The sequence below is a fragment of the Ochlerotatus camptorhynchus genome, unplaced genomic scaffold (assembly GCF_037179485.1).
Source record: "Ochlerotatus camptorhynchus isolate MF236.1 unplaced genomic scaffold, CSIRO-AGI_Acam_v1.1 ptg000015l, whole genome shotgun sequence".
NCBI classification, from domain to species: domain Eukaryota; kingdom Metazoa; phylum Arthropoda; class Insecta; order Diptera; family Culicidae; genus Ochlerotatus; species Ochlerotatus camptorhynchus.
This window is the reverse complement of record NW_027040507.1, coordinates 3,989,450-4,061,538: the sequence shown is the minus strand read 5'-3', so window position 1 is coordinate 4,061,538 and position 72,089 is coordinate 3,989,450. Positions and strand designations below refer to the sequence as shown.

General features: G+C 41.4%; 3 protein-coding genes across 3 annotated transcripts in view; 2 read left to right on the top strand and 1 right to left on the bottom strand.

Moving 5' to 3' along the window:
• Nucleotides 1-2,068, top strand: part of LOC135701780 (uncharacterized) — a 2,407-nt gene extending 339 nt beyond the window's left edge. The window contains exons 1-2 of the mRNA XM_065222715.1: nucleotides 1-1,968; nucleotides 2,033-2,068. The exon at nucleotides 1-1,968 is cut by the window's left edge and continues 339 nt beyond it. Coding sequence (XP_065078787.1) covers nucleotides 1-1,968; nucleotides 2,033-2,068 — 2,004 coding nt within the window. The remainder of the gene's footprint in view (nucleotides 1,969-2,032) is intronic.
• Nucleotides 2,069-2,563: 495 nt separating this feature from the next.
• On the top strand, nucleotides 2,564-4,267 carry LOC135701774 (uncharacterized). Its single transcript, XM_065222712.1, has one exon. It carries the CDS (start codon nucleotides 2,564-2,566, stop codon nucleotides 4,265-4,267), a length of 1,704 nt encoding a protein of 567 aa, XP_065078784.1.
• A 44,574-nt stretch (nucleotides 4,268-48,841) lies between these two features.
• On the bottom strand, nucleotides 48,842-69,555 carry LOC135701764 (uncharacterized). Its single transcript, XM_065222699.1, has 4 exons — nucleotides 68,071-69,555; nucleotides 65,744-67,441; nucleotides 65,468-65,680; nucleotides 48,842-48,943 (listed from the first exon to the last, which is right to left on the bottom strand). The coding sequence occupies exons 1-4, from the start codon at nucleotides 69,553-69,555 to the stop codon at nucleotides 48,842-48,844; spliced, it is 3,498 nt and encodes a 1,165-aa protein (XP_065078771.1).
• Nucleotides 69,556-72,089: the final 2,534 nt, after the last annotated feature.

Below are 72,089 nucleotides of genomic sequence, written 5' to 3'. Positions count from 1 at the left end.
GTTGCTCAGTCTGTGCCAAATCTCCGTCTTCCAGAAATCAAACTCAAAGAATTTTCCGGCAAGTTTGATGAATGGGAGTCATTCAGCGATCTTTTCATCTCACTGATTCATTCAAACCAGCAGCTAACCATGGTGCAGAAGCTGCATTATCTGCGTGCATCGCTCACTGGCGAGGCTGCACGCATGATTGCTCCCCTCGATATCACAGCAAACAATTATTCGGTAGCATGGAAGCTACTGAAAGACCGATTTGAGAACAAGCCGATGTTAATCAAGCGTCACATGACTGGCTTGCTTTCAATTTCTCAACTTAAAAGAGAGTCTGCTAGTGAACTTCTAGATTTGGCAGATGAGTTTGACCGCCATGTTCAACTTTTGGATAAGCTTGAGGGAGTTGAAGAGCATTGGAACTCGTTCTTGGTGGAACGACTCAGTAGTTGTCTAGATCCCATCTCTCTTCGCGAATGGGAAACACAATTCTCGGGCGAAGTTAGACCAACATATCAACGTGTCGTCGATTTCATCCACAAGCGATTCCGAATCTTACAAACCCTTATGCTCTCCCAACCTAGCGCTGGCTTGCAGCCCGAATGCAAGTCGAAGCTACGTGTTTCTGCTGTTCACGTAAGCTCATCGAACACTGTAGTGTGCGCCTGCTGTCAGCAGCAACATTTGCTGTTTCAGTGCGGCAAATTCCAGTCCCTCACTCCTCACGAACGGTTCGATCTCATCAAAAGGAACGGCCTCTGCATCAACTGCATGAAAGGGGCCCATCTAGCGAAGGACTGTACCAGTGGCGGATGCAAAACCTGCGCGAAGAAACACCATACGATGTTACATTTATCACCTTCGACCACAATGGGCAACCGTCTACAACATCCGGTGCAACTAAATTCCTTCGCTGAATCGAATCGTTCGCAAAATCAACAGTCGCAACTCGGTTCGGTACAAAGCTCTCGGTCGGTTGAGCTTTCGAACGCCTCACCACTCGTGTCGTCGTTTCGCGAATTATCGTCCGCTTTCGGTTACGAACCTCCCTCTTCGTCGGTAGTCTCGTTCGATTCAAATTTACCTCCTAATGCCTGTCAAAGTGCTGAAGTGATCCACAAACAGAACACAAATGCCGTGCTGCTTTCTACTGCCGTGATCAAGGTCCTGGATGGGGACAATAAATACCAATACGCTCGTGCGCTCTTGGATAGTGGATCCCAGCCCAGCTTCATCTCCGAAGCACTGTGTCAAAGGCTCAACTTGAAGCGGACAAAGCTCAATTCTCCAGTCAGCGGTATCGGACAGTCTATGGTTAACGTACGCTACGGTGTAACCATGTCGATTGCCTCTCGCTTTGGTACCTTCACATCCAATCTTGACTGCTTGGTTTTACCGAAGCTCACCGTTGCACTACCCAGTTGCAGCATCGACGTAACACGCTGGCGGATTCCAAGGCACCTACCACTTGCCGATCCGCAGTTCAACATTAGCCAAGGGGTTGATGTCATCATCGGCGCTGAACTTTTCTACTTGCTTCTGGAAAACCAGCAGATCAGTCTAGATGCTGGCTATCCAATCCTCCAAAAAACCGTTCTCGGTTTCGTCGTCTGTGGTAAAGTCACGGAACAAGCTACCACAGAGGTAGTTGTGCAGTCTAGTCATCTCTGTACCGATGAGTCACTCGATTCCCAGTTGGAAAGGTTCTGGGAAATTGAGAATCTTGATAGTGAAAAGGCATTCACTCCAGACGAGCAGTTCTGTGAGGAACATTTCCAGCAAACCATTTCGAGGGACGAGAATGGTCGATACGTCGTTCACCTTCCGTTGCGGAAAGAATTGGTTTCGCTAATCGGGGACTCGTATACTCCTGCACTTCGTCGATTGCTGTCGATGGAGAAGAAGTTCGCCGTTGATGAAAACTTTCATGAAGAATACAGCAACGTTATGGAGGAGTACCAGAAGTTGGGCCACATGGAGGTAAATTCGCGCGCGTTATCCGGCCCACAGTTTTTCCTCCCCCACCACGCCATCCATCGCCCAGAGAGCACAACAACGAAGACTCGGGTTGTACCGATAGATACCAGCCCTTTTTGAGCACGCCGTCATCACCAAGAGGGTAGTTGTGTCCGAGATGTCCCGCTTGTTCGACCCCATCGGTCTGCTCGGGCCTGTCGTACTGTATGCCAAAATGTTTGTGCAAACACTCTGGGCGGAACACTTGCCATGGGATACGGAGCTCTCTACCGAATTGCAAGAATGGTGGATGACTTATCGAACTGACATCCAGCAGCTATCGATCCTACAAGTTCCGAGAAGGATTCTTGCAAACACTTCTCGTCAATATTCTCTTCACTGCTTCTGCGACGCTTCAACGAAAGGTTACGGGTGCTGTGTCTACGTCGTTTCGCCAGACGAAACGGGAGAGCTCCATAGTCACATTCTTACCTCGAAGTCTCGTGTTGCACCACTGCGTGGACAATCTATTCCACGGCTGGAGCTTTGTGCTGCGCTACTTGGAAGTCAGCTCGTGGACTCTTTACATAGGACTACCGAATTTACGGCGTCAACGACAATGTGGACCGACAGCACAATCGTTCTACACTGGCTAAAGTCGAGATCCAACATCTGGAAAGTTTTCGTTTCCAATCGGGTGGCTGAGGTTCAACGACTTACAAAGGCATTCGAGTGGAGACATGTTTCCACGGACTTAAACCCGGCCGACCGGATTTCGCGAGGTACCCTGGCAAGTCAGATCGCGAAAGACGATCTATGGTGGCATGGTCCCAAATTCCTGCGATACCCGAAGGAGCAATGGCCAGAATCAATATTCCCGACGCCAGATGATCAATTCGTCAACGAGGAGGCTCGTCGTGTCGTCGCATTACATATCAACACAGTAGATCAAGAGCTCTTCGACCGATATTCAGAGCTCGCCAACCTGCTGAAAGGTATTGCCCACTGCTACAGGTTTTACCACAACTGCAAGCGGCCAAAGGAGCAGCGCTCAACTGGATCACTGTCGCGTGATGAATGTGATCATGCACTGAAGGTTCTAGCTCGTCTCGCTCAACGTTCCTCCTTTTCGGCAGAAGTCAAGATATACACTCTCCAGAAGAATTCCCCGACGCCACCGAATCTTGGACCAAAGTCCCCTCTTCGAAAGATGAACCTTTTCATGGACGAATTCGGGTTGCTACGAATCGATGGTCGTTTACGCTACTCGAACGCACCATTCGACACCCGATTTCCGATCTTGCTACCGTCCGACCACAAACTGAGCTTGATGATCGTGCGAGCAATACACCTCAAAACATTGCACGGTGGACCTTCACTTCTGCTTGCTACAGTACGTCAACGATTCTGGCCACTCCGGGGTCGTGATCTAGCTCGTGCAGTAGTTCGTCAATGCGTCACTTGCTTTCGGTGTCATCCTAAGCTGTCAACTCAAATCATGGCACCGTTGCCGGAAGTACGCACTACACCAGCACGACCGTTCTTTTATTCGGGAATGGATTACTGTGGGCCGTTTCTCGTTCGTCCGCTGAATGGGAGGGGTGTGTCGGTGAAAATGTACGTTTCGCTTTTCGTCTGTCTGGTGGTGAAGGCCGTGCACATCGAAATCGTCGCTGATTTATCCGCCGCGTCGTGTATCTTCGCCGTGAAGCGCATCGTCGCGCGGCGCGGACGTATAGTGGAGCTACATTGCGATAATGCGACCGCTTTCGTCGGGGCGGATCGTGAGCTCATCGCGTCGCGTAAAGAGTTCCTGCAGCAGTTCAAGGGCGACGAATGGCGAAACCATTGCTTGGACAACGGGATCAAGTTCCAGTTCATCCCCGCCCGCTCGCCACACTTCGGTGGCATTTGGGAGGCGGGAATCAAATCATTCAAATACCATTTCCGTCGCATCATGGGACTGAAAGCATTCTCGGTGGATCAGTTCCACACAGTCGTCACGCAAGTTGAAGCAGTGCTCAATTCTCGCCCCCTATCACCGCTCACTGCTTCTCCCGATGATCTGGCGGCTCTGACGCCAGGACATTTCCTGGTCGGGGAACCACTCGTCGCAATCCCGGAACCAGATCTGAACCACATCAATCCTGGACGGCTCAGTCGCCTACAGGATATGAAGAAAACGCTGCAGGACCTTTGGACTCGTTGGTCACGTGACTATGTGAGTCAGCTTCACCAACGGACGAAGTGGAGAAAGCAACAAACCGATCTACGACCAGGTCAACTAGTCCTTCTGAAGGAGAATACGCCACCACTCCACTGACCTTTGGGGCGTATCGTCGAGACCATTCCGGGCAAAGACGGCCGAGTTCGGGTGGTTGTCGTAAAGACTGCGGGCGGCCGCTACAAGCGAGCCGTGACTGAAGTGTCGGTTCTTCCAACCGAGCAGGACGAAGAAGCTACAACGAACGACCAAGTTATCTGTTGAAACTGGACGTTGTCAACGGGGGCCGGCATGTTGCGGCAAGTTTCTTGGATACCCGAAATCAATTGAATAAAGTGAATTTAAACATGTAGTACCTAAAACCATACTTACCTTGAATTGTATAACACATACACGTAATAGCACTCACTCTCAATCATACACGCAATCTCGCTCATCCACACAAGAAGTGTAACCGATAGGAGAAATAAAGTTCAGTTGTTCAGTGACCAGTAAACAGAGAACACTTTCCTTTGCGAATCCGAAAACCAACTATCCCGTCGTAAACTATCGGTGTGACTTGCCACGCGAAACGGCAAGTAGTGTCCCGAACACTGTCCATAATTTAATTTTGGTCCAAAAAGTGAAAAATATGTTCCTATGGGATACAGCCAAAAAGTTGTGAAATTAGATAGATTAGCAGGTACATATATAAAATTTCAGTTGTGGATGACAGCTGCTCCTTAAATAATACCCCTTAATTTATTATATTAGATACAAACTAACGAGCAAGAACTTTTTTTTATTATAGTTCTAAAGAAAAATAAACGTTGAACATTTATTTTTCATTTGAATACACACTGCTCATTCATGAACTTAACTGTCATGTTCTTCTTCTACGCATTTGATAAATTCAAGATCCACAAAAAAACATGAATTGAGCATTAAACCAAATAAAAAAAAACTAAATAGGGAACAGATTATCCTCCTGACCCTTCAAATAAATTTGTATCATCAAATTAAAATCATGAGTACTGAAAAGATTTATAGATGCTCTGAAAACAGCGTTTATTTTTTTTATTTTTTTTAAACGTACAATTTCGTACTTTGGTTGGGATACTTTAATTCGAAAATATGATTCCAGCAGGGAAAGGTTTAAATTTGCCGTGACTAAATTCTCTGGGAAAACCAAAAAAATCTAAACCGGTCAGCAGACTCGATTCCAATTACGATAAACGAGATTTTCAGGAAGCATCATTTCACTACATCTGATACAAGCACTACTAGAAAGCACTCACTTAATATGATACTCAATGAATACTATGTGTAGGTCAATCGTAAAATACTAGTTAGGACGAAATAGCCACCGAAAAGAGCAATCGAAAATCTACTGCAAAATTTAAAAAAAAAACACTTCTCTAGACGAACATGTTGAAAAGGGCCAATGCGCCAAACATAAATAATGACTTTGATCTTCACGTCGTCTAAATCTTGCGTTCCCTAACAGGATCGACTTCCCAGTAGGTGGATTACTCAGCGCCATTTTTTCTCACCAGCCCATTATGCATAATAATTCATTGACACATGAAAGATATGTTTCGGCGAAATAAGAGCAAAACCAAACAGACAGCTCAGGCCGGCCACCACAGCAGCAGCAGCAGCAGCAGCAGAAGCCGTGCTATATGGCGTTGTGGCAATTGTGAACGACCGCTGGTGGAGACAGCCGCGTTCGATGAACCAACATCATACACAATATGTGTGATCGGCAGCTCGGTGTTCAACCGACGCCGACGATGACGATGCCATGTTCGACGTTTTTCCTGTCTCTCTGCCCCTGTGTATATGTTTGTTAAAATCGTCATAAATTATGAAAATGTTATAATTTATATCTTTTCGATTAATTCTATTTAAAAAGTTCTCTCGCTTTTTTTGCACATAGCGCACTCTTATACTGAATCGGATAGCCTCCAATATCATCGTCGTCATCATCATCGAGGAAGGAGGGCTTCATCAAAAGATTTATACTCAGCTTTTCATTTTTTTTTCTCTCTCTGTTGCGGTACTGTCTCCCCTGTGCCGCCACCGTCCTTGTTTCGGAACTGGCTCAATGTGATTTCAAAATTTTATACACACATATTGATTGGAGATTATTGGACCCGATACTCTCATACATAACACGAGATGCATTGACAAAGAGCATTAAATCATTGGAGGAATGACGAAAATGGAAGAATTATTGCCATAAATTAACGAAAAGGGATTTTCGTCGGAGAGGAGCTGCAGGGGAAGAGTGTCGCCTCCTGGCTTTATGGGATCGAGTTGCGAGGAGAGAGAATGATATTGTTTGATAGTGAACATATATTTCGTTTGAATTATGGCTATTGCTAAACTATTTTGGGAATTGCAAATCTCTTTATCACATCATTTCGGTCGACGTGACCAATTTTGCAGTGAAAGTGGGAAGGGTAATGATTAACGACCGTGTGAATGGATTTTGATATTTTTTACGTCCGCTATAAGTGAAAGCTAATCGAAAAACGGAATCCATCATTTTGTGGGAACACCGCGTTGTTCAGAATGAGGGACATATTCGACAAGGACAAAACAATGGTGATCAAATTGCTGATAAAATCATCAGCTTTTAAAAACATGGCAGAGCAGATGGTGGACTTTGAAACATTCTAAATAGCTTCATGTTTTTCCATCGATCGAGTGTGTTTATTCTTCATTTAGCAATTCATACATACGTCACTCAGAAATAAATCAGGCTATATGAAAGCCATATATTGAATTAGTGCATGCTTCCTGCGATTGATATACTGCCTATTTATGCTCGGCTTTTATCAACCATATATTATTTCTAAACACGCAACCTCCGATGCTTGCTCGACTATGCGTCCCACAGCCTACGGGAGCAGCTGAGAAAAGCATATAGTATTCCGAAACCCGCTACCGGTGATTTATATGAAGATATTAATGTCCCGAAAAACGATTTGATAGATGACTGTCAATAAAATGCATACAATTCATCAACCGAAAGCACATGTGGCCGTCATTTCGCCTCACTCACTCTCTTTCTCGGTTGGTTGTATTGGCTTTATGCTGCTACTGCTGCTGCTGCTGCAGTGCATACATGTTCATTCTCGTGAGCACCGGGGCTCCGGCAATGGCAACATACAATAGTAATAGCTAAAACTAACACACAATGTGCCATTTATTGTCGGTATTATTATTTATTGCAATTAAAGCTGTCAGTGCAGCTTCGGGTGCTTTATGGCTAATGCAAGCCGGCAAACGACGAACCTTACTCGTCGGGAGGACGCGCTGCCAAAGCATCCTACGCCAATGTGCCAATGCCGAGAGTGGTTGTTCTGTTGCTGACGCAGCCGTAGCGAGGGGCTTTGTTTGATTGAGGTGTCGTTTTCAAAATCCATCAATACTGGATATCGCTATCCACCGGAGCAGTTGTGGTCATTTTTCATTCCGGTCAACTCGAGTGAGAGGTATCGGTTGAGGGGCAAGCAGTAGGGTGGTCTTGATCTATTTAACGTGTTGTTAACGCAGAGTCAAAATGTTCAAGTAATTTCAATAAAATTATCAAAATAATGCAGTATGCAGTATTTGAACAACACGGAAATATTAGGATAGAAGACAGCATCTTTGACATGACAAATATAAAACACGAAAAATCATAAATATATTTAAAGATTGTTTCTCAAATTTTTTAAATTTTATCAATATTTAGATCAAGTAAACAATAAAAGAATCATAATAGTAATAAATGAACATTAAAAGTTTTCGATTTCCTGATCATTGTAATAAAATAATTTTAAGTAGGTCGAAGATAATCTTTAAATGCATCATTAGAACAAATACGTATTAAGGACGAACACAATTATAGTAGGACAAGTATTAGACCCCTGTGTCAAAATAATTCTGGAGGCCGATTACCTCAAGCAGTTAGTTATATGAAATCTACACACTTAATTTTATTTGCCGAATCTCGGACATTTTTGCCAAAATTTGCACAGTCAAGCTCCCAGTAAACATGTTTTGCCGAGATCTCAGCAAAAGTGACGTATCGTTACTGAGTCTTGGAATATGATTTGCTGAGATCTCAGTAAAACTTATTACCGAGTAATTGGCTAATAAAACAAAGTATGAAGTGTGGATTTTATATACACACCCGATCATAAGTTTAAGGACACCCCCAAAAAAACATGACAAATTAGTTATGTTCATATCTCTGTCATGTTATGTCCAATTTTCGTTCTCTTTAGATCATTTGAAAGGTATTGAGTGGAACTTTCATCGTAGGCAAATTGTTCAATATAATTTTCAAATTTTGTGTGCTAAAAGTTCACCCAAAGTTACAGTATTTTTCAAAATTTACTCTGAAGAATCGTGACTGATTTTCTCAGAATTGGGTAGGCCAAATTTTGAAATAAAAGTAGTAGTAGTAGAACACTTATGCTATACCATTCATACCATTCATACCATTCAAATGACCTTTGGAGATCGAAAATTGAACGTAAAATGAGAGATCATTGAACAAAACATATTTGCATGGTTTTTTGGGGGTGTCCTTAAACTTATGATCGGTAGTGTATTTTGATTTTTTATTTGAGGAAATCCACGCTTAATAGCGGAAAAATTAACGAATTTCAAATTTAACCTCTCAGAATTCCATGAAACTTCGCATGGTTGATTGTTGGGGACCATGAACCTTGGATTGATGAACCTTCTGCTGGAATTCGGCAATTTTTACTATCGTATTATTTTTCAAAATGGCGTTGTCGTAATTTTTTTCAAAACATTACCCTTTCATTTTTGGTACGGGGTTCAATTTTGGGACCGTGTCAAAATTGAACTGATTTTGAGAATAATATATTTCTGCTCCTTGTGATTACACTTTTTAATAAAATAATAATAAATTTCATAATACAATAAATAACGTCATTTTCACAAAGATGACTCATGGCGGCCCAAATCAACGAAATCCTAAATAAAATTTTAAAATAAAACCGTTCCATTTTTGTTTTTAGAACGGGTACTGTAAATCATTCCTCGAAAACGGCTCATCTAAACGACATGATGTCTGACAAACAATTGTAAGAAACTTGATAGCCTTTTCAGACAAAAATACGCAAAGGAAAAAACCTCAATTTTTTGTTAAAAAAAATTAAAACTGTTAAAACTTTCCTTAACAAAAAAGTTAACTTTTAGAATTTTTAAACTTATGTTTATTTGAAAGCTTAGAAAAATGATAACCTTTTTGAAACATGGCATAATGGCCTTTACAAATTGAAAAAAAAAATCGTTGTCCATTATCTTTTAGTAAATTTACTGAACTTTTTTTTTTTGCACCCAGTACATACATACGTATGTATTTTGGGAATTGGAAACGATTTTTTGGACTGCTTACAAATCTTTAAAAATATATTTGTGAAAAAAATTAAAAATGTTTACTTAGAGTTGATGTTATACGTGTTTGTTAATTTTTAAAATGTGCCTTGTGTTCAATATCAGAAAAGTTAGCATTTTTGATAATATTTTTAATAAACATAAGTTTTTACAATCGATAAAATGAATTTATTTTTTTATTAAAGGTTTTTTTAATTCAGTGTTTACTGTTTTCTGAAAAGACAATCCAATTTCCAACAACTATGTATCGGACATCATTTCAAATACGCCATTTTAACAAATAAGGCAAGACCCAAAACGGCTCGATTCCATAACAAACGTGGTCCACCAGCTAGAGAACAAAAATGCAAAGTTTTATGGGATTTTGAGAGGGCAAAATAAAATAGATGCGTCAGCTGGCTTATTTTGATTTAAGGGGTCTTATGAAGGTCACCCAACTAACAATTTTAGCTGCAGCCAAAATTGGCATATATGTACCTCTATTTTTTCATGTGTGTGTGTGTTTTTTTTTTTTTTTGCATGAAGGAAACCTTGAAAAGGCCATTGTGCCACCGCTTGAAGACTGGGCGCACAGTCGCGGTGACATGGTGTGTGGGATTCTTAGCGCACTAAAACCTCCTTAGACGCCTTGCCCTTTTCCCCCGGAACCACTTGTCGTATTACTTCGGAGGGGGCCGTGCATTACGCACCTCACTTTACCTCAGCTAATTGGCGCTTCCAGTTCGCTGATCGTCTTTCCAATTTGTGAGCCATTTAACTCCCAGCTTCACGTTCTACTCGGTTATCCCCGGTGGTGGATTCAGCCTACTCTGACGGAGAGTTCTCCCGGCTTCGGCTTTCAGTTCGCACTTGTGTGAGCACATTACTACTTTCTAGTTGGTCTTCTCGCCATTTTCGCTGCAGTGATGACATGACCTGCGTTACTGCTCTGCTGACGGCGTTAAAGGTGCCCTTATATCGACACATTTCTTCGACGACATTCTCCGTGCTAAGGGCGAGCATATCCTCTCGCACATCATCAAATCTAGGACATTCGAAGACCACATGCTCTGGTGATTCTTCCACATTCCCACACTCCGGACAGAAGGGTGACGTTATGTGTCCGAACCGATGCAGGTACTTCCTGACAGGAACTGCGTCAAGTGCTTTCTGCTTTCTGTTCACCCAGGACGAAAGAGTCGGTATTAGCCTGTGTGTCCATCTACCGTTCTCTGCTGCATCCCACTCCTGCTGCCACTTAGCCATCGACTCCGTTCTCACCATTTTTCGTACTCCTCTGGTTTCTCTCGTCATATAGCACTCGTAATCCTCCGCCAAGGTGATGCCGATTGGGATCATACCGGCGATAACGCATACTGCCTCCATCGAAATGGTTCTGTACGCACTCACGACTCGCATGGCCATGAGCCGGAAAGTACTGCTCAATTTCCTTTGGTTCTGCTTCGTTTTCAGCGCTTCAAGCCAGGCTGGACCTCCGTACCTTAGTATCGATGAGGACACACTAGCAAGAAGACGCCTCTTGCTGCTGCTTGGACCAGAATTTTTCGGCATGATTCTGGCTATTGCGTTGATGACGTTCGCCGCCTTCTCGCAAGCATATTCGATGTGGCTATTAAAGTTTAGCCGGTCGTCGATCCTCTCCTAGATACTTTAGCACGCGCTTCGAAACAATGGTGTGCTCTCCAACGGTGATTTCTGCCCGCTGCACTGCTTTGCAGTTGCAGTAACTGACCAACATCACATGCAGCTTCGCTCCTTGCATCCAGTTACCAATCGTATCTATCGCCTCGGTCGCCAGCATTTCCACTTCTTCCAGCGTCTCACCGGTTACCGTCAAGACGACATCGTCCGCAAAGCCAACGATCTCAACTCCTTTGGGCAGCTTGAGCGTCAGCACGCCATTGTACATTCCGTTCCACAGCGTGGGACCTAGAATGGAGCCTTGTGGAACTCCCGCCGTGATTCTAAGCGATTTCTGCCCCGTCTCTGTCGCGTAGACCAGGACCCCTCCCCATGGACATGGAGGTTGACGGTACTGAAGCAAAGGGTTATGTTTAATTTCTTTATATTTGCAACGATGATGATTTCCTATAGTGACACATATCACCTTCTTAATGCTTCAGTATGCCTCAAACGATTAATTCTTAGTTGTTAATAGAACTTCCTTGATGAAATCGGCTGCTTCATGCAGACTGAGCAATTCTGATTATAGTGTCAGATTTGTTCTGTATACAGAGGAACTGGGAGGGCTTATTAAAAACTTCTCACCAATAAAGTAATGATCTTCTTGTAAATTTTGCATATAATTTTATTAATATTTTATTTTATTTAAACATATTATTTTTGTTACAGTCAATTTGCATTAGCATATAGCACAAAAGATTTAATATTACTTGCTCGTTTTCGCGTAAAATAATCAATATTTATCTTACTTGTAATTACCTTTGAAAGTTTTTTTTCAAGTTTTTTTTTGTGATCTGAAAATTTACCCAGTTTGGTTAGAAGTTTCGAAGCTAACGCATGTCCACAGGCCTAATAGAAAGATACGCAGAACAAGTGTATCATTAAGAATGGTTGCATGCAGGGTTGCTTCCACTCACTTGCTATAGATGAGTGATTTTCGGAGTTTTGAATTCGTTAGATGTTGTAATGGAGATTTGTGCTGTTGGATGCGAGAGGAGGTTGGAAAGCGGGTGTTTGACGCATAGAGCCTGTCAATTTCGCTTTCAGAGTGTCGCAGTCAGCGGTTTTATGATTCGTGAGCACTCGCGATTCGTAGAATCGTTGATTGTGACTGCAAGTGGATTTGACGGGTTTTGTGTGTCGGACGCTTGCTTTTTGGCCTCTTCTTGTGTCTAATATGTGCAGAGTATCATTATAACGTCTAATGGTTTTGAGATTCCTGGTGGCGTGAAATATATTTGTGAGAATATCTTTTTGAGATTTTAGCAGTCACGTTTTGTTTGTAGTTTATATTTTATTTATTCATGTAATTATCGTAAATAATAGTTATTCAATAATAGATAGTTCATCCATATATTCGTACTTTGCCGCGAAGCGCTGTGGATTATGAGATGCTCGATGACCCTGGAGGGATCGATTTTGCTTACTGAGCAGAAAATCATAGATTTAACCCCAAGCTCTTCAACAGCACAATAAATCGCCACCATCATGTGTATTGTCACGAAGCGTTATGGTTCTGAGATGCTCGATGACCCTGGAGGGTTCGTTTTTGCTTGCTGAGCAGAAAATCATGGGTTTAATCCCAAGCTCTCCATCATGACTCTTAAAATTCATTATCACTAAACAAAATTAATATGTTCTTTCGATAGCCGGCTATCGAGAGATTATATAAACAACAAATAAACAATACATACTTTTGGTTGCATCGCCAACTTGAGGTGAATCCTAACCGAATACCCTACCCAACCCTCCAACTCCGTAGCACTTATGAGGGTGTCGCTAAGTCGGTGGCCTCTCGTTAAGTAAGTACTACATCAACATTTCCTTCCCTATCCCTAGTTATGGTAAAGATGGGCGTGGCCGGGAATAGCGACAGTCATGCTTCTGTTACTCTTGTTTAGATTGGAACCAATGTTTACTCCTCAGCATTATTCCTGAAAGTAGTCTAACTGATTATTTCAGAAGAGACGTGAGTGTCGCTAGTATCCAATCTACGAAGTATATCATAACAACGCTAACGCTAACGCTAACGCTCTGTCGCGTAGACCAGGACCCGGTTCTGAAAGTAACTACTTAGAATCCTGCAGAGGTAGTCTGGAACCCTCATTCTATGGACCGCCTTGGCGATGGCCTCCCAGCTGGCGCTATTGAATGCATTCTTCACATCAATCGTAATCACGGCGCAGTATCGATTTCCTCTCCGCTTGCTTGAGTTTATGCGCCGATTTAAAAAAAAAAGCATGCTATATTGTACGTAGCCCCCCCCCCCTATTATCTAAGGGGCTACCCCCTATGATTATCTCCTTATACCCCCACACTCGCCCCCACATGCCTAATTTGGTTCCATTTGCTTGATTAGTTCTCGAGTTATGCAGAAATTTCTGTTTCATTTGTATGGGAGCCCCCCCTTACAGAATGGGGAGGGGTCTCGAACCATCATAAGAACCTTCCACGGCCCCAAAAACCCCTGTATACAAATTTTCACGCCAATCGGTTCAGTAGTTTCCGAGTCTATAAGGGTCAGACAGACAGACAGACAGACAGAAATTCATTTTTATATATATAGATAGATAGATAGATAGATTATAATACTATCATTAGTAAAGCAAACAGAATGCTAGGCTTCTTTAAAAGGTTCAGTCATAATTTCGAAGACCCATACACTATTAAGCTATTATATACCACATTTGTAAGGCCAATTATGGAATACTGCCACCTAGTATGGAATCCATACATTTCCACACACCAAGAATGCATAGAATCTGTCCATATACAATTTCTTTTATATGCGCCGTAAATTTGCAATGCTTTTCTTCATCAACGACATTATTTCAATGTGCATAGATTCGGCAGAAATTTTCGCACAGTTAAACTTTTACACACCTTGACGATATCTTAGAACACGGAAAATATTTTAAAAGCCCGATTCAAAGTTAATTTGGACGCATTCAAGTGATAATAACCTCTAAAGTGGTAAGCGTGATTACTTCTCACCGCCGGGATGTTCTGAGTCATAACATCTCTGATCACGCCTTCCTTCGGAAGGGAAGTAGAGCCGTTGGTCCCCGGTTCATGATTTGATGAGTCGATAGGTAGGGTCCAGGCGTGGGAGCTGCCTCCCTGGCGTCGGTAGCATTGGTGCTCAGCACGGAAAAAAAGATCGACGGGAAATAAATCAAGGAAAAAAATCAACACCTACAATTAAACCATTAAGCATATGAAGAGCTTTTAGTGTGTTGGTTTATTTCCTTTAAATTCCGTTAAAATGGCTTATCTTTTGGCAGATACGCGTATTTCGTCTACTACTTGCAGACTTCATCAGTGCCAAGTACTTAACACCACAGTGGTGTTGAATACTTGGCACTGATGAAGTCTGCAAGTAGAAGACGATATACGCGTATCTGTCAAAAGATAAGCAATTATAACGGAATTCAAAGGAAATAAACCAACCCACTCAAAGCTCTTCATAAAGGGATTCCGTTAAGAGGTTCGAAAAATTTAAAAGATTGACCATTAAGCATGTCTGTGAGTTATCTACGCTTATTACACATAAGCAACACACATCTTAACATACCACGTCAATAGATGTTCTGATTCATAAAAGCCCGTCTTCTTTCAGTAATTTTTTTATCAAGATTAAAAACTCTCCAACAAATCTAGATATACATTTCAAAAAGTCCAAACTGCATTGATTGCTTCTCTTCGTCGACTTTTTCTTTCGTTATTAACTCAGCTGCAAAACTTTCCTCTGTTGTATTTGACATTTTGGACGGTAGATAAGAGCCTCCTTTATCAACCGATGTGGTAAAAATATCACGAAATCTGTTTGCATAGCATTTGTTATCAAAAGAGAAAGTCGATAAAGATAATCGATCAAAGCAGATAGCACCTTTTAAAATGTTCATCGAGAAATGGTTCGAATAAGACACCTCCTCGATCCACCCTAGTCGAACCAATCCTCAGCTAATAAAGTTGACGAGTCCCGGTTCCCTGATTGATAAATGACTAGTCTTTCGTCAATCCTCTTTGATTTTCAGCACACGACTAGCAGCCAGCCGCCTCACCCGAATCAAGGGGAATCTATTGGAAGCGTGAAATTTTATTATTCACCAATTTTTGACACATTTACAAAAGGATTTTTGCACCAGGCCAAAGACCCTACTGCCGAGTGAGCGCTTGGCGTCGCTGCAAACTCGGATACATTTCCTGCAAGCAAAGTGCAATTTTTCACCGTCACCAGGAACAAAGAGACGATTGATTTCGTCGTCATTTTTCTTCAATTACCGTCGCACGTCAGAAGCCGAACACCACCACTCCTTAGGAAAGTTTTCGATCATAAATAATGTCATGCTGAAGCAACATCACAGGAGTTTGCTTCTGGTCGCTCGCTCGTTGTCGGCTGGCTGGTTGTGGTGGGTCCTAAGCTCAGGCGGAAGGCAAATCGGCTTTATTGAATGATGGCATATCGTGTAAATCAACAGTCACACACAGGAGAAGAAAAAAAAAAGAAAATATTCGCGGGGACGGAAAGTGGAAAAATGCCAAGATCCGTGTAATCCTCGGCGATGGCATTACAACAGGAGTGCAAAAGACTTGAGCAGCGACGGGAGGAAATGGCACACCGATATGTTTTCGTGTTTATTTGCCATCAATATCGATGTAAATGGGTTTCTCTGCATAAATACGGAATCGAATCGATCCGGCTGATTCTCGGTAGCCGTCGCGTCGTCGACCGAGAGGCCGCTCGCTGACTTGACGGCAATCATTAATCATGATTTTGTCACAAACGCATTAGATTTGATTGTCGCATTAGGCACACCAGTAAATCGTGAATATAATAGCATATAAATTGCCATTAAAGGTGCCCCATTCAATTGACAAACAGATGGTTTTATGGTCTTGATTTATGACAGTCAGTCCCGTGTGTCGTGTCGTGGGCTGTCCTCTCTCTTGGATGACGGCGACGATGATGACGACGAATGCATGGCAAGTTTATGTCTATGTGAACCGTTGTAGTGGTGGTAAGGTAAGGAGGGAGTTGATCGACCAGGTGTTAAATCAGTAAGTGTTCAGTGATGAAATTTACACATTGTTTCTACATGATCTTTATTAGACATTTTTAGGATACCTGTGAATTTCATTCGATACGATGAACTTTGATCAAAATTCTTATGCTATTGAACTAGAGTGCTTTTAACACAGTTATCCCAAGCAATACACAAGTTCTATAACAGTTTATATGGCGCCGGTGGTGTAGTGGTAAGCATGATTACCTCTCACCCCAGCAGACCTGGGTTCAATTCCAGTCGGCGCCGCCGGAATGTTCTGAGGCAGAAAATCTCTGATCACGTCTTCCTTCGGAAGGGAAAGTAAAGCCGTTGGTCCTCGGTTCATGAGTTGATGGGTCGATATATAGAGTCCAGGTTTGGAAGCTGCCTCCCTGGCATCGGTAGCATTGGTGCTCAGCACGGAAATCAAGATGCATGCCGTAAACAACCACTTAGGTATTCAAACCTTCGGATCGTTTTGGAGGAGGCACTCACTGCTACTAAGGGCTACAGCCGGGAATTCTTACGTTGCAGTGCTTCCGACTGACCCTTCACGATCGATCGATCCCTTCACCAACTCGCGAGGTTGAAATATTAACGTGTTGAACGCTTAGTCGCTTTTGACTTGCGACGACGCTGCCTACGCGCACCTACCGACACCGATCACTGTTTTCTTATTACTCTTCCTCTAAATGTCTGCCCCCAGCCTTATACAGTCAGGAATCCTTATTATTGCCGAGGTAACGGGGGCGTGAATAAGGAACCGCGAATAAGGATACCCACAGCTTATGTGGTGGATTATCACATTTATTTCAATATGTAAAGCTCAAAGTTGTTGTAAGGGTGTCCACGATGAAATTGCCACACACAAAATTGATTCGCAAAATTCGAGTTTTCATCCGATTGCCATCAAATTTTCAGGGATTGAGAAATAACTATTAAACTTCATTTTACCATTTTACTCGTATTTTATTTACAGTCCATACGCAAATGCCCGCACCTTGGCCTTAACCCCGACCATAAGATTCTGCACAACCTGTGAATTAACCGTTTTTTGCATGTAAACCCATACTTTCTTCAGTTCCTCGACTGTCTTCACTACCTTAGGTCGTTTAAGAAGGTGCTGCTTCATAATCGCCCAGTACTTCTCGATGGGGCGGAGCTCCGGAGTGTTGGGAGGGTTGAACATTTTCGGCACGAAATTGACCTTATTGTCCGCATACTACTTCAGCACGTCCTTGGAGTAGTGGCATGAGGCCAAATCCGGCCAGAAGATTGTTGGGACGTTGTGGGCCTTCAGGAGAGGAAGCAGCCGCTTCTGGAGGCACTCTTTTATGTACACCTGTCCGTTCATCGTGTCCTGGGTCACGAAAGGTGCACTCCGCTTCCCGCACGTGCAGATGGCTTGCCAAACCAGGAATTTCTTCGCAAATTTGGACATCTTCTGAGTGCGGACATGCTCCGGAACGCTGAACTTATCCTTGGCCGTGAAAAACAGGTTGCCGGGGATCTGTTTGAAGTCGGCCTTCACATATGTTTCGTCGTCCATGATGCAGCATTCAACTTTCGTCAGCATGTTGAGGTACAACTTCCTGGCACGGGTTTGCCGGACTTGTTCTGCTTCTCGTCGCGATTAGGGGCCTTTTGTACCTTGAACGTTCGAAGCCCAGCCTTAGTTTTGGCCTTCTGGACAAAACTTCGGCTTAGGTGCAGCTTCTTAGCCACATCCCTAACGGAGGCGTTCGGATTTCGGTTGAAGGCCCCAACTACGCGGTTGTGATTTTTGGTGTTGTACGGAATACTTTTTCCTTCACTTCTGGGCTTCCGATCGGTGGTCAACCGTTCCTCGAACCACTTAATCACTCGCGACACCGTGGAATTCGCGATTCCCAACGTTTTAGCGATGGAACGATGCGAGAGATCCTTGTTCTCGTGATGAATGCGCAAGATTTTATCACGCACGAGCTGTTCTTTCGATTCCATTTCCGCGAGTTTTGATCACAGGACTTTAAAACTTGCAGGATGTAAATAATGCACTATGAACTAAATCCACCCAAATTTTCATTAAATTCTACCCACCGGTTAAAAAGTTAGAGCAATTTCATAGTGTGGCAATTTCATCGTGGACACCCTTTACTGGGATAGAACCACAAGCTTGTGTCATTGGATTCAGGTTTCATTGGGAACTATGCCGCTAGAGGCACTTCCCTTTTATGTTACTTATGACGGGTGCTATGATATATGGATCTCAGGTCCACCATAGAATATTTCGTGATCCTGGCCATATAGAAAGTTACTGTCTTAAGTAAAGTTATTCAAGTGACCAAGTCCTTTCGGATGGTTACCATATTTGTTCATAACTCTCTCACTACGCAGCGCTAGAGTGCACCTGAGCTTCATATATAAGCTGTATCCCAAAATCCTGGCCATATAGAAGGTTACTGTCTTCAGCAAAGTTGTTCAAGTGATCATGTCCTTTTGTATGGTGTTCGTATCAGTTCAGAACTCTCTCACTACGCGGCGCTAGTGTGCACATGAACTTCCTTAATATGTTATGTCTGGAAGGTTCGTTCATATAAGATGTTGCTGTGCAATGTGAGGACATGAAACAAAATAGAAATGACGTGTAGAGAGGCTTGAAATCGATGCCAGATGCATTTTTGAACTCCAAGATGGCGACCATCGGTTCAATAAAAACTGTCAAATACTCTACATTATAGGCATTTCCGAAAGCGGACGACGTGTTGAGGCCGGAAATCGATGCCAGACGCAATTTTTGAAATCCAAGATGGCGTCCATCGGTCAAATACCCTACAATAAGGGTATTTTCGGAAAGAGGATTACGTGTAGAGGCCGGAAATCGATGCCAGACGTCATTTTGGAATCCAAGATGGCGGCCATCGGTTCAATAAAAACTGTCAAATACCCTACAATATGGGTATTTCCAGACAGGGGATGACGTTTAGAGACAAAAAATCGATGCCAGACGGCATTTTGGAATCCAAGATGGTGGCCATCAGTTCAATACAAGGTATCAATTACCCTACAATATGGGTATTTCCGGAACGGGGACAACGTGTAGAGGTCGTACATCGAGGCCAGATGCCACTTTGAACCCCAAGATGGCGACCATCGGTTAAGCTGCCAAATATTCTACAATATAGGCATTTTTGCAAAGGGGACGACGTGTTGAGGCCGGAAATCGATGCAAGACGTCATTTTGGAATCCAAGATGGCGGCCATCGGTTCAATAAAAACTGTCAGATAGTCTACAATACAGGTATTTCCGGATAGGGAACGACATGCAGAGGCTGTAAATCGTTCCCAGACGCCATTTTGTTATCCAAAATGGCAACAATCGGTTCAAGAAAAATTGTCAAATACTCTAAAATATGGATATTTCCGGAAAGGTAACGTGGGGTGTTATTTTAAGCTCGAAAAATATGGAATTTGTCATAAATCTCTTGTATAAGGTCGTCCCAAAACTGCTTGACTATATAATTAATTGAAAGTGTTCAGTATTGTCTTAACCAAATGTTCAACTGCGAGGAAAAAAAACTGTTTCACAAAAAAAAACGCTTCAAAGATTTTATGTCTCAGAGCATCAGAAAACAATGCCGGGATAGAAAGGGGACAAAAAAGGGTTCTGAATCACGTTTTGCTCTATCACGAAAGGGTCTCTGATGATGATGTCGTTGGTTATAAACAATGTCGCGAATCCAAAGGTCATTAAAAATTTATAGAAAGAGAATCTTTCTGTGCATTTTCGTAGTAACAAGAAAGGTTGGATCACCCGAGAATTATTTGTGGACTACTTCTCACCACAGTTGGAGGAGTTTTGCGCAGCCAAGTACATTAGCTTCAAGGCTTTGCGGCTCCTAGCCATAAGCATAAACAACATACATGCCACCAAAGATCACGTCTTTGATCAAGGAATCATCAAAAATTTCAAGCTGAAGTATGTCAAGAGAAGCTACAGTTACATTCTGGAAACAGCACACAGCCTTTCACTAGCACACGAAAGAAGTTCAACATCAAGAATTGTTTTGACTGCTTGGATGTGGTTCTAAAGGACATAGAACAAAGCACGTTGATTAACTGTTGCAAGAAAATTCTTCCGTCGTATTTCGCGAATTCACAATGTAATGAAGACTACAACGCCGAGTCCATGTACATGTACATGTCCAAAATTCATTAAATTCACGGAAAGTTCGGTTCGCCGGGGATAACGTAAACAAAACAAAAACACAGTAAAATCAACGAAATTATAAGAGATTAATCGGCTACTGCAGATGAAATTGTTTGCCAACTGGATGCATCTAAAATGAATATAAATTATATTTTTATCCCACCACGGCAGAAATCGAGTTCGCAAGCTTCTGCACATTGGACAGTAATGTCGAACAGAGTACAAAAATGCAAGATTTGCTAAGGAAAAATGAAACTTTTCTCAAGGAGTGGAAGAAAGAGGGTGACTAGAATGCAATAAGGGTGTCCACGATGAAATTGCCACACTATGAAATTACTCTAACTTTTTAAACGTTGGGTAGAACTTAATGAAAATTTGGGTGGATTTAGTTCATAGTGCATTATTTACATCCTGCAAGTTTTAAAGTCCTGTGATCAAAACTCGCGGAAATGGAGTCGAAAGAACAGCTCGTGCGTGATAAAATCTTGCGCATTCATCACGAGAACAAGGATCTCTCGCATCGTTCCATCGCTAAAACGTTGGGAATCGCGAATTCCACGGTGTCGCGAGTGATTAAGCGGTTCGAGGAACGGTTGACCACCGATCGGAAGCCCAGAAGTGAAGGAAAAAGTATTCCGTACAACACCAAAAATCACAACCGCGTAGTTGGGGCCTTCAACCGAAATCCGAACGCCTCCGTTAGGAATGTGGCTAAGAAGCTGCACCTAAGCCGAAGTTTGGTCCAGAAGGCCAAAACTAAGGCTGGGCTTCGAACGTTCAAGGTACAAAAGGCCCCTAATCGCGACGAGAAGTAGAACAAGTCCGCCAAAACCCGTGCCAGGAAGTTGTACCTCAACATGCTGACGAAAGTTGAATGCTGCATCATGGACGACGAAACATATGTGAAGGCCGACTTCAAACAGATCCCCGGCAACCTGTTTTTCACGGCCAAGGATAAGTTCGGCGTTCCGGAGCATGTCCGCACTCAGAAGATGTCCAAATTTGCGAAGAAATTCCTGGTTTGGCAAGCCATCTGCACGTGCGGGAAGCGGAGTGCACCTTTCGTGACCCAGGACACGATGAACGGACAGGTGTACATAAAAGAGTGCCTCCAGAAGCGGCTGCTTCCTCTCCTGAAGGCCCACAACGTCCCAACAATCTTCTGGCCGGATTTGGCCTCATGCCACTACTCCAAGGACGTGCTGAAGTAGTATGCGGACAATAAGGTCAATTTCGTGCCGAAAATGTTCAACCCTCCCAACACTCCGGAGCTCCGCCCCATCGAGAAGTACTGGGCGATTATGAAGCAGCACCTTCTTAAACGACCTAAGGTAGTGAAGACAGTCGAGGAACTGAAGAAAGTATGGGTTTACATGCAAAAAACGGTTGATTCACAGATTGTGCAGAATCTTATGGCCGGGGTTAAGGCCAAGGTGCGGGCATTTGCGTATGGACTGTAAATAAAATACGAGTAAAATGGTAAAATGAAGTTTAATAGTTATTTCTCATCCCTGAAAATTTGATGGCAATCGGATGAAAACTCGAATTTTGCGAATCAATTTTGTGTGTGGCAATTTCATCGTGGACACCCTTTAAAACATGACAACAGTTTACGAAAGAAAAAAACAAAACAAACTTAGCGTTTGATTGTTTTGAGAAATTTTCCACGATACGTCGCCACCTTGCTCAATGATACGCTATACACATTATACAAATTATACGCTATATGCTTGGTAAACATTATTCAGGAATATTCGGCAAGATTTTGATCTTCAAAATACTCTTAAACATTAATTAGACTAAATTCATGTTCCTAGTGGATTATCGCCAAGCTTACCCCGTAAATGGTGCACGTTAACTGTGCTGAACTGATACAAGGCTGTCCATAGCAACTAAATGTCCCTTAAAAATCCAATTGCCGATGTACGATTTCCAATGTAGGTCTGCCATGTATTGGGTGGTGCTTGTATCCAGTGCAGAGCTACCGTAGAGTCGGACCAGAAACTGCTAGGAATCTCTTACATCTGCAGCGCTGCTGACAACCGGGCATACAGCTTCGCCCCCAAAAGTGCAGCACAAAGCTCTAACCGTGGAAGACTAATCCGCCTGAGTGGTGCAACCCGTGATTTTGCCGCGATGAGTTCGACGTTAATATGCCCTTCCTTGCTAGTGGATCGTGCGTAGATGCATGCACCATATCCAGCTTCTGAAGCATCAGTAAAGATGTGGAATTGCACTGTCGATGAAACTGGTAGGAAAAGGTACCGGGAAACCTGGTAACCGCCGAGAAGTAGTAGCTGCTCCGAAAATTCCTTCCATTTGACTATGATGTCTTCAGATACTTGATCGTCCCATCCTGCATTCACTATCCAAAGTTGCTGCATCCGAATCTGGCCCATGCTACGACCGGAGACACCAATCCAAGTGGGTCGTAAAGCTTTCGCCGAAAATATCTTCCGTTTTGTCCAACAACCGTCGTTGATAGGTGGCTGAACTTCGATGCAAAACTGGTCTGGTCCTATCTCCCACCCCACTCCGAGTGCTTTGATTTTTTTTGCGGTTCGTCGAAATGCAGCGTTGATGCCATTCCAAGCAAATCAGTTGGCATGTTGTGTAGTACTTCCACTCGGTTCGAGCACTTTTTGCTAAGTTCAAGACCTCTTTCTTCCATCATAGCTTGTACCTCCCTTTGTAGTTTGATGGCTTCTTCCACAGACTCGGCTCCAGAGAGAAAATCGTCCATATAGAAATCTTCTTGCACAGCGCTGCCAGCAAGCTTATATTTGTTTTCTAAGTCCTGAGCCAACTACTTCAACACCCGCGTAGTGAGAAACGACGATGGAGCTAACCCGTAGGTGACAGTCTGCAGCTCATACACTTGAAGTGGTTCCGAAGCATTGAATCTCCATAATATCTGCTAGAGTGGAGTGTCGTCTTCATGTACCCGAATCTGGCGGTTCATTTTTGCATCAGCGACTAGAGCAACAGGGTATTTCCGAAAGCGAAGCATCAAATCTAACAGTTCATCCTGAATATTGGGCCCAGAGAGCAGAGCATCGTTGAGCGAAAAATTCGTGGATGTTTTCGCCGACCCATCGCAGACAACCCGCACCTTTGTGGTCGAGCTAGATTCCTTAAACACCGGATGATGCGGAAGATAACAGACTGTTTTGTCTTCATCCAATTGATCTTCATTGGCCATACCGATGCATTTCATGTACCCTAGGTCCAAATACTCCTGCATAAAATCCTCGTAATGCTTGCGTAGATTGGGGTCACAGTTCAGCCGTTTTTCTGTTTGAAGAAATCGCCGTAAAGCCGCTTGTTTCGATTCTCCAACCATGCTGTGAAATTCCATGCGTTTAGGATAACGTACTATGTACCTTACAGTACTGTCACGCTTTACAGTATTCTTGAAGTCCTCTTCTTCTTGCGAACGTGGTTTTTTAGTCTCGAGCTCCTCCATTGTCCAGAATTTTTCAATAGCCTTGTCTAACGCTTCGCTACATGGCAAGTGATGTTTGTCGCCTCATCCATGGATTTCGTTTCGCCTGTAGCTACCGATCCGAACATCGTACTGACAAATACTGGAAGCGTACTGTCGAATTTGCGAACTTGAAGCCGGCCACCATCGCGTACGAGGAAGTCGTAAAAGTACTGAGCACCCAAAACCAGATCGATCGGACCAGATACAGGATCAGCTAGTGCTATGTTAGCAGGAGGTTTCCACTGAGTCAACGGAAGAGAAACAGAAGGCTGATCATCGGTAACATGCTCCATAACCAGAAAATCCAGAGCCATTGAGAAATCTTGCACCCGAGAAGCGATTATAGCGGAAACTTCATAAGCTGTGTGACTACGCGATCGTCCTATACCAGAAATTTCCACTTTCCTGTCCCGCCTTGGTAGCCGGAGTAGCTTACAGAGATTTTCAGACATTACTTTAGCTTGCGATCCAGCATCCAGAAGTGCCCTTGCGAGATGAATCCTTCCCCAAATATCCTTGACGTTCAGCAGAACCGTTTGCAGAAACACGTGCGATTTTGGCTGTCCCATCGCCAGATTAATTGTTATTGATGCCGCCGAGTAACCAAACCACCAGAGTTCGAAGCACCACCCGATGTTGATGGAACAGGTGAATTGACAACTGCTGGACTAGGAGCAGAACCAGAACCAGGAAAACCAGGGTGGAGCAGTGAATGATGTTTCTTTGAGCATGTCTTGCACCGAAATTTGGAAGGACAATCTCGAGCCAAATGATTTCTTCCTAGACAGTTACTACAGAGCCGTTTAGAGTTGGTAAGCTGCAGCCTTTTGTCAATCGGAAGTTTAGCGAAAGTTGGACACCGAGTGTTTATCGCTACATGCGAAGCAATCCGATGTAACCCTTTCGGTCGTCGAGTTGACCGAAACCATCGATGGAGGAAATTTGAAATTATTGTTGGTCGATGAACCAATAGGAGCGCAGATATGTTGATCCACAGAAACTGCATCCAAAACACGAGTTTGCTTCTTAAGAAACAAGACCAGCGACGAAAATGATGGCTCCTCTTCAGACGTAACATTCTCCTCCCATCGCTTCTGAGTCACCTCGTCGAGATTCGAGACCATTAAGTGAACTAGCATCGCTCCCCAACCATTCGACTTCTCTCCTAGTTGGTCCAGAATTTCAGTGTTCCGTTCGAAACAATCGATGAGATCGTGCAGTGTTGCCGCTGATTCCTTCTTCATTCTTGGACACTCAAACAACGCATTCAAATGCCGCTTCTTGAGAAGGTAGTTGTTGGAAAACCGTGAGACCAAACCATCCCAAGCAACCCTATAGTTAGCCTCGCTCTTCGAATAGGAAACAATCAGCTTCAAAGCATCACCCTTGAGTGAAGCGCGCAAGTAGTGGAACTTCTGTATGTTGTTCAACTCTGTAGAGGAATCGATCACGGCAACAAACGTATCGTGGAATGGAAGCCAATTTTGGAAATTACCATCGAACTCAGGTAGATTGATTTAAGGAAGTCGCTCGGAAGCTTGCACATGAGAGGTGTTAATAGGAACTGTGTTTTGTTTTGCATGCTGTTGTGGTTTTTTACTCGCCAACCCTGCCCTTACCTCAAAGTACTTGTCCTCGAATTCTGCCCTCAGCTGCTGGTGCTCCTTCATGTTCTCCTCGTTTTCCTCCATGCCCTCAATATCGTTTTGAAGTTCCTCGAATTCAGTCCACTTCGCTTCAAGTTTCTCCAGACGTATCTTGACTTGTTGCTCGTTGAAATCCTCGGTGTTGTTCAGGAAGCTTTCCAAGCGGATCACAAAGTCAGCAACGTTGTCCCTGCTGCGTAACAGGGTCTTGAGTTTCTTCGACATGTCGTGGACGAAGAAGGATATTCAGGAGCCGCTAAACTTGAATCGATGACGTCACGATGGAGAAATCCAAATATAGGCGCGTTCTGAAAAGTCGACAAGAGCAGCACCTTCCAACCAAGAATACATTTTTTTGGACAGGAACTCACCTGGTGAGCCTGTCAATTAGTTTAATTATAACCGCTCCAATCTGATTGACTCGTTAATCAGTTTCGAACCTTCCACGATAGTATCCAATGTCCAATAATTTGCTCCCAAATGCACTTGAACGAGTCGTGCGTAGTTTTGATCGTAATAGCCACTGGAAACTCCGCCGAAGTAGTAAGAGACTAGGAACGATAAATGACCAGGTAGAGACGAAATTTGAAAATATTAAGTTGGACAGTTCCTCACTAGGGTGCTTCATTCTGAAAAAAGTGATGAATTTCTGATGGGCCACCCTCCAGTTCGATTCATATCCCCAAAATATGAACCTGTGCAAAAATTGGTAAAGATTGATGAAGGTTTAGAGGTCGCGCCAATGATTTGAAATTTGTATGGGAATTACTATGGAAGAATTTAAAAAATCGCTTATATCGCTATAACTTTGCTTCTACTTGTCCAAATGTCGAAAAAATTTAGTATGTTATTGCTATGGCAATAAACAAAAAGCCTACAGTTGCTACGCTCAGTTTTGCAGCGTATCAAGAATTATAAAAATGTGAAAAAATGGCAAAATAGGGTAAATTGACAGAGGAATATGTACAAGGCAACAACGCCAATTTCATCGCAACAACAACAGGCTTGTTGATCATTGTCATGACAACCACATATTTTTTTTTTCAACGTTTGGACAACTACAACCAAAGTTAGAGCAATGTAAACGAAAATCAATAATTTCCCATACTAATTCACCAAAATCTCCATACAAAATCCAAATCATTGGCACGACCTCTAAACCTTCATCAATCTTTACCATTTTTTGCACAGGTTCATATTTTGGGGCTATGAATCGAACTGGAGGGTGGCCTATCAAAAATTCATCACTTTTTTCAAAATGAAACACCCTATTCCTCACCTTGTAGGCCTATCTAATAAGCCTTGTATTTTCAATTTATCTCTTCTGCATCCAATCTCCACAAAAAACGGTGATGGCGTGAAATCCATACGTGTACGCGCAAATCGTGATGGCACCCAATGATTTAGCGTGGTCGCGACTTCGATGGCGGTCTTTTTGTACGATGGTCCTTTTGTACGATATCACAATGGTGTCTTAGCGTCGGTACGTCCCTTAGAACACTATCCTGGTCACGGCACCAATGTTGTGACCCTCCACTTAATAGTGTTCTCCAAATCCAAAATCAAACGCTGTAGACACTTCGAGGTGATTTAAATACTATTTATTACTTAAACAACCACTTTATTACAAACTACATTAACACTAAATTCAAATTTCCTAGGTGGCCAACCAGGCGCGAAAACGGTTCGAATAGATCTAAAAACGGTCGATACAATTCAAGTTTGGTTGGTTTCAAATCTTCTTCGGCTCGGCTACAGTCGTGCATTCTATTCGTGTCTAGGAAGAGCTTTCGGTATTCTTGCAGTTTTTTAGCATTGTATACTGCGCCGTAAACTTATGCCTACCCTATCATACAAGCATCTTTCCCATTTGTGGCATAGACCTAACTAGTACATACAAGCATCAACAGTCCCCTTTCCGGAAATACCCATATTGTAGGGTATTTGACAGTTTTTCTTGAAGCGATGGCCTCAATCTTGGATTTCAAAATAATATCTGGCATCGATTTCCGGCCTCAACACGTCGTTCCCTTTCCGGAAATACCCATATTGTATGGGTATGACAGTTTTTCTCGAACAGCCTCTACACGTCATCCAATTTCCGCACACTAGCGCCGCATAGTGAGAGAGTTTTTAAATAATATGACCACCATCCGAAAGGACTGTCCCCTGAACAACTTTGCTGAAGACAGCAACTTTCTATATGGCCAGGCTCTCGAGATACAGTTTATATAGGAAATTCACATGCACACTTGCACTGTATAATGAGAGAGTTCTGAACTAATATGAACACCATACAAAAGGACATGATCACCTGAATAACTTTGCTGAAGTCAGTAACTTTAAATATGGCCAGGATCACGAAATATTCTATGTTGGACCTAAGATCCATACATTATAGCGCCCGTCATAAGTAACATAAAAGGGAAGCGCCTCTAGTGGCATAGTTCCCAATTACAAGGTTGCAAATACTCATTTCAGCTAAAACAATGTTTTTTTTATTATGAAATAATTAGATGCTATGATCATATTTTGAATAGGTAAGATACAAGAAGAGGTTGCAAAGAATGTGTTTGACATATTAAACCTGTTTATTTCACTTCATGAGAGTCACAATCAGCGATTTTTCACACACTCACTCACTCACTCACTCACTCACTCAGCGATCAGAAAATCGCTGATTGTGACTCATAGAAAGCAAAATTTACAGGTTTTATGTTTCAAACGTATACTTTGTAACCTCTTCTTGTAAGTTACAAGTAAAACATGTCATCGTACCATCTTTTGGTTTTATTATTCCGAAAAACATTATTTTAGCTGAAATGAGTATTTGCAACCTTGCTCAATTAAACCTGAATCCAATGACACAGGCTTGTTGGTCTACACACTTTGAAATAACTAATTTTACACGTGACGGAATCCATCTTTGACATAAAGATGAGACGTAAACAAAAATGTCGTGTAATATTCAGTGCTCCGAGACTGAAAGTTCGTTGCTCGACGAAAATTACGTTTGATTGAGCTATATTTCGCGTCTGTTACGACTTAAATTTATGTCAAAATTGACGCTCGTATATGTCACTCTTAGAGCACCTACATTTACATGAATTTTTCTAAGTGAAAATCTCATAAGCTGTGGGTATCCTTATTCGTGGATAGCCCGGCAATAAGGATTCGGCAAAAAGGAATCCGGCAATAAGGATTCCTGACTGTATGTGCTCCCAACCGCCATCGATTCCGATTTCCCACGCATGTATGCACACAGCAAAAAATTAATTTTAATATCACATCAAAGTGGATGCACTTCAATCGTGTCGATAATATGGTGTAATATTACTTGCCAAAAGGGCAAAATTATCATTAATACAGTGCATGTGCTGACATTACGTTGCTTGTACTGCATTTGTTTATTTGTGTGGCCATAAAAATTACATGAGATTTTCGACATGATTGAAGTGCATCCTCTTGGATGTAATATTAAAATTTATTTTTTGCTGTACAATAAACATACTAACACGGACGAACAGCAAGGATGACAGGAACAGACAGCATTTTATAACAAATATATAGAGGAAATGGATGTAATGTCGGCCTAAAGCCCCTAATTAGCATAGCATAGCATAGCATATGCGATTGTACAAATCGTGGGTGGCTATATAATGGTCAACTAATACGTTTTGCAGAAAATATCGAGTGTTGACGCAGAAAATATCACTTTCCCCACACGAAAATAAAATCTACAATACAAGCATCGCATTATACACCTGGCCACATCCTTACAATCGCAGGGAAGGGAGGGAAAGTTAATCCAACATCTACTTAAGAAGGTGCAGGGAACCCATACTACCTTCATAGGTGTCACAGGAAGGAAAGAGTTGTGTTAGTGGGAGGGTGAATGATTTGGCAACTCTATTCGTCAATATAGAGCATTTGATAAATCAGTGACAAAAAACAAAATATAAATAGATAAAATGGAAAGATCTCACCCGATTGGCCTAGAGACTTTGCAGCGTCATGATTTCAGAAATGCTTTATTTAATTTTCCTTGAACCACCGCAATCACTGATAACGCTCTTCTAGCTCGTACGTACAAAAGAACGGACTGTCTTCCGCCTAAAGCCCCTAATTAGGCCCCATACATAAATTCAGCAATCAACTCAATTTTCAATAGCGACCAAAAATATCCATTAGTACCGTCAATAAATAGCAGATTTTTAGCGATGGGCCCAATCTTAGGTCCATAGGCCAACATTAGAGCCATTTCTCCTATATATATACAGGTTGGTGTATTGGACAAACAAATACGAAAATATCACTACACAATTTATACTGGATTTAAATTTATTTAATGACATAGATAAAATGAAAGTAAAACTAGTTGACACCAACCGACGCACGGAGGGGTATTTGATCAATCTAGCTGGCCAAAACAGTTTTTACGTGGTAACTGGTTGGCTGGTGGTTTTAATATTTTTATGACAATATACATGGAATATGTTCAGACTAAAACCAATTACCGGTACTGTACATAATAATGAGCGTAACTTTCCACCACTTTTTTCTCCTTTTTGTTACACTGAAAAATAGTCCTAAAACTGTTACGAAAGGTATTTTTCAACCCCTAAAATGGCACTATGGCCATATACATGGTACATTTTCAGTCTACAAACCAATTACCACTACCGTTAATGGGTGTAATTTTGAATTTTTTTTCCTTTTTGTGTTACACCGGAAAATAGTCCTAAAACTGCTACAAAAGATGTTTTGTCACTTCTAGAACGGTGCTATGATCATATGCCTGGTATATTTTAAGATTAAAACCAATAAACAGTACCGTAAATAGGTGTACCTATGGTTTACTTGGGTAACTGTCCACCACTTTTTTCTCCATTTTTGTTAAACTAAAAAATAATGTTAAAAAGGCTACCGAACCTGTTTGACACCTTCATAATGGTACTAAGACCATGGTATATTTTTAGACAAAAAACCAACTACCATTACCATGCATGGGTGTAACTTTGGATATTGAGGGTAACTTTTCAACATTGTTTTCTTTTGTTACACTGGAAAAAAGTCATAAAACTGCTACTAATTATATTTAACCACCTATATAATGGTACTATGAGCACATGCATGATATATTATCAGATTTAAAACCAAGTACCAGTACCATCCATTGGTGTATCTTTGGTATACGAAGGTTTTTATTTATTTATTTTTTTTTTTTTTTAACTCTTTATTTGTTTCAAATTCAAAATAAATTACATTTCATTTTAACCTAGGTGCTCCAGTTACTGCAGTAACGTACCAGCCTTAATTGTTATGATATATATCTAAGTGTTTTTACATTGTTCATGTCTTGGCAATTCAGTATTTTAAACAGGTTTTTTAACCTGCATGTCAGTATAACAATTGATATCTTAAAACTAAAAACTAAAACTAAATCTTATCTAAGTATAAAGGGAATTAACCGTTGCAATTGAGGATTGCAACGATTTTTGCCTGAAATTAATAATTATTTTGTTGGACATTTGTTCTAAAGTCTCAACATTCGAAATTCTATGTACCTCGGTAGTACTGTACCATGGAGGCAACTTCAAAATCATTTTCAGAATTTTGTTCTGAATCCTTTGAAGTGCTTTTTTCCTGGTAATGCAGCAACTAGACCATATTGGCACAGCGTAAAGCATGGCCGGTCTAAAAACTTGTTTAAATATTAGAAGTTTATTCGTCAAGCAAAGTTTGGATTTCCTGTTTATAAGAGGATACAAACATTTTATATATTTGTTACATTTGGCTTGAATGCCCTCAATGTGATCTTTAAAAGTTAATTTTTGGTCAAGTATTAATCCAAGATATTTCACTTGGTTTGACCAGGAAATTGGAACTCCGTTCATAGTGACTATGTGACTACTACTAGGTTTCAAAAACGAAGCTCTAGGCTTATGTGGAAATATTATAAGTTGAGTTTTGGAAGCGTTGGGAGAAATCTTCCATTTTTGTAAATAAGAAGAGAAAATATCTAAACTTTTCTGCAGTCTGCTGCAAATAACACGAACACTTCTTCCTTTAGCGGAAATGCCTGTGTCATCAGCGAACAAAGATTTGTGGCAACCCTGAGGCAAATCAGGGAGGTCCGAAGTGAAAATGTTATACAATATAGGCCCAAGAATGCTACCCTGAGGAACTCCTGCCCTAACAGGTAATCGATTAGATTTGGAATTTTGATAATTTACTTGAAGAGTTCTGTCAGTTAAATAATTTTGAACTAATTTCATAATATAAAGTGGAAAATTAAACTTTTTCAATTTAGCAATCAAACCTTCATGCCAAACACTGTCGAATGCTTTTTCTATGTCTAGAAGAGCAACTCCAGTTGAGTGGCCTTCAGATTTGTTTGAACGAATTAAATTGGTAACTCTTAAGAGTTGATGAGTAGTTGAATGCCCATGGTGAAATCCAAACTGCTCATCTGCAAAAATTGAGTTCGTATTGATGTGAAGCATCATTCTATTCAAAATTATCTTTTCAAAAAGTTTACTTATTGAAGAAAGCAAACTTATTGGGCGGTAGCTAGAAGCTTCAGCTGGATTTTTATCCGGCTTCAAAATTGGAACAACTTTTGCATTTTTCCATTTATCAGGAAAGTATGCCAAATGGAAACATCTGTTAAATAATTTTACCAAGAAAGACAAGGTACTCTCTGGGAGTTTTTTGATGAGGATATAGAAAATTCCATCATCACCTGGAGCTTTCATATTTTGAAATTTTTTAGTTATAGATCTTACTTCGTCCAAATCAGTCCCCCAGGAATCATCAAAAATATTTTCCTGAGAGAAAATATTCAGAAAATCTCGAGAAACCTGATTCTCAATAGGACTAGTAAGACCCAAACTGAAATTATGGGAACTCTCGAATTGCTTAGCAAGTTTCTGAGCTTTTTCCAAATTTGTGATCAAAATTTTACCACCTTCTTTAAGCGCTGGAATAGGCTTTTGAGGTTTTTTCAAAATTTTTGTGAGTTTCCAAAAGGGTTTGGAACTCGGGTCTAATTTAGAAATATTATTTTCAAAAGTTTTGTTCCTCAGGGCAGAGAATCGCTTTTTAATTTGTTTTTGCAAATCCCGCCAGATAACTTTCATGGCAGGATCGCGTGTTCTTTGAAATTGTCTCCTACGGACATTTTTAAGACGGATCAAGAGCTGAAGATCATCGTCTATTATAATTGAATCGAATTTAACCTCGCATTTTGGGACTGAGGCAGCTCTTGCTTCAACTATAGAAGTAGTCAGAGATTCAAGAGCATAATTAATTTCATCTTTGGTTTGCAAAGGCATGTTTGGATCGAAGTTATATTCCATAAATGTTCGATATTGCTCCCAGTCAGCTCTATGGTAATTGAAAGTAGAGCTGTTGGTATTACAAATTAGTTCTTGGGATATTTCAAAAGTTACTGGAAGGTGATCAGAACCGAAGTCTTGGTATACGAAGGTATTTTCCACACCCTTTACTCGCTATTAAGTGTAGCTGGCAAGAAACGTGTTCCTCAAAATAATAATAAAACGAAAAACGTTCAAAAGAAGCAAGCATATTTAAGAATCACAAACTATAAATAAGCACAACAAAACTAAAAACACATAATCTAATCTGAAACATGATGAATGAAACGGTTCTCCTTCAGATGATGTTTCCGTGCTATCCGACAATTCATCCGAGACTTATAAAAATGACCAATTGTAGGTTCAGCTAGCAACAACATTTTCAAAGACTCCTTTAAGAAGGGTTTGGATTTCTTTCGCGGTGTTTGTTTCATTCCTAGTGTAAAACGGAAATTTACATGATTATTATTCTATTAGAACTCGTAGAAAACGGCATACCTGAAAGTAGAGGATCCGAGTTAAGAAGAAGCCTATTGAGCACGTCTCTGTTACACGATTCTCTAGAAAATTTCCTGGCGAAATTCTCACAGTATGATCCAATGTGCTTGTTCCTGGCCTCTACTGCTTCTTCTGAAAGCTGCCCTATGGGGAGCAGCGCATTATAACAATCCCACCGTAGCTCATAGTGCAGAAATGCAGACTGCCTTTTTTGCTACTTTGATCGAGATTTCAATGCTTATGTGCGCGTTTAAAACTGGATGGTGCTGTAACAGCTATAACTTCCCAACCATTTAAATAAATGAAAGTTTAACTAAAGATTACATCGTCCTCATAGTACACGTGTAATTTTTTATCAAGGTCTGACATGTGCTTTATCTCGAGTAACAGTTAAGACAACAAACAAACAATATGCAAATCAATATATACACGAATTAAAGTCACAATTTCCAGTTTCGTAATCCGTTAAAATATTGAGCAATGAATGAATGCAGTTGGTAGGAACATTTTGAAAACATTTTTTTGTTTAGTTGATCGAAAACCGGAGGCTGAAAGCCTCCTTAATAAAGAAATCCTAACCTAACCTACTTGTTCGAAAACGGGACTAATGTTTCCCGTTGAACCTTTACATATTTATCACTTCCTCACTACTCAATAAATAAACTTTTCTGAAAATTTCAAGAAATTTGATACCATGGCTGAACAGCTACCCTGCTTATGCGTGCTCGAATTTTAACAGACTTCTCAAAAGGCTGATAGCAGCGTAGACGATACAAAACAAAAGTTTTCATCGTTTTGAGTTTCTTAACTCCATCAGATCGAATCGACCTTATATAATACGAAACAAACTGAGAACTATTGTGTTACCTATTTCCAGACGATATAATCGGTACAGTAGAAAGGCAAAATTAAACGCCAATATTTTTGCCAATATTTTAGCGTCAGTAAGAAACCGTTCAACAGCAGCATCAGCAGCAGAAATAATAAATATAAATAATAATTCTGTTGATTGTCGACCGAACTGATCCATCTTGCACAAACGTAATCTGCTCTGCTTGGCCTGTAGTACTCCTAGTGCACAGACTGAGGTGTAACAAAATTTCGTGTACCGTAAAACGGGGTAACATTGATAGTTTTTTAAAGTATATTCTAAATATTTTTTAGAGCAATGAATGTTTTTCAAATTTTATATTTAAAAAAAAAAGAATTGAGGATCCAAGAGTTAATTCGTTACTAATAAGTTTAAAGGGAATTAAAGCATTTAAACAATTTTTTTAGTTTTGTGATCGAACTTCAGTACTTTGATTTGGGGTTACTTTGATAATTCTCGGTGAATGTAGAAAAAAATGGGTTAACCTTAAACAATTCAGTTCAAGAAATATGAAACTTTGAATGAGTATATAATCAGAAAACCTCATGAGCAATAAGAATACAACATTGAATTTGTTATGACTTTATCAGAAATACATTTCAAACGTAATGGTTTGAGTGTTTTTTTTTTCAAACAGGCGAAAAACACGAAAATTGTTTTTTAATATGTTTGTATAATATGTTGCACATACTAGATAAAAACTATGTACGATATCAACGGAAATACCCTAACCTACAATATGGAACCAAAGTTTCTAATTTGGCAAAAGCGCAGCGAGTAAATTTAATCTTTATATTATATTATCAAAGTTACCCGCATTATCAAAGAAACCCCGTTTTACGGTACCTAGCTATGTTATTCCAAAGGGAGTTTTATACAATTATGGCGTCCAAAACTACTTCTTACCCTATCATTGAAATTAAACCTGATGATTTAGTGCATTACCTTCAATGGAATTTTATTAGATATAAAAAAACAACATATCTCAGCTAATATCAGGCATTTTATAATTTATTTTGGATCGTTATAATTGCAGCAAAGGGCAATGGATACGGTTTGGCAGTGTACTCGGTGGTGTTTTTGTTTTGCGAAATATCCACGAAAAAAGTAAAAGTGTTTACTCGTACAGTAAATAACGTTCAAACTGCGGCCAATAAAATGGCACGATTTTTATACAACTTTGACATGTTGTAAATTTGTTCTGTTATGACCAATTGAGCTGAAATTTTGGCACAGAACTATAAATACATTCTTCAAACAAACGAGACTATTACGCAATACATAAAGTTTAAACATGTTTATTTGTGGGGCAATTAAATATAAATTTTATCCAAATATTATATAATTAAGTTAAAAAAATGCCTCCAGCGTACTCGGAGGCAGTTAGGGGCAGGATTTTTTGTGGCAACAATAAGCAAAGACAGCTTGCATCAACTTATACTAATTCACATCGCCCAAATCCACCCGAATACAAAACAAATTTATCTATTTTTTCATCTTTTGCTACTTATTTAAAACACCGTTGATAACTCATGCTTGATTCAAATTAATGTGTTCTCAAATACCTGCCTGAATAGAGTCCATCCTAGATGTATCTTCAAAAATATAATTGGGGATGATTAGCGGAACAGAGTCCTTAACGATGCGAAACAAAATTGCACGAAATCACAACTCGTAAGCCAACTTTGAACTGCTACAGCAAGCAAACAGAAACGAAAAAGAGAAAAACAAGTATAGGGTATTGTGCTCCTATTATTAACGTGTTCAATGCACTACTTCATTGACAGTTAGCCCCCTTTTGAAAAAATGGGTTTTGGCCAGCTAGATTTGCCAAATACCCCTCCGTGCGACGGCTATTAATCATTAATTAACGAGTCTCTTAAACGTACACCTACAGAGAATCGACACATTATTTCTGATTATATTTACATTTTATTTACAATATTTATACTCCAAGCTGGCCCATTGACCAAGTGGTAATGTAACCAAATCCGTTGGTTACACAACTCATGAACCGGGGACTAACGGCTTTACTTCCTCGTAAAAATACTATCTTTTGATGTATAAATATCCCAGCATATCCAGCGGCATTTTGAGGTATGGAATTGAAATAAGTTTTTTCTTAATTACCATTGTGCATAAGAGGTTCCCAGGACACTTAAGTAAGTAAAGCAAAATCATTCTGTAAATAACGATCTCGATCCAACTGTGGTCGGCAGAATTTGCTATCCTAGAGTATACGAATGCAAAAATGTTCACGTTTAGGAAGCTCTCAATTAACAAGTTAAGTTAAACTCTAGTTTATACGTTATTGTCATAAAGTAACAAGAAAGTAAGTACTTCGTGACATTTTCAGGATTCTAATACTCTCTCAAAAATATGAATGTAGGTATGTGCATCGTACACGTAAATATCCCATAAATCACGCCACCTCCGAAAATTAATACCTACTCTACTTTGAGCCCAAACAAGGAAGCGCCCTTTCCCGTTCAGAATCTGTCGCTCAACGACCAAAATTTCATGTCACCACCAACCAGCCTGCCCGAAAGAAAGTTTTTACGGCTTTCGATTCTTGGCTTGCTTGAAGCGACGCTATGTCACACTGTAAGAGTGAATTTCTATTGGCATTGGCACATCTTCCAAAACTAAGTGTATGTACCATCAACTCACTCGAAAATCCACTCCACTCCAGTTGGGTAACGGAATCAGAGCAGAACAATAAAAAAAAATGTTTGAGCACTCTTTCTGTTCGGAGACAGCTTTTCAACTTTCCGAGAATGAGGATGATAAATTCTTTGACGACGACGAGCCAAATGTTGTCGTCGGTCTGAGTGAATGTCGTGAAAAGGAGGATAGCTATTCATTACTAACGAGGACATAAATCACGACGCTTCATGAACACGATCATAAAAAGGACGATTGGTTGTTGATTTGCATGTGGTGGGCTGTGGGAAAGCGACAGTTGCACAGTTGGAATCATAGAGGAGAAGACATAGCATGTGGCGAAAGCGAACAATCCTAACGAGGAACGGAAGTTTAAATTACGCAAAAAACCTTCTGCACTTTATGGTTCGAATGCTGTTTAGCTAAATTCCTATAAAATTGATTTAGATAATGACACCCGTGGCACGCATGGTGCTTTTTAATGAAAACCATAAATATTCACTAAAAGGCAATTAAAGAAGCATTCTGTTCGTATGTGTGTCCCAATAATCCGTAAAAACTCGTCCCAGAATCATAGGACCAAAGGTACACGGGCACCCGGGTACACACAACTTCCGCTTGGAAGGATACGCGATGAGCAAATGAGCCGAGTCCACACACGTAGATACAGTCCGCACATTAAATTACTGTGAACTGAACTGACGACAAATCATTTCTCCATAAATGTGTGTAGCAGATTCTTTTAATGACTGCAAGCAAACACCAGCTCAGCTCAGCTCACTCGCCCGCAGCAGTAGCAGCAGCAGCAGTAGTATGATATGGTGCTTAGGTTGGGTACTAAATAATATCGAAAACAGGGAATTGAAAAGTTCCGCACCCTGACTGCCGCGCGCGTCTGCGATCGACCAACTGACGACGGGGATGCGAGCGATAGTCTGTGCGCGAAAGGATATTTTGGCGTACTGAAAATCAAGTATCGCATCGTATCGGGTGAGCGGTGGCTGTTGAAAGTGTATGGCGTAGTTTTAAACCAATTTGGTCCGCTTAGTCAGGGCATGTATGGAACGAAGCGTGCAGGGTTAACTAACCCCCGAAAAGTGAATCCTTCCGATCAGATCAGGGGGTCTAGGGATGTTCAATAAGATGTTTAGATAGCTTCCGATGCTCATATAATGCTTTACAATACAATGTATGCCAAAACATGTTTTGATTCAGTTATCACTAACACTTGCCTGCGTACAGCCAAAAGAAATATTTCTGACGTGATTTGATTTTTCTAAAAATAATAGAAATGATATAAAAAATCCTTGAATATCAAATTTTTTTAGAACTACATACTACATGTAAATATCTATCATGAAAAAAGCTGGACTCTACACCAAATTGATAGGTAGTTTTTTTTTGTGATTTTATGAGTCCTATTTTTTTTATTTTAACGCATACATTTCTTTAAGAATAAGACAAAAACTGATTGTTTTTAGAATTTCGATATCCTTTTACAATATTTTTAGAAAAATCAATTATATTTTTTTCGGGTGGTAGCTTCCTCTTAATGGCCACTGGCCGTACATAATTACTTAAAGCGCCAGAGCGTACTTAACGAACATCTTGCTCATAGTATTCCATGAGTACTCTCTTCTATAGTTATAAATTGAGATCCTTCCTAGCCTACCCCAAGGTTCCATTGTTATTTTGAGCACCCCGAGTCAGTGACAGCCTACAAAAAATAAGAAATCATATGTGAGGACGCAAATGAGTTTATAACAGCATCGAACCAGTATCAGCATCACATCATCCCTGTATCCACCGAATATCCCGGCTGGAGTAAACTGTGCGTCAGCTTCCCACTCTGAGCTCACGCTCGCGCTGTTCGCTTCAGAGAAAGGAAAAAAAAAATCGTTCATTGAGTTCGGAATTTATTTCGGCGGATATTACAGTTTTTTCCTCCTCCAACAACAAACTGGCTCCGGTTGGTGGCTTGGAAACCGGATGAGTGAAAAACTCCCGATGGCACTTGGTTGGCACACACTGCTGCCGGAACGAAGCAAAACGAGCGCAACAGGGATCCACCAACGACGGGAGCGTGGAGGTGAGGATGGAACGCCACCAAACGACGACGATGTCGAGTGATAAAAACAATTAACATAATAAATAATAATCGCATTTGGATACGCTCCTTTACATCAGCCTCGCGAGTTTTACGTGTGACTGTCTGAGTGGGTATGGGGCTCATTTGGATTATGCTCTCACTCGTGCGCTTAGAAAAACCATCATCGGGCGAGGTTTATGAAATGGTGCGAGGATAATTTCCCCCAAAAAAGTAATGATCATCTAATAGCTCGTATGGTGTGCCACGCAAGTTTTATTGAAATTGGATTCACTCTCACACCCGAAATCTGGGAGGGCATGTCGGCGGTCGTAGTTGCTGCTATTTATGCCTTTCGGTGTGCACACCGATTGCAGGTGTATGTTGCGTTGTAAAAATGATTTTATATGTTACGCTAATGTGTGATTCACGCCACTGACTGCCGGTGTGTGGGATTGTGCTTAGCGTTAATAAAATCACATCTTGAAAATGGTTTCCTGTTGGGAGGATTTTGTAATGTTGATTGTAATAAGGGAGGGACAGAAATTAGTGCAGTACTTTAATTGTTTTAAATAATATGATATATACTGCCAAACAAAATGAGTTTTAAGTTGGATTTGTATGTAATAGGACAACCCTTTTGGCTCTGTTTTTCCTGAACAAAGTAGTTGAGTTCGTGCAGTGTAATGATTCTATGAATGGTTAGCTAACACTTCCATTGAAAAACTCTGTTAAACTTAAAATATAAAAAAAAGTTAAATCACATTTCAAACCCCAAGAAGTAATTTTTTTTTGTAGATCTTTTAAAGATTCTAAAACCAAGATTTAGGAGCCCGATTTTGAAAAATTTTCGTGATCATAAATTTTAAAAACATACCTCAAAATAAATGGAATATTTTCAAACTCTTAAACTTGCTCAAAGAACTTTCCATTTTGGATTGATAAAAATAATTTCGATGAGAATTTCTATACAATTCCCAGTCGCAAAGGAAAGGAGTATTCAAATGTAGTTAGTAGAAGAGCTTCAAGAAAAAATAAGAATTGCTACCAAAATGGCTCTGTGAATCTCCTGATTCGTGGTAAATCCTAAGGATAATTCTAAGAAAATGGTGACGAGAGCATGGTCACAAAGCATGGTGGGGCCTCCCTTAGCTCAGTTGGTGAAGGCGCAGCTACAAAGCAAGACCATGCTGGAGGTGGCTGGGTTCAATTCCCGGTCCGGTCTAGGAATTTTTTGGGTTGGAAAATTTCTCGACTTCCCTGGGCATAGAAGTATGATTGGACTTGCCACACAATTATACCAATGCAAAAATGGTACAGGCATCGAAAGCTCTCAATTAAAAACTGTGGAAGTGCATCTAGAACACTAAGTTGAGAGCACGCAATAAGCTAATATGCCATAAGAAATAAACTTGAAATGCGAAGAAGAAGAAGAAGAAGAAGAAGAAGAAGAAGAAGAAGACGAAGAAGAAGAAAGGAAGAGCATCTAGAACACTAATTTGAAAGCACGCTATAAGCTAATATGCGATATGCAATAAGCTTGAAATGCGAAGAACAAGAAAGAAGAAGCATCAAATGAATTCCAATGCAGTTCTGAGAAGAATCTCAAAATAATTCTGAAGAAAATTCCAAAAGAATTCTACAAACTAATTCTTAACTCAAAGCATAAGTATTCTACAAAAAATAAATCAAGAAAAAGTGTCAAGTCTGCCCGTTATATCGACATCTAGCTTCCACGTGAATTCTTGGCTCATCACACCAGCCGAAAAAATGATCACGCTTTGTTAAGCTTATCCCGGGAATAACAAAAAAGATTGATTAAAGGGTGATACGGTCAAAATTTGGTCAAGGGAAAACGCGTGTAAATCGGTGAAATCGTTTATTTAAAAAATCAAATTAAATTTCTTTTTCAAGTTCAATTAGTATAAAATTCAGGAAAAATATTCAGTTAGGCTTCCGCTTTTCCAAATCCGAATTGCCGGGCCTTACGCTTGACCCCTGCCATCAGATTTTGTACAGCCACCTTGTCCACCTTCTTCGCCGCAGAAAGCCAGTTTGCCTTGAACTGCTGCTCGCCCTTAGCAGTTTTTTTGGTCTACTTTAGGTTCCGCTTGACAATAGCCCAGTATTTCTCAATTGGGCGGAGCTCTGGCGTGTTGGGAGGGTTCTTGTCCTTGGGAACCACCTGCACGTTGTTGGCGGCGTACCACTCCATGGCCTTTTTACCGTAATGGCAAGATGCCAAATCCGGCCAAAACAGTACGGAACAACCGTGTTTCTTCAGGAAAGGCAGCAGACGTTTATTCAAACACTCTTTCACGTAAATTTCTTGGTTGACAGTCCCGGAAGCTATGAAAATGCTGCTTTTCAAGCCACAGGTACAGATGACTTGCCAAACCAGATTTTTCTTTGCGAACTTTGACAGTTTCATGTGCTTGAAAACATCTGCTACCTTTCCCCTTCCTTTTGCCGTATAAAACTCCTGTCCCGGAAGCTGCTTGTAGTCGGCTTTGACGTAGGTTTCGTCGTCCATTACCACGCAGTCAAACTTCGTCAGCATCGTCGTGTACAGCCTCCGGGATCGCGCTTTGGCCGTCGTATTTTGTTTATCATCGCGATTTGGAGTCACTACCTTCTTGTAAGTCGATAGTCCGGCTCGTTTTTTGGCTCGATGCACGGTTGTAGACGATACACCCAGCTTATTTGCGCCATCTCGGAGAGAGAGGTTAGGGTTTCGCTTGAAACTACCGGCAACTCTCTTTGTCATCTCAGCGGCTTCCGGTTTTCGATTTCCCCCCGATCCAGACTTCCTGGCTGTCGACAAACGTTCCCCAAACACTTTAATTACATTTGTAACGGTTGATTTGGCAACTTTTAGCGATTTTGCCAACTTTGCGTGCGAGTAGCTCGGATTTTCGCGATGCGCGAGCAAAATTTTGATACGCTGCTCTTCTTGCTTGGACGGCATTTTGACAACTGGAGAGTGAATTCCAAAATCAAAAAAAAGCAACATTCTACACACACACACCTTCAAAATGAGGGATGTTCAGGTTTTTTAAATGCAAAATTGAAAGAAATACGTCAAGTTGATATTGACCAAATTTTGACCGTATCACCCTTTATTATAATAAATTTAAAAAAATAATCAATTGGAACTGTCTGCCTCTCGATGTCTGTCCTAAGCTCCAGGTGTATTTTGAAAATATTCATCGAGATTACCATATTCTTTTCAAATTTCAGGCTTGTTTTGTCCAAGTTTATAGAATTGAGTCTTCACAGAAGTTCTGAGAATTTGATTTCAGAGTACTTCGAAGTAGTTCGGGCCGTCTTGTAAGCGGTCACTTTAGTAGACACATTTTTTGTGATAATCGACTGCCTTCGCCTCCGACACTTGCAAAACAAGCTATCATAGTACAGTACCAAACTAAAATGTCATATGACATGCTCTCCCAAGCAACTCAGCTTGCCATAAACTGGTTATGACAATCTCAGCTGTGAAAATTTGCATATAGTCACTTAGATTCAACTCATTTATAGCAAAAAAAGCGCAAAAGGTGGGATCTAGATATCTGAGATCTAGGTGGAAGTTATATATGATTGACTTGCGCAACTAATGTATGACTATAACGCTACTACTGTTTTGAAGATGTTCTAAATGGATTCAACATGTCCATCGATGTCCGTCGGTGATTGGCACTAGATTGCGGAACAGAGACCGACGTTAAATAAAGGGTGTCCACGATGAAATTGCCACACACAAAATTGATTCGCAAAATTCGAGTTTTCATCCGATTGCCATCAAATTTTCAGGGATTGAAAAATAACTATTAAACTTCATTTTACCATTTTACTCGTATTTTATTTACAGTCCATACGCAAATGCCCGCACCTTGGCCTTAACCCCGGCCATAAGATTCTGCACAACCTGTGAATCAACCGTTTTTTGCATGTAAACTCATACTTTCTTCAGTTCCTCGACTGTCTTCACTACCTTAGGTCGTTTAAGAAGGTGCTGCTTCATAATCGCCCAGTACTTCTCGATGGGGCGGAGCTCCGGAGTGTTGGGAGGGTTGAACATTTTCGGCACGAAATTGACCTTATTGTCCGCATACCACTTCAGCACGTCCTTGAAGTAGTGGCATGAGGCCAAATCCGGCCAGAAGATTGTTGGGACGTTGTGGGCCTTCAGGAGAGGAAGCAGCCGCTTCTGGAGGCACTCTTTTATGTACACCTGTCCGTTCATCGTGTCCTGGGTCACGAAAGGTGCACTCCGCTTCCCGCACGTGCAGATGGCTTGCCAAACCAGGAATTTCTTCGCAAATTTGGACATCTTCTGAGTGCGGACATGCTCCGGAACGCTGAACTTATCCTTGGCCGTGAAAAACAGGTTGCCGGGGATCTGTTTGAAGTCGGCCTTCACATATGTTTCGTCGTCCATGATGCAGCATTCAACTTTCGTCAGCATGTTGAGGTACAGCTTCCTGGCACGGGTTTTGGCGGACTTGTTCTGCTTCTCGTCGCGATTAGGGGCCTTTTGTACCTTGAACGTTCGAAGCCCAGCCTTAGTTTTGGCCTTCTGGACAAAACTTCGGCTTAGGTGCAGCTTCTTAGCCACATCCCTAATTGAGGCGTTCGGATTTCGGTTGAAGGCCCCACGGAATACTTTTTCCTTCACTTCTGGGCTTCCGATCGGTGGTCAACCGTTCCTCGAACCGCTTAATCACTCGCGACACCGTGGAATTCACGATTCCCAACGTTTTAGCGATGGAACGATGCGAGAGATCCTTGTTCTCGTGATGAATGCGCAAGATTTTATCACGCACGAGCTGTTCTTTCGACTCCATTTCCGCGAGTTTTGATCACAGGACTTTAAAACTTGCAGGATGTAAATAATGCACTATGAACTAAATCCACCCAAATTTTCATAAAATTCTACCCAACGGTTAAAAAGTTAGAGCAATTTCATAGTGTGGCAATTTCATCGTGGACACCCTTTAAAGGAAAGAAAAGAAGATAAGGCTAAGAAGTTTTCACCAAATACAATCAGTTATAAATTTGTTATAAACAGGTAATTGAGTCATGCAATATCGAACTATAACTTCAAGATAACAAGTGCCTGTCAGAAAGGTTGAATACTTCACAAACAACAATACACCGGGGTTAAGATGTTTTCTAAGCAATCAATATATAACTTATTTACAACTGGGATTTGTTACATTTTTTCTGGACGATGTTGCAAGTGTTACTTGGGCTGTCATACGACACTGTTGCTGAAGACCGTCAAGAATGTATGTATTCTATGCTGCTGATGTTGTGCTTGTGTGAATTCTGAAAATAGCAAGCAAGGATGCCCTAGTAATAACATTTATGATCAGAAATGGTTCATTTTACATAAAATTGAGAAATTAGAACGAAATCACACATTTCATATGATAGTTTCATTCACAAGACGCGACGCGAGACAAGACACAACACTTATCGTTCTTACAACTTTAAAATAAATTAAAATTTACCTTACTGTCGACCGGTTTCGGGACAATGTCCGACTGATTACTTGGATGTTCATACGTTGTTCCGTACACGTCCAAAAAGAAGAGAAGAGAAGCTACTGGATTCTCAGATTTGTCAGGTTGAAAAGGCAGGATATAATGGGGGGTTCATCTTCATTCATTAATGGTTCAGCAGCATTGGTGATAAATGATGATTCCCAGGCGTTTAGATGTGTAGTTTTTCTGACGGATTTAATGAGTTTTGCACCTTTCCAGTCAATGTTATGGTTTAACGTAATTGTGTGTACTGCCACAGCTGATTCATTTGATTTTCTGTTGTCTACAGCATGTTTATGTTCCTTTAGGCGGACCTTTACTTTGCGGCGCGTTTGTCCAATATAGACTGAAGGACAATCCTTGCATGGAATTTGATAAATTCCAGACTGTTCATCCGGCGGAACTTTATCTTTCAAATTACACAACAGGTCACGCAAAGTGTTGTCGCTCTTGTGTACTACCTGTGTAAATTTTAATTTATTTTAAAGTTGTAAGAACGATAAGTGTTGTGTCTTGTCTCGCGTCGCGTCTTGTGAATGTCGTGTAGTTCTTACGTTAGCACAAAACATAAAAAAATAAAAAAATAAGTCATATGATAGTTATTTGATAATTGTCTTTTTGCGCGAATGACATGTTGTATGAGAGAGACGACGGTAGAGCATGAGTGTACGAATACAAACAGACTGTCGCGCACGACAACGAAGCGAGTGTAGTAAAAAACGCTCCTACTCTGTTTTGACAAAAAACATAAATTGAACCGACTGATGAGTGGCAGTTTAGTGATCAACTATTCTTTATTCTATACTAGCTGAGTGTGCCCGGTCTTGCTCGGGATTCAATATTAGCTTGAGTTTATGCGCCGATTTAAAAAAAGCATGCTATATTGTACGTAGCCCCCCCCCCTATTATCTAAGGGGCTACCCCCTATGATTATCTCCTTATACCCCCACACTCGCCCCCACATGCCTAATTTGTTTCCATTTGCTTGATTAGTTCTCGAGTTATGCAGAAATTTCTGTTTCATTTGTATGGGAGCCCCCCCTTGCAGAAAGGGGAGGGGTCTCGAACCATCATAAGAACCTTCCACGGCCCCAATAACCCCTGTATACAAATTTTCACGCCAATCGGTTCAGTAGTTTCCGAGTCTATAAGGGTCAGACAGACAGACAGACAGACAGACAGACAGACAGACAGACAGACAGACAGACAGACAGACAGACAGACAGACAGACAGACAGACAGACAGACAGACAGACAGACAGACAGACAGACAGACAGACAGACAGACAGACAGACAGACAGACAGACAGACAGACAGACAGACAGACAGACAGACAGACAGACAGACAGACAGACAGACAGACAGACAGACAGACAGACAGACAGACAGACAGACAGACAGACAGACAGACAGACAGACAGACAGACAGACAGACAGACAGACAGACAGACAGACAGACAGACAGACAGACAGACAGACAGACAGACAGACAGACAGACAGACAGACAGACAGACAGACAGACAGACAGACAGACAGACAGACAGACAGACAGACAGACAGACAGACAGACAGACAGACAGACAGACAGACAGACAGACAGACAGACAGACAGACAGACAGACAGACAGACAGACAGACAGACAGACAGACAGACAGACAGACAGACAGACAGACAGACAGACAGACAGACAGACAGACAGACAGACAGACAGACAGACAGACAGACAGACAGACAGACAGACAGACAGACAGACAGACAGACAGACAGACAGACAGACAGACAGACAGACAGACAGACAGACAGACAGACAGACAGACAGACAGACAGACAGACAGACAGACAGACAGACAGACAGACAGACAGACAGACAGACAGACAGACAGACAGACAGACAGACAGACAGACAGACAGACAGACAGACAGACAGACAGACAGACAGACAGACAGACAGACAGACAGACAGACAGACAGACAGACAGACAGACAGACAGACAGACAGACAGACAGACAGACAGACAGACAGACAGACAGACAGACAGACAGACAGACAGACAGACAGACAGACAGACAGACAGACAGACAGACAGACAGACAGACAGACAGACAGACAGACAGACAGACAGACAGACAGACAGACAGACAGACAGACAGACAGACAGACAGACAGACAGACAGACAGACAGACAGACAGACAGACAGACAGACAGACAGACAGACAGACAGACAGACAGACAGACAGACAGACAGACAGACAGACAGACAGACAGACAGACAGACAGACAGACAGACAGACAGACAGACAGACAGACAGACAGACAGACAGACAGACAGACAGACAGACAGACAGACAGACAGACAGACAGACAGACAGACAGACAGACAGACAGACAGACAGACAGACAGACAGACAGACAGACAGACAGACAGACAGACAGACAGACAGACAGACAGACAGACAGACAGACAGACAGACAGACAGACAGACAGACAGACAGACAGACAGACAGACAGACAGACAGACAGACAGACAGACAGACAGACAGACAGACAGACAGACAGACAGACAGACAGACAGACAGACAGACAGACAGACAGACAGACAGACAGACAGACAGACAGACAGACAGACAGACAGACAGACAGACAGACAGACAGACAGACAGACAGACAGACAGACAGACAGACAGACAGACAGACAGACAGACAGACAGACAGACAGACAGACAGACAGACAGACAGACAGACAGACAGACAGACAGACAGACAGACAGACAGACAGACAGACAGACAGACAGACAGACAGACAGACAGACAGACAGACAGACAGACAGACAGACAGACAGACAGACAGACAGACAGACAGACAGACAGACAGACAGACAGACAGACAGACAGACAGACAGACAGACAGACAGACAGACAGACAGACAGACAGACAGACAGACAGACAGACAGACAGACAGACAGACAGACAGACAGACAGACAGACAGACAGACAGACAGACAGACAGACAGACAGACAGACAGACAGACAGACAGACAGACAGACAGACAGACAGACAGACAGACAGACAGACAGACAGACAGACAGACAGACAGACAGACAGACAGACAGACAGACAGACAGACAGACAGACAGACAGACAGACAGACAGACAGACAGACAGACAGACAGACAGACAGACAGACAGACAGACAGACAGACAGACAGACAGACAGACAGACAGACAGACAGACAGACAGACAGACAGACAGACAGACAGACAGACAGACAGACAGACAGACAGACAGACAGACAGACAGACAGACAGACAGACAGACAGACAGACAGACAGACAGACAGACAGACAGACAGACAGACAGACAGACAGACAGACAGACAGACAGACAGACAGACAGACAGACAGACAGACAGACAGACAGACAGACAGAAATTCATTTTTATATATACAGATACCGTGCGGGACCGAAATCCATACACCTAAGCACTAGAGAATATTTTATATTCAAGGAATCAAGCATCATGCAGTTGTGGTTATTCAGACGAGCCCGCTATAGATAAACCTGACGAATATCGACTACAAAAAGGTCTACGACTCAGTACCATACTCGTATCTTCTTAAGGTACTGCAGTTTTATAAGGGGGATGATGGAGCTATCAGGTTAAAGCAGCACGCAATGGGAATGTGCCGTACATCTCTCCCCGTTACTGACGGAGCAATGGTGTTACACTTCAGCATCACCAACAGTTTTGGGATGATAAAGTGAACCAAAACTGGCTTGCAGGTGATTGAACGAGTAGTACGAGTAGCGTTCATTAAGCATCGTATGCATCATCCAAAGTCGGCCGTCAAGAGCGTCACCCAAGCAACACAGAAAACATTGTCAATTTTTTTATTTTTTTTTTTTTATTTACATTGCCCATATATCCCTTAAATGGCACAAGAAATACCGTATGCGTAATAATGTTTGCACCATCGTACAAACAAGGTTCCCGTTTCACCTGAACATACAATGCCTTGGTTTTCTTTACATGCACGTAACCTATAGCTCATACCGTAGTAGGCTGTGTATAAAAGAAAATGATTTGCTTAGTTTGACAGTTGCACCATGACGAAGTGGCAGCGTATTCGTGATTTGTCCCACGCGCAAATGTCGCAAAAAGACATTTCAATCGCCGTGGGAGTGTCCCGGTGGACCGTCAAAAGAAAGGACAACTATCCGCGAAGGTGGCCACAGGTCGACGGAGGTCAGCTCGGGTGCCGCTGCTATCTAAAGGAAGATTCGGGCATTCAATAAGGAAATGGCAAAGGAACACGGGATCAGTGACTTTACGGCACGGAAGATTGCAGGGCGAAGTCGAGGGCACGGAAAAAACTCACATGATTACCAACCGCATCCGGGAGCTACGAGTCGAACGATGCAAGAAAATCTTGAACTTCCTTAAGCGAAAAAAATCCGGTAATCCTGTTCACCGACGAGAGCATGTTTACCGTCGATCCCGTATCAAATTCCAGAACCGACCGGTATATTAGTTCTCTTCCGGTAAAAGACGAGGCCGGCGAGCACAAGAACGTGTATCTGACCAAGCATCCTGCTAGCGTTATTGTGTGGATTGGTAGCTTCCGATGGCAAAAAAATTGAACCCGGTGTTCATTCCAGAAGGCAACAAGGTCAACACGGAGGTCTACATCGGGATTTTAAGTAAGTATGTTCTTCCGTGGATCAAAAAACAGTACGGTCCGAAACCAAATGTTGTATTTCAACAAGATGGGGCTCCGTGCTACACTTCGAACCGCACTCAGAAGTGGTTGCAGGAACATCTTCCGTTCTGGGCGAAGGATATGTGGCCGCCATCCAGCCCCAATCTTAATCCGCTTGATTACTCAATATGGCGCATCATGAAGGCCAAGGCCTGTTCCAAACGCCACTCGAGTACAGCAAGCCTCAGACAAACATTGACCTGTACCTGGAGAGAAATAGATTAAGACTACATTATAAGAGCCTGTCATGCATTCCGGAAGCGTGTGGAGGCCGTAATTGCAGCAAGTGGAAACTCGATCGAAAAGACATAGTTTAAGACTCTGAAAAACATCCCCCTTTGAATAAATAAAAAAAAAACTCGAAAACGAAATTTTTGAGATTTTTTTAAATTTTGACATTGCTTAATGGTGCAAACATTATCACGCATACGGTATAGATTCAAATTATTTAAATTTATCAGAAGTTCCCTTAATGTAAGTTTAAGCCTCATCTTTAGATTCACATTTTTTCAGCCTTCGTTCAGGCTGCGTTTATTAAATTTATTTTGTCAGCCCTTCCATGATGGAAAATCTTTGGATTTATATTATAATGTTTTTTTTTCAGCCGTCGTTCAGGCTAGATCTATTGAATTAAATTATTTAAGTTTATTCTCAGCTCTCCGATGATGGAACATCTTTAGATTAATCTTTTTTAGCCATGGTTTAAATATTTAATCGCGTTTATCTATTTCACTGAGGCCTAAATTGTGATTTTTACATCCAGTCGATGAAGAAATCTTAGTTTAGTATTGTTGCATATAGAAATAACGACTCGATAAGGTTAACTTTTTTTTAATAAATTTGAAGTGGTGAGCGATTGAATTCAAGCTAATGAAACATGGAGGACAGCTTACTACAGATCATTTGGATGAGATCAGTTCCTGTTCTCAAAAAAATAAATGAAGGGGCTCAGCTAGCTTGATGGTTGCCACTTTTGCTTACTGAAAAGAAGATCGTCTGATTAAGACGTGTTGATTTGGAATTCATATCCAATCCTTCTCAAGCGCAGTTGTTCTCATTGTCTGTGAGGTCATCGCTGAGACCAAAATCTAGTAACAGCAAGTTGAACAGTTGTATAAGTAGCTCGGTGGCCTAGTGGTGACCGATTTTGTTTATGGAGCAGAAAATTATGGGCTCAATCGCAAGCTCTTTCACATTAAAGTGTTTTAGTGCGAATAGGATTTATTTATAATTTTAGATATAGCGTGTTGAAATTCTGTTGGAGGAACGAGTACGTAAAAGAAATAATATTCGAGTTTTAGGAAAGCCGTGTTGACCGGAAGTCTATAACAAATTCATCTCAAGAGTAGTTTTTATCGCAGTAACAGCAAGTTGGACAGGAACTTGGTCGTAATTTTATTGTGCAATAAGGAGCTTGATGGCGTTGTGGAGACCGATTTTGCTCACTGAGCAGAAAATCCTGGGTTCAATCCCAAGCTCCTTAACAATATAGAGTGATACTTTAAATCGTAAGTGAGTAAAAGTGACTAACAACTGAGTTAGTTTCATTTTAAGTGTAATAATACTTTTTTTTCTAAGAAGTTTAATCGATTCGTAATCTCCGACAAAGTTGTTCTGCATAGTATTTCTAATCTATTTCCGAGATTTTGCGCAATTTGAGCGAATTTCGGCATGTAACTGGTGGTGTATTTAGTTGTAACCATGATTACTTCTCACCCCAGCAGGCCTGGGTTCATTCCCAGTCGGCGCCGCCGGGATGTTCAGAGACATAACATCTCAGATCACGCCTTCCTTTGGAAGGAAAGTAAAGCCGTTGATCCCCGGTTCATGAGTTGATGGGTCAATAGGTAGGGTCCAGGTATGGGAGCTGCCTCTCTGGCGTCGGTAGCATTGGTGCTCATCACCAATGAAAACAAGATCGTCGGAAAACAAATCAAGGGAAAAAAATACATCGAAACACATTAGGGCAAACCTAGACCTAGCTCACCCAAGATAATTTTACAAATAAATACCCGAGAAGTTTATTTTTACATTGTATGGAGGAATTGTGATATTTTTCCAGATTATCTAAAATAAACTCTGCTGCGACTTTGAATTTCTTATTTACGGCTGCCTATTGTTCTTCATCTTATATTCACTTTTATGCTACATGTAAACGTCTCCTACACAGGTTGAATCTCTTCATTCATTTCAAAGATATGCCTTATTTTTTAAAACATTTTAAATTATGCGAAGAAGTATTTCTGATCTTCAGAATAATACTGAATAAACCTCACATTTCTCAAGATTTCTAAACACCTACAGAAAATTTTATTGAAACCATACTATGGATATCAAGTTATTTCTTTACAATTTATATGAAGATATCTGTACACTCAGGTCTTTTTTTAACGTGTAAAAAACCTACGAGATTTTGATTTTTCACAGATTTTAAAAAATTCGGATTTTGATCCCATTTGTAATTACAGCATGCTTGGAGGCGAACCAGCCTAAGGATGAAAGCCTCCTAAATAAAGCTAAATAATAATAATAATAATTATAGCATGCTATGGTCCATATAGGCATATTTTAAAAATTTCTGTGAATTGTGATTTTTTTTTAAGTATTCCGTTCGATTACCTATAGCTTTAAACGGACAATGCAATTGGAATCAAGTCGATAGGTTGTATCGTTGTCGAGAAATCGTTAAAAACGTTCCGTGTAAATCGTGAAAAACCGTGTTAAAAAAACTGTGTAAAAAAGACTTCAGTGTACTTCTACAAAGTTTCTTTAATTTAATTTCATGAACTAAATTGTACCCATTCTATTTAAATTATCCCTGAACCTCTACGAAGCTCACTAGATTTATGGAAAGTTCTGCAAAGTGCACAAATTAGGTGCACAATGTTGTCTGAAATTATACGATTTGTTTAAAACGTAAATAAAACTACGTTCCAAAGGCGGAAGCGAACCAGCCTCAGGCTGAAAGCCCTTCCTAATAAAGAAAACTTAACATAACTGACATTCAAAAGATTACTGAACTTGAACCTATTTCTTATGTCTCATTCACTGTTCCTGGAAATTTTCCCAAGATCTCAGAACATCACGTTGAATTTCTACGATTTTTTCATCTAGAAAAATCCCTGAATTCCATGAAATCCTCGAAAATCTGACCGAGCTTATATGAAGTTTCCTGAACTTCTACATAATTCCATGCTCTTCAAAGAAGTCTCTCATTTATTTTTTCAATTAAATCAAACTGGAGGGTGGCCTATTTGATTGTATTCGATGCCTATACCCTTTTTACAACAACATCAAACCTAATGTGTTATGTGTCAGCGAAACAGTTCTACCGATTTTTTACCGCACTTCAAACACACAGTTGGTACTTGAGCGGGTCGGTTTTCATCTCTTTTTGCCAGTGGTGGCGAGGGGGGGACACCCCTCACCATCCCTCTCCAAAGGGGGAGTTTGGTAAAGAGAGGTGAAAAAACCGATTTGTACCTTCCTTAAAAGTTGTCCTAGCTCGCTATTCTAATATCTATATGCAATCTTCACACTGCCGTACTCTAACGGAACTATCAACTCTATGCTTTCATCTACTCCATCTATCGTATAAAAATTACCACTACAGTCTGTTATTTGAAATTAGCATCTTCAACTATGTAAATCTTTGACTTCACGTAGAAGTAATACTAAAAACATATAGTCAAAGTATTTCATGATTACATAATTCCGAAAAACATTTTTTTATAGCAAGTGAGTGGAAGTAACCCTGTTACCTGGTATTCCGCAGTGCCCCGGAACCCAGCGGAATACCGTGTTTGGTGCCGCGGACTTTATCGTCGCCTGTACCCAGGGATGAGTCGGGGCCTCGGTTGTCCGGGCTTGTATGACGCTGTGCGAATCCGTGAGGACCAGGATCGGTCGGTTGGAGAGCGTTGTAGCAGCGATGAAGATGGTAAAAGCTTCAGCAGAGAAGACAACACCATTGCGGCGGTAGGCTGCAGCTGGTTGGTGTGATGTTTCTGGCTAGACCGATACCGACCCCAGCCCGAGAGTGAGATCCGTCCGTGTATCGGTGAGTGTGCGTGGGGTATTTTTCTCCTAACATTTCAGCTACAGTCCTTTTCATGGCCACGGAATTGTCTCCGGCTTTGAACCTGTCCTTAATCCGGCTTTCGATTTTCGGTAATAGTGTTTGTCAGCATTTGTCTCTATGCCAGTGGACCCTGGCCACTGGGGGGAGATTTTCGTTGGCAGCCGTGCGGAGGAGTCTGTTCCCCTCGTCGAGGAATATAATCCATTGATTTCCGGATGTCTTCAAGATGAAAGCAGCGACTTTGGTTGTGATAGCTGCGGTTATACGGAAGCGGAAAGGCAGGATGCCTGCGTCGATGCATGCAGCTTCATGGGGCGTGGATGGCAGCAGGCCAGAGACAATCCGGACGTAGGTGTTGTAGACTAGTGCTAACGTAGATAACAACTTTTCTGCTGCGATGCAGGTCATCTCCAACCCGTATAGAAGGCGATTGTCGATAATTGCACTCGCCACGTGAAAACGGATGCAGCGGTTGTTCGATCTATTCTGTCGGGAAATTGTTCGGATGAGATTCACTCGGCTGCGGCAATTTTTCTTGACTGCACTGAAATGCTTTTCAAAGTTGAGGAATCGGTCAACGTGAACTCCCAGAACGCTCTCGATATGTCTAGCGATACTAATATAAAGCTAATAATATATAGCTAACCAAAACCAGCTATGGGAAAAAACATAGAATGTTTAATTTTTTTTTTTATTTATTTTTTTTTTTTCGGCAAGGGGAAAAGCCAAGATGGAAACATTTAATAATTCCTTATGTTTCAATCTCAGGCGTAAAAACCCCTTTCAAAAGATTTGTACAAAATTTCATTAACAATAGTTTACAATTCTTGGTTTCTTCCCCTAACTAATTCATTACAATGCATACAAAATAGATACAATGAACCATTGGCAGTCTAGAGACTGATTGGGAGGTTCTTTTTCGATATTCAACTGTGCAAATGAGAGTTAATTATATTGATTGGTATATAGAAAAAAAAAATAGCTTTTTAGTCTAGGCAATATTTTCTGTGACGTACCTTTTCAAGGCCTTTTTGAATGTATAAATCGAAGGGATATTTTTAAGATCCATTGGCAAATTATTGAAATTAACTATAGCGGGATAAATACAACCAAATCGAATGTAGTTGGTTCTAGGGATTGTAACTCGAATATTGTTAACATTTCGCGTATCATATCGGTGTGTATCACTTAGTGTTTGAAAATCTACATTATGTTTGATCAAGTTATTTTTTACTTTGAATATGAATAGAACCGATTCATAATATTTAATTTGGCTTAAATTCAACACGTTATTATTAGTATACAAATCAATAGTTCTTACATTCGGGTCTAAATACTGTTCCCAGAAAATAGTTCTCATGAATTTGTTCAAAGTTGTAGATATTTTGCTTGTAACATAAGTAGGTGCATTTTGCCAAATTATATTTAAATAGCAAATTTGTGAATGAAAATGGGCATAACAGATTTTTTTTCTCTTTCATAGGGATCATATGACTACTTTGTCGAAGAATTCCGAGAAATTTTACTAACTTTCGGTGAACTTGATCAACGTGCAGATTCCACTTAAGGTTTTGTTGTAGTATCAGCCCCAAGTATGTTGTAGAAGCAACCCTTTCTAATTTTTCTTCACCTAGCCACAAGTCATAATTTAGGTCACAAAATCGGTTGGTACTGGAGAAAATCACGAACTTGGTTTTAGATGCATTAACTGTTAAAGAATTATCATAGAACCACCGATGTATCAAGTTCAGATCGTGCTGCATGTTTTGAAATAAATCTTCTATACTATTAGCAGCATAAACAATCGCAGCATCATCGGCATACAGTTGAAGTTTTCCCTTTAACGGCAGCTCAAAAATGTCATTGATGAAAACATTAAAAAGCATTGGGCCTAGTATGGAACCCTGGGGTACTCCGAAATTAACATTTAGATCTGAGCTTGTGTGGTTATCAATGACTACGCGTTGTTTCCTGCCATTTAAATAAGTTTCAACTAGTTTTAGAGCATTATTCCTTATACCATAGCTTTGTAGTTTTGATAACAGTATACAGTGCGGTACGCAATCAAAAGCTTTTGACACGTCTATAAAGATTGTGGAGCAAATTCTACGTTGGTCAATATTCTGTTGAATTTCGTTGACAAGGTTCACAGTAGCACTAGTAGTATTAGAATTTGTCTGAAAACCATACTGATTTTTGTTGATTATTTTGTGTCGATCAAAAAAACTGCATAGCCTATGCTCAATGAGCTTTTCAAATGGTTTGGACAATATTGGAAGTATTGAAATCGGTCTGTAGTTGCTAGTGTTATTTTTCTGACCACTTTTGTAAATAGGCACAACTTTAGCAGATTTTAAACAGTTTGGAAAAACGCCTTCTTCGATTGACTGATTAATTAAATATGTTAATTTGGGAACATACAGTGGAATGTTATTTTTAATTAGTTTGGATGGAATTCCATCTATTCCTACCGCACTAGAATTCCCAAGACCACGAACATAGTTGCTTATTTCATTATTTGTAGCTGGTAGCATGACAATGGAACTTTGAATGGCTGTATGTAGTGTCAAATTTTGCGAATCATGGTTGAAAATTTGGGACAAATTGTTGGATAGCTCATTTGGTATATTAATGAAATAATTATTGAAAGCATTACATATTTCCGTTTTATCCTTCAATATCGTATCACCGACAATCATTTCTGGTATGCGTTTATGGAAGCCTCTAGTATCTTTGTGGAAAACAATTTCATTTAATATACTCCATACCTTTCTTATGTTACAACGATTTTGTGCTATCACATTTTGGTAATAAGATTTCTGTTTTTGTTTTATGATACGTATGACATAGTTTTTTTTGCCTTTTATAATTTTGTTGAATTATATGATTTGCTGGCCATTGAACGGTTCTTTTATACAACAGATTTCTAGACCGTATTTCTCTCAGAACTTCTTCATCAATCCAGGGTGCTTTACTACGGCATCTGTTACTAGTATGCACTTGATACGAATTTCTCATTCAAAGTGTTTTTTATGTTACTTCATACGCGAAGTTAACGATTTTCAGAGTTGGTTGGAAATGCTAACATGAAGCTTTAGTGTGATGATTTATTAGCTAGAGAATGATCTTTAGAAGAGGGTAGGTGGATAGTTCCGTTAGAGTACGGCAGTATGAAAATTGAATAGAAGTTGAATAAATCATCACACGAATTTCTCGCCATTGTACCGGTAATGAGCTCAGTGAAACTATCGATATCAACTGTTGTTTCTAAGGACTGCGTTAGTTCAGTGGAGATGCGACCAAAATCATATTTAACTATGCATCTATCTGCACTAATATTGGATGAACGATTATAACCGAAGCTGATTAATAGTGATTTATGGTCAGTAAAACTAACGTCATCTAGACACACAGAGAATTTTTGGCAATACAAATCTGTAAGGGCATGATCTATTACCGTTCCTGATGGACCATTTCCATGAGTAACATATTCCCTGCCGACTTTATTCCAAAACGTGAACCCATTAGACTCCACCGTTGACACATAGCTTTGGGAGATTGCACTTAGTAAGTTTATGTTGAAATCACCCACACACAGCAATTTGGTAGTACATTCGAGTAAAGAATCTAGATAATCGACGCTATCTCTAAAAGTGGCATGTGGAGGTCTATAAATTACAGCGATTTTTAGTTTAGGCTCTCTCAGTGATATAACTATTGAACTGCCTTCTAAGAACTCTTCATTCCTCATAACGTCATACTGTATTGACTGATGAACAAAAATACAGGCTCCACCACCTGTTCGATTAGATCGTGGACAACAAACTACTTCGTAGTTGGGTAAATGACACATATGCAGTTCATCCGGACTCAATCTCATTTCTGTTATACAAATAAGATGCACAATAGATTTAAAACTAGATATATAAATCAAAAGATCATCAAGTTTGTTTCGTATCGAGTTGATGTTTACATATAATACATTGATTCTTGTATTTGTAAAAACTTCATTCAAAAAAGGGTAGCATACACTCAAATTATCTCCTAACCGCACGGTACTAATAAAATCAGCATCATCGTTTGTTTCCATTGTGTCGATTGTGAGTAGATCAAAATTTCCTCACTAACACCATCAGCAGCAGCCTCCAACAGCAGCAGCAGCAAAACAGCAACAGAGAGTAAGAAATCAGGCTTTCCTCGGAGATGAGCGTAACTTTTTTAGATCCTCAACGGAATCGATGACGTAAACTTCAGCAGAGTCGTCCCGCTTACAGCTGATATTGCCTTTACTGCACCACACATATTTGTAACCATGAGACACTCGGAGAGATTTAGCTTCTCTGAAGATAGATCTGGTTTCCCTGGTCAGGTTCTCATTTATGAACACTTTAGTGTGATAACGCCTGTTGTTTGGAGAGGATCTGGAGCCAGCCGGTAGCACCGCATTGCCAAAATCGATTTCATCGACGTATATGGATTTACCCTTACGAGCACGCAGGATGTCATTGCGTACTTTGGAGTTACTGAGTTCAACCAGGAGCATACCATTCCTGGCACGCTGAGTTCTTTCGATGTCGGTGGAGAACAGTTGAAATCCAACAGCAGCAGCTACCTTCGTAACGATGGTCGACTCACCGAGAGAGAGCTCTTTAGGTATGCCGTTAATAACAATTTCATTTTTCAGTCCACTCTACTCTGCAAGACGCAGACGTTTTTTCATCTCGACAATTGTTTTGTTGAGGGCCACAATCTGACCATCATGATCACTCACTTTATTCAGGCAACTAGCAAAGTCTGTTTTCATTTCCTCGTGTAACGATTTTATGTCGTCATATTGCGCGGAGATAAAAGTTTGTGAGGATTTCACTTCTTCAACCGAAATTTTAATTTCACTTTGGGATTTTGATAGTTCTCCAATGGACACACTCAAGTATTTCATAGCATCATCTGTTCGTTTTTGGTTCGCACTGTTTTCATCACATTTTTTGTTGATACTATCAAACGATGTTTGCAGACCTTTCATATTGGCCAACAGTTCATCCATCTTCTTGTTGGTCACATGCAAAGATTCACAGGGGTTTGAGCAATAGTAGCTATTTGTTTTTTGAATCTTGTTATAGCGAGATTCAGATAATCCCGCGCATTTCATGGGTACAGAGTTGCTGCAGTAAACACATTTCACTTGTTTTTCGTCCGCCTTGATTTCAGTATTGCATGTCAGACACTCATCCATGGCTAATCTTTTGTTACGGAAAGACATGACACTCATAACCAGTTCACCACTAGCCACATCAATGCAGTGGACAGAAATTTTTTCGTAATATTTAGCGAAACACTGCAAATTTCTCTTAACTGCCACTTATTTGAGGAAGCGCACTCGATGGTTAATGTGAGTATATAACTTTTATAATTTTTCAATCCGCGTGTTAGCGAAAGATTGAAAATTTTGTAGAGCGGAATTTAGAATCGCGGCGTCACTCTCAATTTGCACTCAACAGTTTAATAACTCACTTCTGACCATAGTTTCATGGGGATTTTTTCATAACTTTGCGAGCCCTATCTACCCTTAAAATATATATAGCCCAGAACCAAACCCTCTTATACACCTTTAGGTACACTCCCGATCATAAGTTTGGGGTCATCCCCAAAAAAATATGAAAATGTGTTTTGTTCATATCTCTGCCATTTTACGTTTAATTTTAATTCTCTAGAAGTTATTTGAAAGGCATTGAATGCAACTTACTTCGTTAATATTTTGCTACATATTTGTTTCAAATTTTGTATCCCTTAACGTAAAGTTGCAACATTTTCCAAAATTCCCCGTGTAATAATGACTGTTTTTTTCTCAGAATCACGTCGGCCAAATTTTGTAATGAAAGTGATAGTAGAACTCTCATTCTATACTAGAACTTTAGTGAAAATTTGGTGGTAAAATTTTGAAAATATTGTAAATCAATAAAATAGTGATTCAAGTCATCGCTCAAAACTTGAAGGCTATTTTATCCCAGCGGTGCTTTATGGACTGTTCTACCCTATCACAAACGACCAGAGAAGCCGCTGAGTTAAAGCCCTCTTCTTTCTACTTAGTCGAACTAGCCTACGGCTGATAATTTCGTAAAAATATACCTTGTCCCGGCTTTTCAGTATCAGCATTTTCAAGCGTAAGGTGAATTGCTGTGACATCTTTATTCTCGGAACCACTTCGAAACTTTTTATTATTATTATTATTATTATTATTATTATTATTATTTTATTATAATTACTATTATTATTATAATTATTATTATTATTATTATTATTTCAAATTCACGCTAGTTGGTTGAGCTGGTGCTAAGTGTAAACAGCCCATAAGGAAAACAGACGAAATAAGTTTCCGATCGTTATCAGTTATGAAGACTATAGCTCACCCTCAACCAAACCGGGCCAGAAGAAATTCATCCCCACACGCAAAAGAAAGGACACAAATAATAGTTCAACCATCGGCACATAAACAACCGACCATTCACGGTTCTCGTGAAGAAACAACTTTCCCTCTGGAATAAACGAACACAAACGCACTGACTGCTGCGAAATGGCGAATATGCAAAAGTTATGGCTTTGTTTTTGTTCGGGACCCTCTTCTATCCGCAGCGCGCCATCGCGGGCCATCGATCGGATCAGTTTCTGATTGAAAACAAGCATTCTCACGACCCACGACTGGCTGGCTCAAGCGCCTTCACCACCATCGATCTAATTATTTAATCTCGAAATATGATGATTACTGCACTTAAATCATGCCCCTCAACGCAACATGGCGCGAGTTATGCTACGGCTGCTGATTTGCTGCGCTGCTGTACAGGGAATGAGTGGAGCAGCTGCGCGCGGGGGAGCATTGTAAGGGTTGGGTGGGAGGAGATGGAACAACTATTCGCATTAGCATTTTTAGTAAATTATCTGGAAAATTAATTATCACCCTGTTTGTTTGCGCGCGCGATGGCTTCAACTGTGCTCGAAAGTTACATTTATCTGAACGATCTCTCGAGTGATTTATGGTTTGCGCGCGGATGGGGGATATTCGGCTGTGGGGTGACTAAACGGTTTCTGCTCATTTTAGCGCTGCTGGCTGCGAATGAACATGGTCGTCGTCTAATGATGTCGTCGATTGTTTTCGAACTCATTGGACACTGTTGATAGATCAGAGAATTCATATGTTGCCGTGATGATAGAGGTTGACCTTGTAGTTTGCTAAAATTTATGTCATGTGATTTTTAATTTGATTGAAATCTTCACAGTTTAGTCCAAAGCAGAGGAGCACTACTTGTAAGTTCAAGCATGGGTAAATATTGATCTTTCTTGGCTTTGACTTTCCCGAATCATCACCATTACCATGCAGCCCAAACACAATCACACCTGCGCTGGTGTCTGCTCGGATGAATCTTATCAGGTGACAGTTTTCCCCCGGGGGCAAACTTTTGCTCTACGATGAGTGATTCACATTAACATACTAGGTGCAATCACCCGTGGAAAAATGAAAAATAATAAAAGGAAAGATGAAAGTCAACAACGGACGGTCGGTTGCCGCCATCATCCGTGCTCTAGCTGAATAGGATGCCAAAATCTTGGAAGTCATCCAAGCATTACTTCTAACAGTGCATGGCAGTTATGTTCCTGCACGCTTCATGATAATAAGCTGGATTTTCATCATCATCAGCTTAATGTAAATAGGTACATAGGTACACGTTGGGTTTGAGTTGTAGATGCAGTGTGGAACGGAACAAACAAGAGTGACGGAGGCGGATGGCGGCGGCGTTAGAGCATCTCATCAAGCGAGGATCGTTTCAACAAAGTTGTCTGCAACCGTTGCTCATCTTGGGCTAAACAGTGTGCGCTGGCAGCGAGATGAACATTAACCTCCTCGTGATGTGGATGTGATGCACCTGAGTGGAGGCGGAATGTCAAAAAGACATCTTACCGGTTGATCGGCTGCTTTGCGGTGAACAAACTGTAGACATTGAATACATATTTGATTGGAGCGCTTTTCAAAGGCCGAAATTTGCTTTCGGAAGGTCTGTGTATAAAGAGAACCGTGGTAGTTCCAGTCACTGAGATATAAAATTTTAATTGAATAATCAAAGATATAAAAAAAACAAATTGTTAACGCTCAATAAGCTTTGTTTTAATGATTTAAGTTAAGTTTTATATGGAATAAATGTATTTAATTTCCTGAGCTCCTATATGATTTTATTATTTATTTTTATTTATTGCACACCATCTTCGACTACGTCGTACAGACTCATTACTTAAAACTAAAACTTGTTTAATCCAAACCTCTTATTTAATTACTAAACATCATAGTCAAATCAAACATCATTAAAGGAACGCAAACAGGAATTAAAACAGTTATTGGATCCAAAGTTATTTCTGTGTAAAGGAATTGAGGGGAGTTACGAAATCTGCGAGGAGGAATGTTCCATGGAATCCGTTCCAGGAGTTTGGGACAGTCCACATTGGCGGTAATTAGGTTGAAAATAAACATTCGTTGCAAATTGATACGCCTTGCTGAGAGAGATTCCAAATCAATTAGCATGCATCGGTCTGGAAAGTTAGCAAGAATGACTGGATGATTCCATGGGAGCTGACGTAAAGCAAACCTCATGAAACTTTTCTGAATCCGTTCAATCGTGAGAGTATGCGTAGTGTAAAATGAAGACCACACTGGGGAAGCATATTCTAAGATACTACAAACCAGCGCGCAGAATAGGGTTTAGAGGCAATATTGCAATATTGGCAATATTGTAACTATATAGTTACTCCAGGAATCTCCATTCGCGTATATAAAAAGAAGAAAAAAAAATGATACATTCTGGGAAATGGAATTCTAGGGAATGGTTTTCTGGGGAATGATTTTCGGGGGAATGGTTTTCTGGGGAATGTTTTAGAATCCAAATGACCATTATGCCAAAGGACCATTATACCTGTTGAAATTATTTCGGAGGTCTTCAAAGCAACTCGTCTGTGTTCCCGATCAAGATAGCTCAAAGCTGTAAATTTATTTAAGGTTAGGATAGCAACAATATAAATTCATGTTTTCTTACATTTAGTCTCCTTACACAATGTACCAATGAATGTAACAAATAAAGAATTCAATTTTCTCTTATCCAGTCTAGAAACAAGAATATAAATCAAATAAAAGGTACTAATTTACTGTAGTATAATATTTACGTAATAATATATAATGTTGCACTCGATTCACCAGATAATGACAAAGCAATTCTACATTTGACATTTGTATCGTCTGACAATTCGACTGACATTTATCCTATATATTCTTCTCGTTCACGAATACTCTCACGCTGAAACAAGGGACCGCCCGGTGACTGCATTAACCACAACATCCTCCCCACCGTGACGCACAAGATCCTTTTCGGCGTCACCAACTGGAACTACATCAAGTACCGCTAGTTTGTTCACAGGTCTATTTAACACACCGCTAGATGTCTCTACGTCCGCTTTACGTGCTATTCCATCCTTACCTAGATAAGTTCGGATCACTCGACCTCGTACCCAACCATTACGGTTCCCTTCACCAGCTATCACCACTAACATTCCTTCCTTTACCGGTGCTACATCTTGGAACCATTTGCTGCGTCGGGAAATAACCGGTAGGTACTCGACAATCCATCGCTGCCAAAATATGTCCATCATATGTTGGATTAAAGTCCATCCCTCTGCCAAAGCCTTCTTTGTGTTCACGGGGGTTTTGACCGCTTGACGCACTCCACTAGAACTCAGCATCAAAAAATGATTCGGGGTTAAAGACTCCTGTTGCTCATGTTCCAGTGGTACAAACGTTAGCGGTCGCGAGTTGACCATGTGTTCTGCTTCAGCCAGCAGCGTCACGAACCCCTCGTCATCCAGCTTTCGCGCTGTTGGTAACGATCCTAATGCAGTTTTCACGGATCGAACCATTCGCTCCCAACAGCCACCCATATGAGGTGCTGCTGGGGGGTTGAACCTCCACTTGGTATTCGCGTCCGTAAACGTACTGCTCATCGTAGTATTAATCGATCGCAACTCGTTTTGAAGCTCCCTGCTAGCACCTACAAAATTCGTGCCATTATCAGTATATATTTCTTGCGGAGCTCCTCTTCGGGCGACAAATCGCCGAATGGCCTTCTTACACGAATCAGTTGTTAAACCGTGGGCTACCTCCATATGTATTGCGCGGATAGTGAGACACGTAAACAAAACAACCCAGCGTTTGACCGAGCTGCGTCCTACCTTTACGTAGTAGGGCCCAAAGTAATCGATCCCTACAAATGTAAATGGTCGTAAGAATGGCGTGACTCGAACCCTTGGAAGTTGTCCCATTTTTGGAGGTACAGGTCTAACTTTATAGACACGACACCATTGGCAGCGACGAGCTGCAGAACGTACTTCAATTCGTAACTTCGGGATATAGAATTTCTGCCTGACTTCATTAACGATAGTTTCGTTGTTCGCGTGTCGGAATTTACGATGGTACCAATCCAAAAGCAATTTAGTGATCTGATGTTGTCTTGGTAGGATAATAGGATATCTGGTATCATAGCTGACGTATTCAGCTGCTGCGAGTCGGCTACTGAATCGTAGAACTCCATGTTCATCGAGCTGTGGAGTCAGTTTCGTAATCGGACTATTTTTGTCCAACGGTTTCCGCTGTTCTGGCCCCGCATCCATGTTACGTTTCAATGTCGCCACTTCATCTGGATAATGTTCCGATTGCGCAATACGCCACAAAATTCGTTCAGCTTTCTGCAAATCATCACATGTCAATACTCCTGAGTGATCACGAAGTCCATTTCTTGCACGTTGCAGCATGACGTCGTAAAAATGATGTACGTACGCGACACTACGTAGTAGTCGCTCGTACTTCGAGAAACGATCTACATCAACCACTGGAACTATCAACATATGGCTGCACACGTATGCTGGACGTAGTTCTTCCACAGTTTCATCCAGTAACTCCAACCTATCTCTCGGCCAGTCATCCTTCTCTTCATACAAGAACGCTGGTCCACGCATCCACCTGCTATCTGGTTTGCAGTTCGGGCCTTTCCCCCATTTTGTTGCCTCGTCTGCTACGTTAATCTTCGTTCCTAACCATTGCCACTCGTCAACTTTCGACAAACTCAGGATCTCATTGACGCGAAAAGCTACATATTGTCGGTAACGTCGGGTGTCCGATCTAATCCAAGAGACAACTGTACTTGAATCGCTCCAGGAATACGTTCGCTTGATTTTGACGGAATGACCTTCTTCTATTGTTTTACGCAACCGTGTGCCAATTACCGCCGCCTGCAGCTCAATACGGGGGGTCGACAAAAGCTGCAGTGGGGCAACCTTTGTTTTGGACGCAACCAGAGAGCATCGTATCTGCCCTCGGTCACGTACGCGAAAGTAAGCGACTGCAGAATATGCTTGTGCGCTACCATCCACAAAGATATGAAGCTCCAATGAATCGTAGCAGTTAGGATCGTACCTGGGAAAGTAACATCGCTGGATTTTCACGTTTTCCAACTCCTTCAGCACTTGCAGCCACGCCTTCCAACGCCCAACAAGTTCTTCAGGGATCTGTTGATCCCATTCCACGTTTGTTTTCCACACGTCCTGTATTAATATTTTTCCCTGGATCACCAGCGAACCCACCAACCCTAATGGATCGTAAATTCTCATTAAGAAACTGAGCATCATCCGTTTGGTGGGCACTCTATCACCTTTTGCTAGTTCTTGAAGCTCTCCTTGTACGCCAAGTTTAAAGCAGAAGACGTCTTCACCGGGCAACCACGATATCCCCAGCAATCGCTCAAAACCACTCTGACTGTTCATCGTTAGGTTCTTCACTGTTGCTGGATTGATCTCTCCAATAGCTTCCAGAACCTTGCACCTGTTTGACACCCAATTCCGAATATGAAAGCCTGCTTTTTGATGCACTTCCGCTACTGCCAATGCCAACTCAACCGCCTCTTCTTCTGTGTCGACACTGTCGAGATAGTCGTCGACGTAATGCTTATTCTTAATTGCCGCAGCCGCCTGTGGATATTCTTGCTCGTGCTCCGCCGCATTCAGATTCTTTACATATTGAGACTGTGCTGGCGAACAGGTCGCCCCGAATATAGCAACGTCAGACGCCATAGTGACCATGGGCTGAGATGGGGAGTTACGGAAAACGAATAAAAGTGCACTTCGATCTTCTTCTCTGATCCCGACTTGCAAAAACATTTCCTGAATATCCCCAGACATCGCCACTTCTCGTTCACGGAATTTGAACGTTACGCTCATTTGCGGGGTCAGCAGATCCGGTCCCTTTAGTAACATCGTGTTCAACGACACACCATTTACTTTGGCAGCCGCGTCCCATATCACGCGCACTTTGCCAGGTTTATTGGGATTTAAGACTACCCCAAGCGGCAAGTACCAAGTACGGCGTGGATCAAACTTAGCCCTTTCTTCATCGGTCACTACGTGGATGTACCCTTTAAACTCGTAATCTGCTATCTGTTGACGCACGCTATCATACAGCTTCGGATCCCTCTCCAAGCGCCGCTCGAGACATTTCAGTCGTCGCTCGGCCATCGGTCGGCTGTCAGGGAACTCGAAATCGTCTTGTTTCCACAGCAGCCCTGTCTCGAATTTTCCGTCCGTCTTCCGTATCGTCGTTCCTTCAAGGATCAAGCGCGCCCGTTGATCATCCTTGCCTTCCAAATTCGGTGCAACGGCGACACCTATGCTTTCCACCGAGAAGAATTCTCGAACGTAATTATGTAGATCGAGCTCGGTTAATTCCGCACAAATGTGCATCTGACGATGTAGAAACTGATTCTCTTCACCACGCAGACAACCGCAAACAACCCATCCGATGCGAGTTTTTGCAGCAATAGGCTCTTGCTCCTTCCCTTCACGTATTTTGGCAGTATTTAGTAGATGAATATTATTTACTCCAATCAGCAGTCCTGGCGTAGCCCTCTGGAAACTCTTCACCGGTAAACGTTGTAGGTGCTTGTACTGTTTAGCTAACTCATCTACATCAATCGATTGTTCCGGAAGCCCCAAGTTCTCAACTGTGTAGACTTCTGATAACTGATACACCTTTCTACTCCCAGGTTCCGAAATACCTAGCTTAACGATTTGTGTTGTAGCCACTTTCTTGTTGATTCCGCTGGTCCACTGCATGTACAAGGATTGCACCTTGCCATCGACCCCAAGTTCGTCAGCTATTGATTGCTCTAGGAGAGTTGTAGATGATCCATCGTCAAGAAATGCGTAAGTGTCGATAGTGCCTGTCTTGCCGTACAACGTGACCGGTAGTATTTTGAATAAGGTCGACGTAACTGGTTGTCGGTGGACAGTGACAGTGGCATTCGTAGTAGTCAAAGGCTGTTCCGGCTTAGGGTCGTAATGAAGTAGCCGATGGTGACGTTTCTGACATTCGTTTACTCCACAAACTTCGCCTTCACATGGCCAGCGAGTGTGTGCGATCAGACATCTCCGACAGAGTTTCTTTTCCTTCACCACTTTCCAGCGTTCGTTCACTGAGAGCTTCTTGAACTCGACGCACTTCTCTGCGATGTGGTCATGCGATTTGCACAACGGACATTCCTTTTTTGTATCGCTTTCGTTGCGCTTTATGTTCGATGACTCTACCCGTTGATCACCTTTAGGAAGACTGGCAGATGATCCTTGCTTCTTCTTTTCGCACGTAGTATGTGTGTTCACATATGCTTTTTCCTTCGCCTTAGGTTTTTCATCTTTCTGATGCTTTGAAATCGGACAAACATTAGTTATTCCACTAGTAGCGGTCGTGACTCTTCCCATATATTCGCCAAACGTCCTCAAGTTGACAATCGGCTGTTGCTCCTGGTACAGTGCCCAGCTGAATTTGATGTTGGCTGGAAGTTTATCGACGAGCTCTTGTAGTAGAATGGGGTTGGAAAGGTGATTTTCCATTCCAATCGCTTGTAGATGTCCACACAGATTTTGGACAACTAGACCAAACTGGATTAGAGTTTCCAACTTGTCCGCTCTTGGTGCGGGAGTGGCACGAACTTTGGTCACCATGTGATGCACGATTTGCTCGGGCCTCCCATACAAGGTCTGTAGAGTTGACATAATTTGAGGTACTGTCGATGGGTGTAGCAGAAAGCTGCTCACCGACGTTGTAGACGCAGCAAATTTTCCGAGTCTGAATAGCCACATGCATCTGTTGAATGCTGGTAACTACTTACAAAGAGAGGCCATTCAGTAGGATCCCCAGAAAACGTGGGGAGTTCCTTTGGGATCACCTGTCTAGCTGCTAGCTGTTGACGCGTAGGTCCGTATTGGGCATTCAAGAAATTAGTCCTACCGAAATTGTCTAACCCTGGAGGGTGGTATTGATTAAACTGCGTTACATTTGTCGGCCCTATCTCTCGATTTATGGTAAAAGTGCAAGGTGTTCCTGCTCTACCCACCGTACTAATGACACTAGGACAAGGTGTCTTTCAATCCGCATACGCTACAGAATCTGCTTCGAAACTATGAAATCGAGAATCACTCACCATGGACGCCAGAGATGTACCACTTCCCGTGGACTCCGGTAATGCTGCATGTGATGGATGTCCGATTTTCTCTCGTAGAAGAACCGATTCCAGTTGCTGAGCAAGCTGCTGCTCTCGTTCTTTAAGTCGCCGTAGCTCTTCTTCTCGCGCAGCATGTTCTTGCCGCCGTTTGGTTTCCAGTGCCTGATATCGTTGCTGACTATCCTCTAGTTGTCTTTTCAATGCGTTTTCCACTTCCTGTAGCTGTTGCCGCTCTCCTGCACGCTGCTCCTCCAGTCGATTCAGTCGGTTTACAAGTTCTATTTCTCGCCTTCGCCTCAATTCGTTCTCCTGCTGGTGCTCTAGTTCCATGTGACGTTGCCGTTTCAAGTTCGATTCAATTTCGTGTAATCGATTCTCTAATTCCTTCTTCTCGTCGTATGCTTGCTGCAGTTCCGCTTTGCTACGCTTTTGAAGTTCATTTGTCTCACGCGTCCATTTTTCAAAGGGGGTAGGGCGAGAGATAGGGTTCGTTAACTTTCCAATGATCTTCGGGTTCGCACCGGTATTCGGTCGCTTCAAGGTCAGTTCAATACTTGGAAAGTTTGGTCCTGACTCCTCCAAAAGCCGCGTGTATGGTTGAATGTTTACCAAATGCAACTTGGGGAAATCTTCCTCCGGACTGTCACCAATAGTGATGCTCTCGATCGTACGGGGTACAGATGCCCGTTGCTCGTCAGCAGCTGGTTGCTGATTTCCAGCAGTGATTGCGCTACCACCCAACGGAGTAGACGAACCAACAGGGATAGACTCTTGTGGTTCGACCGACTCTGGAATGTTTTCTTTCTCACTACCACCGACGGCGCCGGTGCGGGAAATATGCTGCTCAACCCATTTCTCCACCTTTAGTATACTACTACTGCTACTACGACGACTCACAAAGCTCTCAATGTCATCGTCCTGCTGGCGGAGCAACTCGTGCTTTCTAGCTATGAACTGCTTTTCCCGCTCCAGTTTCTCCTTAGCGGCTTTCTCAATCAGCAACTTCTCCTGCTGTATCCGCTCCTGTTCTACCTGCTCTTCAGCTCGCCTCTCGTCCTCCAGACGTTGGATTTCACGGTCAATGTGGGACCTACGACCGCTTGTAGCACTCGATCGACCAGATCCCGACCTAGCTGATCGCTCTGGTACTCTCTTCGACGAACACTCCGCACAGCAAAACTCCTTCGAATGGACAGTATTCGTATCCACCCTCGCGCACGAAAAATGGTTCCAACGCTTGCATCCTCCGCATTGGACCATATACAATTCTGCGTTGTTGGGTTGATCACATACAGCACAATTGAGATCCTGTCCGTGCTCCAAATCGATCATCGAAGGCATAAATCCATCCTCTGTCAGGTCCAGATCGTGTTCAGAAGTACTAAGATGTTCTTCACCGAAGAGATTAGACTGTTTGGCAGCCTTGGTCTTGGAACGAGTCTGACGAACAAACGATTTCTCCATTCTCGGTACTCTATAAATCTTTGAGATTATGTTGAAATTATTTCGGAGGTCTTCAAAGCAACTCGTCTGTGTTCCCGATCAAGATAGCTCAAAGCTGTAAATTTATTTAAGGTTAGGATAGCAACAATATAAATTCATGTTTTCTTACATTTAGTCTCCTTACACAATGTACCAATGAATGTAACAAATAAAGAATTCAATTTTCTCTTATCCAGTCTAGAAACAAGAATATAAATCAAATAAAAGGTACTAATTTACTGTAGTATAATATTTACGTAATAATATATAATGTTGCACTCGATTCACCAGATAATGACAAAGCAATTCTACATTTGACATTTGTATCGTCTGACAATTCGACTGACATTTATCCTATATATTCTTCTCGTTCACGAATACTCTCACGCTGAAACAAGGGACCGCCCGGTGACTGCATTAACCACAACAATACCAAAGGACCATTATGTCAAAGGACCTTTATGATACGTTATGTTAAGCCAAGTGGATTTATGCCAAAGGCGTTCCCCCATTAATTGTTAAACCGGCCCTGATTGGATGATATTCTGTGAAATTTTTTCTTAGTATCGTATTGACTAACTCCGATATCAACATCAAACCAGTTTGACGTTCAAAAAAAAAAACGTCGAACACTTGGACTTTTTGACTGGAATCACCCTGTTGTTAATTAATACATAGGTTTAACTTTTTGTTATATTTACAATATAGTACCAGTGTTTAACCAACAAAAGACAATAAGTGAAATAAAAAGCTTTTGGAAATGAATTCGGGGTAATGGCCATTCGGGGTAGAGTACTATTCGGGGTAACGGCGTTCGGGGTAGTGTACCGTACGGTTTAACGTATTTTAAATATGGCGATTTGGGCAAAAATTTGAATGTGGCTTCTATAAGCTGTCACGTTGGTTAATCGGTTATAGTAATACAAAAAATGGTACAGGCATCGATAGCTCTCAATTAATAACTGTGGAAGTGCATCTAGAACACTAAGTTGAGAGCACACAATAAGCTAATATGCGCTTGAAATGCGAAGAAAAAGAAGCAGAAGGATTTGTAATCTACCGTTCTTGCCACTCATCAAAGTTTTTAGTAAGATTTAGTTACCCTCTCACTGAAATCGGTTGCCTTCATCACAATTTTGAACCTAGCAACTTGTTAATATAAGGAAAAGAAAACCATCTCGGATGATAAACATAAGCAAAAAGGATTTCCTGGCAAAAATAAAATGTTCCATATGACTGGAGCCGATTTTATTTTTCTCATCCATTTCATTGTGCGTGCTGCTGCTGCTGCTGCTGCTGCATAAACACAGGGTTGTGGTTTTCACCTTCTCCAAGATCCCTCATTTCCTTGGTTGGAGATCGGACCGCTGGTGGCTTTTCTTGCCTCCTTACTTCGGGCGCGACCCTTCGTTCATTTTTTTTTGCTCTCACCGGAGTGGAGTTTCCTTCCATTTCATCTCAATTTGCGTTTTTCAATTTAAAGAATGGAACAATAAAATAATTCTTTTCGGGCACGTGGACCAATAGAAAAGAATCACGACTCAACTATACTATCGTTTCCTCCGCTGGCGCTCGCTGCTGGTGTGGTTTTGGTACCTACTGTAAACTTTTCCGTTTTCGATTGTTTGCCGGAACACGGTCGGCGGATGTTTATTGTTGCCAGGTCGTCGGGATTATTGAAATTAATGTGAGAATGCTTTCCTAAGAAATTTACGAAATGCTTTATCGCAATGAGCATTTATGAGAGAAAGGATAATCCGAGCAAAGCTGTGTATGGTTATTTTGCAAATGAAACAATGATTTACGGATAAACTAAAAGACTATTTTAATCTAAGCGTCTGTGAACTCCGAATGCAAATTCTCATTGATTGACAGCGTTTTCGGTTGAGATTTATTGCTTTTCAAAACAAAGAAACCTGACTTTGGAAGACAGCTCTAAACAATACTCAATTCCAAGTATTTTGCCATACTGCCCATGGTTGCTTGAAAACCCAGCCAATCGATTGATGTGGGAACGTGATATACAGAAATTCAATTCAGCGCATTCAACTGATCGCCGATTTGGCTAAACCTGCCGAGTTTGATAAATTCCAAGAAACCATGTCAGTCTCTGGGTTCAGAGATCGATTCCCGGCTGAAAATACGCCTCCGATACTAAATTATTCACCTGGGACACGAAAACAATGGGATGAAATCTTAATCGGTTTATCGAAGGGAGCAGTGAGACAGACGGACAGAGCCGAAAGCCAAGACATTCTTGAAATGTGTTCTTCCCTATTGATGGTCGCGTTGGCCCGAGATTCCGCGTGGCACAAAGTGCGAATGATACATTGCTGACATGTTTTGCAGTCTAACTTTCATGTGGAAGATTTCGGCTGTCTTCCAAGCAGACCGTACCAGAAAGGGAGTGTGAGCAAGGGGGAAAGGACGATGATGAATGGGAACCGCAGCACTGCAAGAAACTGTGATGACTATGGCTTTGCTGTTTTGGGGGCTCTCGCGTGTGAGATGTACGA

Bases quoted from the DNA above. Each gene is read 5' to 3' on its own strand.
- LOC135701774 (XM_065222712.1), top strand. From the start codon at position 2,564: ATGTGGACCGACAGCACAATCGTTCTACACTGGCTAAAGTCGAGATCC.
- LOC135701764 (XM_065222699.1), bottom strand. From the start codon at position 69,555: ATGGAGAAATCGTTTGTTCGTCAGACTCGTTCCAAGACCAAGGCTGCC. The intron at 67,442-68,070 runs GTGAGTGATTCT...CTACTACAAGAG, and splicing joins GTACATCTCTGGCGTCCATG to CTCGTCGATAAACTTCCAGC. The intron at 48,944-65,467 runs GTGCATCAAAAA...ATCTTCCTTTAG, and splicing joins TGGCATTGGCAGTAGCGGAA to ATAGCAGCGGCACCCGAGCT.